Below are 72,089 nucleotides of genomic sequence, written 5' to 3' on the forward strand. Positions count from 1 at the left end.
TTGAAATCAGTTCGGTTTCAGCAAACACAACATGAATTGATTCTTCAATTGTAAAGGTATGTTTGTTGAATACCCTATAAGCTTTACTACGATTAGAGTAACTAAGAAATAAACTTTCATCAGCTTTAGGATCGAATTTACCCAGATTCTCTTTGTTGTTGTTGTGAATGTAGCATTTACTCCTGAAGATCCTTAAATGAGCTAGGTTAGGCTTTCTTCCTTTGTATAGCTCATACGGTGTTTTCCCGAGTAGCGTTCTGATGTAGGCTCTATTGGAAATGTAACAAGCCGTGCTTATTGCTTCTGCCCAGAATACTTGTGAAATTCCTTTCTCATTCAGCATTGCCCTTGCCATTTCTGTGAGCACTCTATTTTTCCGTTCGACGACACTGTTTTGTTGAAGAGTTCTTAGTGCTGAAAAATTGTGCTCAATTCTATGCTCGTCACAGTAGTTTGGGAATTCGTTGTTTTCAAATTCTTCTCTATGATCAGATTTGATTGACACAATGGAAATACCTTTCTTATTTTGGACCTTTTTGGCAAAAACAATAAATGCATTAAACGTTTCATATTTAGAGGAAAGAAACAAAGTCCAAGTGAATCTTGAATAGTCATCAACTATCACAAGAGTGTACAAGTTTCCATCGAAACTTTTCACTCTCAACGAACCAACCAAATCCATATGAAGCATTTGGAGTGGCCTTTCGGTTGAGACTGTCTTCTTTGATTTAAACAACGACTTTGTTTGTTTACCTTTCTGAGAGGCGTCACAAATAATATCATGTTCATACTGAAGTTTTGGTAAACCAACAACCAAATCCCTTTTAGTTAATTTTGAAAGTTGATTCATGTTAACATGTGCAAGACATTTATGCCAAATCCAATGAAAGAGAGCCTTAATTGTCGTTCGCCTTGGGGTTCTCAATCAAAAATAAATCCAAGCTATGCAGTATAGTGCAAACTCAGGTCGTTTCACTTTTGGGAGCCTTTATTAATTACCTAAGCTAGACTAAATGCCATGCAATGCAATGAAATGGGGTTTTGGGTTTTTAAGACTTAAATGAATGGTGCCTAAACTAAATGCAATGAAAACAAACCTAAGATACTATATTTTTGGTGTTTTAAGATAATAATGATGGAATGGAAATGAATGGTAGGAAACCCTTGAAAATGGTTTTGATGGCAATCATAGTTCACTTAAAATATTGGGAGTTTCACAAATCCATTAGGTTTTCTTAACGAGAACCTCATTAACTCAATGAGTCCAAAGCTTACATTAATGAGCTCATTAATGAAACCTTTGTTTAGCTCCCCTAATGTGTAATTTTGGAATGATCATGCAATTGGCTCAATGAAACACACAATCAACTCAATACCCAAACACAACTATGCAAGATAAGAGAGAATCATGAGAGTTACAATAAGCATATATGCAACTACATATATTTAAGCACAAAGGTCAACATCAATTAATCCAAATTACAAATGTAATCATTAACCAATAATTACAGTATCAGTCCCAAGTTCCTAACTAAGAAATTACAACTCCTAGACCTAGAAAGCCATAAATCATAGCTAAAAATTGCAAACCGAAACTAAACTCCCCTTTGAAGCTTAGGAACTCAAGCCACACCACCATTCTTCAAGAGTTGATAAACCCTAGCTCTCCATAGCTTCAAGAAAAGCTCCAACTGAAGTGAATCCGTCGGCCATGGTAGCTGGGAGTGGAAGGAATTGAGATGAAGTGAATGAAAGATGAAGGAAATGGATGGGGAAGAAGATGGAGGTGGAGAGGCAAGAGGATGGGAGAATAGAGGTGTTGTAGGAGATGGAATGGAGTGTATGGTCGAAAATAGGGTTTCTAAGGGTTTTAGGGGTCCATCTGGGTCGGATCATATGATTAGAAGCTCCATTTTCGCGTTCTGATCCGGATCTGGCATTGCTGATACGAAGAGTTCGCCGTGGCGAAGGAAATCCTTCGCCGCGGCGAAGCATGCCCGAGAGGAGCTCCGCCTAATCTTGTGATTTCGCCGCGGAGAAGCTGTAAGTTGGTCGCGGCGAACTCTGCCCGAGAGATTACTGGTGAGATTTCAATTTGGCGCCGCGGCGAAGAGAATCTTCACCGCGGCGAACTCTATTAGTGCTGATACTCTGATCTTGTGTTGTGTCATCCTTTGGTCTTTGATCTTGGCTCCAATTCTCAATTGTCCTACAATAAAAAGCAACAATTTGAAGTATCAATTGTCCTAGAAATCAATTGAATACAATTAATAACCAATTATGACAATCTTAACCTCAAAAGACACTAACTCAAAGCAAGGACTCTTAATCTAAATTAAGCACAATTATCATCAAAAGGAGCCAAAATCTATGATAAATACCCTTAAAATGATATGAAATAACATAGAATAATTGGGCTAAATCATCCAACTTTCCTCCTTGTTACTAATAAAACAGTTTTCAGAAGATTTAGAGTCAATTTAAAGTGTATAACAGTTACTGTCCCTTGGAGCTCTCAGCTTTATATTCAAATCTTCTTTCTTCAATGGCAAATCGTCTTTACTTATTACTAAGCATTCTTCGAAATCAAATATCACCTAATTGTTTTTGTCGGTACTCTGACTGACGCTGAGTAGATTGTGGCACAGACCTTCCACGTAATATACATCTTCAACTTTCATTCCTAGTTTCTTCCTATTTCTTTGATTCCAGCAACTCTTCCGGATTGGTTGCCACCGAAACTTACTTTGCCTCCGTCTTTTGGTTTGAGTGATGTGAACTTCTCAGTATCACCCGTCATGTGTCTAGAGCATCCACTGTCAATGTACTATTTGTTCATTCTGGATGCTTTGAGGCATACCTGCACACACAAAAAAAATTATGTTTTAGGTACCCATACTTTCTTGGCTCCTTTTTGGTTAGTATGAGTTGTCCTAGGCACATAAGTACCTTTGGACACCCATTTTAATGTCCCGTAAGTTCCTTTCTTCTTGTGATAACAAGAAGAGGTTGTATGACCTTTACGGTTACAATAAGAGCAAAGTGCAAATGGATTAGAGGAATGAATGGTGTTTCTAAAGAATGCAAGATACGATCGACCACTACTCTTTTTCTTTCCTTTCGACTTATCCTGAACAGGATCATATCCTATTCCGGTTTTATCCATCGAGCATCGTTGAGCTCCCAAAATCACTTTGAGCATCTCACTACCCCTAGTGAATTTTTCTAAGGTTTTTGTGAGATCCTCGGCTTTCTCTCTGTTCTTCTCACATTCCATGCATCCTGGAGGCGGGACTACGTTGTCTTCAGGCTTCGTTTGCTATTCTTCCAGAAACTTTATTCTTTTCTTGGAGCTTACCAACTCCTTTGCAATTCTTACTAATTCCAAATGTAATGCATTGTATTCAGACTGTGATTCATCATAAGAGGGTTCAGAAGTAATTACCTCATCTGTCTCTGAGTCTTCGTCTTCCTGAGCCACAAGACAGATGTTGGCGGTTTCTTCATCATCACTTTCTTCTTCTTCTTCCGAAGAGCTATCACCCCAGATTGATGTGACAAAGGCTTTCTTCTTTCTAAATCTTTCTTTCTTCTTTTCTTTGTCCTTTATCTTGGAAATTGGGGACACTCTGCTTTGATGTGTCCTAGTTTCTTGCATTTGAAGCAAATGATCAGTTCTTTTGACTCATTCTGAGATATTGAAATTCTGGGTTTTGACTAGAACTTCCTTCCAGCCCTGCTCTTGTAGAATTTCTTGAATCTTCTGACGATAAGACCCATTTCATCATCGTCCAGGTCTTCTTCGTTGTCATCTTCGCTCTCTTGAGTTTTAAGAGCGATACTTTTGCGGTTCTTCTCGTTCATCTCCTTTTTGTATCTTTGCTTGCTCTCATATTCTGCAAGGCTTCCGAATAACGTTGCAACAGAGCCAATTGATTCCCCTTTTGTCTCTTCAATTGCTGTTACCTTCGGCTCCCATTCTTTTGGGAGACCACTTAAGATTTTTCTTACTTGGTCCTCCTGACTATACTTCTTTCCGAGTGCCATGAGATGATTTATGAGATGTGAGAATCTGACTTCCATATCTCGGACAATCTCTCCATCCTTCATTCTAAATAGCTCGAACTCTGTGGTGAGAGTGTTGATTCTACTCTGTTTTACACTGGTGGTCCCTTCGTGGCTATCTCTACTGCTTCCCACATTTCCTTCACGGTTTCTAGACTAGAAACTCAGAAGTATTCTCGTTGGCTCAGTGCACAAGTAAGAATATTGATGGCTTTGTCGTTTAGGGTCACCAATTTTCTGTCTTCTTCATCGAACTCGCTCGGACTCTTGCGTACTTGTTGTCCGTCTACGGTCTTCATAGGGACATAATTACCATACTCTATCACGTCCCATAATCCATACTCGGTTGCCTTGATAAAGATTTTCATCCTCATCTTCCAGAAGGTATAATTTTCACCATTGAAGCCTAGCAGTTTGGACGTTGAACACCCTTCAAGCAGCACGCTGTCTCCAAATCCTGCCATGGGATCTCTCTTCGGACTGTTAAGTCTTTACTGAAGAGACCTGCTCTGATACCAAATGTTAGTGGCAGTCTCACCCAAGAGGGGGGTGAATTGGGTAAGTTATAAAAATTTATGAAATTAAAACAAAGAACTATCGAAAACAGAGAGTGTGAGTTTAGAATGATTTCACCGTAGAGAGGACACAAGATTTATACTGGTTCGGTCTCAACCACTTGACCTACATCCAGTCCTCAGAACACCTATAAGTATTTCACTATGTTCCGAGATTGATCGGGCTTTTGGCGCCTTAGTACAGTAATTGAAGCTCTCAATCACTCCCCTTTACTTCCCGTAAGGTTACAGCCCCACTCAAGAGTCTACACCCTTGAGTATCACACAAACGTGATTAATGAGTAGTAAATAAACTCTCTTATAGAGTGAATAAATGATAATCACTAACGCTCGGAGTTATGAAAGAACAGAGTATTGAATGCAACAGTAAAAATCAACAGAGGGTAGCTCACGTATTCAATCTGTTCATTTAATGCTTCTTCACACCTTTTATAGTTGAGGTTGTTTAGTAACTGTTAGACAAAAGAGCTTCTAGCCGTTGTAAGTCCGGTTGCGTGTTTTTCCAGTTGCAACGGTTTCCGCCATTAATGCTTCTGACAAGGTAGGTTACAGACTACTTGGATAACCGTTGGAGTGCCGTTGGGATTTTCTTCATCATCTATAAAAATACATTAATTCAATAAGTTTATTCTTCGTAGAATAAGATCAAGAGTAGATCCGAACAACTAATAATCAAATATTCATAGCTTATGGTTAGAATCAATCAGTTGTCAGATACACTGGGTAGTAACTAAACGTGCTTGATCAAAGTGATGTTCGATTATTACTTGATCGATCAGGTTATCGATTATTCTGAATGAAGACTTTTGAACCAGAGAACTAAGATTATTTATCAAGTTATGGATTAACAGTTTATCGATCAGGTGATCGATAAAGGGAAATAGTGATATCATACTATGATACATAGACAATGAAGATCAAAGTCGCTTTTGATTTTGACACTCTTTAAATAGTGAAACAAGACATTTATGAAGGCTGAGAAAAGCTCGAATGAAATATATGATAAATTTTGAGAAACATCGAGACTTTAGGTTTAAACTGAAATCACCTCATGATCGAACAAGTGATCCAACACTTGTTGATCGATCAGGTTATCGATAAATAGAGTATTAAAGAAATGACTTTTGAAACACTAATTATCGAACACTTTATCAATAAACAGATGATGGATAACCTTATCGATAAACAGTAGGCAAAAGTGTATTTTGTGAAAGCACAGACTATGTAAGTTGATCGAATAGATGATCGATAAAGGGTTGATCGATAATGTTATCGATAAAGAGGTCTTTTCTTGTAAAACAAAAGAGCTGATTTATCAATCAAGTTATGTGAAAACAACGTAAACATGAAGGGTGGTTATCGATAAGATTATCGATAATTTGATTATCGATCCGGTGATCGAAGAGCCATGATGTGACAAAGATATGTTGATTATCGATCATGTGATCGATAATATTCTTATCGATCAGGTGATCAATAAGCCACTGACATAAATTCCTACACGAAAAGTTATGAGGCAATGTTCGATCATATTATCGATAAATGGTTGATCGATAATATGATCAATAAATGGCGATAAAAGCAAAACATAGAATGAGTAAGTACATTACCATTTATCTATCTTCTCATCGATAATCGGTTTATTGATCATGTGATCGATAAACACCTATTAAATTTGTATTCCAATTATCGATGAAGTGATCGATAATTTTCATATGCAACTAAGAATGATTGATCAAATGATCGATCAACACATTATCTAACACGTTATCGATCAAAGTTTCTACTGAGTTTACTTAATTAAACAGAGTTATTATCTATCAGCTTATCGATAAAACCTTGATCGATTAGATGATCGATCAACATGCTGAATCACAATTTACTCACTTTGTTATCATCAAAACCTTAATCCTAGCAAGGGTATGTTTAGAAGCATGGGATAGAATAGAACGGAATGAATATTTAAAAAATTCTCTCTCATTCCTAATATAAGAGTTCGATAACTAATTTATGGACATTAAAAAATTACTTAAGTTAGTTATTTGTGACAAATATATATTGATTTTTCTAGAATATTGTTCTAATCATATGTATTGCGATTACTCATTAATAAAAACTCGTTTACTATATGCAATCAATAGGGTACTTTGAAAAAAAATTATAAATTTTGGAAAAAAAAAATCGTCATTCTGATGACAATGATGACACACACTACACACACACAATGTTTTTGACACACACTACACACGCACAATAACTATACATTGGAGAGAATGGGAGGAGATGGACACAATGGAGGGGCAAGGAGAGGATTTCCACACAAAAAATAGAAATTTGGCAATATACTGCCAATCTATATGTGTGTGGTAATTGTAATTTGTTTATAATAGTTAGGGTAATCTTGTAATTATGATATTTTAGTTTGGGCTAAATGGCATGTCCGCCCTAGAAGTTTTTTATTTGGTATAATGTTTCTCTAAAAGATTTGTATACACCACTTTAACTCAACTAGGGCTGCACATGGTCAGGGTTAGGCTAGGCAAAGTAGAATCCCTACCCAATGCTCAACCCAAAGAATGAACGGGCTAGAAAATATAACCCGTTGCTTGACCCTGTCCATGAAAACCCTAGTAAATTTGGGTTGGGCATATAGGGTTAGGCAGGACGAGTTTCTATACCCAATACATCAATATACTATATTAATTAACTAATTATGTATATCTCTCTAAATAATCTAATATAACTTTATATTAAAATGACAACTTAGCCTTAATTTAGTTATTACTAATTAATATACTATGAAACTACATTTTATAATAGCTAAGAGAAGGGGACTATGACAAAAAAAGTTGGTATTATATTTTATTAAACTTAATTGCTTTTCTAGTTTCTAAAATTACTTAACCAAATATGAATATCTTTTTTTTCCCCATAACTCCCAAATACTTATAAGGGGATGGAATCAGTTTTTAATAAATTTTTAAAGTATCTTAATCAGGTTTTAATTTTAACTAAACAAAGAGATAGCAGTTTTAAAAAAACAAGAAGCAAAACAAATTTCAAAATAACTTGATTATCCTTTCAAAGGCTATCGAAGTCACGCTCAAAATAAATGATATATAATTACTTATCTACCACTATACAAATTGCCAATGGTCATAATGTTTGCATTAAAAAAAGAATAGTCATATAGATCACAGTAAATGATAAGACTTCTAAGTCTCAAAACCATTTAAAAATAAATAAGTATAATGAACACTGAATATTGATACAATAGTGGGTTTGATTCAAGAAATAAATATAAGACGAATAAAATTATGGCCCAATGTGTAGGGTAGCATACCGTGCCCAATGCCCTGCCCAACCCTGCCTGACAATTTGGCCGGCCCAAACATGCCCAATATTTCTTTTGGGCTATTTTTTTAAGAGTGGGCTCTTTTTTTTTTTGTAGGTTTGGGCAAGCATAGCAAACAACCAGGCTCTATGAACACTCCTAAACTTAACCATAATGGAAAAAGAGATAAACTCGTTTGTCATTATACAGTGATAGAAAAAAGTAGTAAACTCAATAATCAAAAGACAATTTCGTAGAAAAGAAACAAACTAAACAACTGAAGGTACATTATGGCCGGAAAAATTGAAACATAGTAATTAAGACGTACTACTGGTCTGCGTTCCAGTGGCCAGATGGTTAGAAAGTGGGTAGTAAGGCACTCCCACGCCTCCAGGTCCTAGGTTCAAAACGCGACACGCCTATTCGAGACAAATTCCAGATTAGTCAGTTACCCAAATAGTGCTAGATACTGGGGGCTTTAAGCAAAAAAAAAAAAGATTTACTACTATTTTGGAAAGAGGCAACCTAATGCCTATTGGGAAAAAGATCTTTGACCCGTTAAATTAATACAGAATTATATTGATTACACAACACATGGACTAAGACACATTTAAGGCCCAAATACTTAGTCAACCGTAAAGCCCACAAACAAGAATTATTAAATACATCCCCTCCCTTTCAATTCAAAGGAAAAAAATTATTAAAAAAAATCATGTTGAATTTTAAAAAGATAAATAAGTCATGCTAACTATTCTTGTAATAGTTTTAACATTTCAAAATTACCTGTTTATTATTTTAAAATTCAACATGATATTTTTATATCATTTTTTCTAATCTAAATAAATATTCATTAAAACACTCCCTATTCCTTTTCCTCTAGTCTTCTTCTTTTTTCTTTGTTTTTTTGTTTTGCCGACCTCTCCTCTCCTTTGTTAGTATCCCCTTCTTGTTGAACTAAACACCATGTTATGAGGAAAAAAAACAAAGTGCAAACCCAAAGCCCCATCAATTGCCCCTGCCCTTGTTTCCAAACTACAGCCTTCCAAAATATCTACCAATCATTATTGGTCCTAGTACTTCTCTAATCTTATTCAAAAATCACTTTTGGCACGTATTATCAAAATAAAAAAGTTAAATTTTATCAATATTGTCTTAAAATTATTTTTTTCAACTTATTACAGAATTTAATTATTTAAATAAAGTTAATTTAAATTTACAATAAAATAACAAAATTTCACTTATTATAATATCTCATCAAAACTCATTACGGCACAATATTACATCATGATCGTATCAATAATCTTGGAATTCAATATAATTTCTTCTTCATTAGATGACTCCTACAAAATGAATCAAGTAATTAATGTTAACAAGCATATTCACAACAAGTAATGTGTAAAACTATATTTTATCTCTTTTATTGTTCTGATAGAAATTGAAACGACAAACTATTCATAATAAGATCATAATAATTCATTTGGACGTCACTAAAATAAACTTATAACAACTATTATGCTTTAAGCAAAAGATGCAAGTTACGGAAGAAAAAAATATCAAAGAGAACAAAAAGAGAGAGGTGAATGGTTGGTGAATGAAAGAGTTTGTGCGTATGACAAGATGTGAAATTTAGGGTTAAGGCTAAATTAGTAATTTTATAAATAATTTATATTATATGTAATAATATAAATTTTTTTAAAAAAAAAAAACTAAGTAGGCCAAGTCTGTATGTTTAAGTTTGAGCTTGACCTATTTACTAAATAGGCTCAGTTAGGCTTAAAACTAGATTATAAGCTCTTGATAGAGGTCTAGCCTACTTTCTTTTTCTTTTCTTTCTTTTTTTTGTTAAGCACAAATATCTTCTTAATACAGATAATTTTATTCAAGGCACTATGAGACACTAAATGTAAACACTTCTGCCAACTAAAATTTGAATTTTAATTCATTGTTGTGAAAAATTAACATCTTTTACTGGATTCTAATCCTATTGATAGCCTACTTTCACTGCTACCTAAGATTGCAGATGAGCCATTCAGGCTTTCGTCGATGCACCTAAAAGAGAAAATTGCCCATAAGTCACATTATAAAAAATTTACATATAAATATACCTTTTTTAAATTTCATTTAACATTAATAGGTCAAGCTGAGTTTCATTCATCATTTACAACTTACGAGTCAAATTTACAAACTAATGTTTAGAAGTCAAACTTGTATACTTGTCATTTATAATTTAAACTAATAAATATTCAGTATTTTATTACCTATTAATATTCAACGTAATTCAAGGAACCTATTTATATTTATTTTTTAGTTGGAACTTATGAGTAATAATTCCTAATTAAAATTGAATAGGATCCGGTCAACTCGATTTTAAATATAAAAAAGTTTAAGCGAGTTAGTTCCCAGAACTCACCAGGGATAAGGTATACTTTCAGGCAGAAAGCACTTACAGAAATACTTACAGATTACCCATTAATAAGATCCTCACATCGATAATAAGATTTGAAGTCACGACCTCATGGTTATGAACAGACTCCTTAACAGCTGGACTAATTTTTGTTAGCCTAATTGTATAGTTTGATTCATTCACAATTCGGCCGAAATTAACCTTTAAAAAATGGCCATCCAAAACCGACGACACCGGCTGAAATTGATTAACCCGAAAGACTGGGAACAGATCATAGGAGAAGGGCCCGCAAATTTTTTTAGTACTTAAATCTAAAATGTTGCGCTTTTTTGAACAAATCCACGCCACTTCTCTTGTAAATCACTCCATGTGTCACATGACTTGAGAAAATGTGCACTGCGCTATATTATTAATTTGTTCCCACCTATGAAATGTTCAATTCTTTTTCATTCCAACTTGTTTAGGTGCGTTTCATGGAGTCCGAACAATGAGATTAATTATTCTATTAAAAAAATACTCACTCTCCAATTTGAAATGTTTAATAAATTAGATATATAATTTATTGATGTTAATAAAGTTTATGATTAAGGTGTAAATTTAATCTGAAAATTTTATGTTGCCCCAAAAGTTTTTTTAGCTTACTATTACCTTAGAAATTTAAAAACATAATAATGCTGCCCCACTTCATTAAAATATTAATGTTGACGGTTCAAAAAATTGACATTAAGCTTCAATATTTTTAACGGGATGATATTGTTTCATATTAACACCTCTAGGGTGATCTTAAACCGAAAAAAACTTCTAAAGTAACATTACTGGATAAATTTGTAACTTAACCCTAAAATTTATCAAGTTAATTGTTCATAATAAAAGTGTGCTGGTTTTCTTAGATAACTTTTTAATCATTACATGCATTGATAAAAGTCCTCTTTAATATATTATTAACATATTATATATGCAATTAATAAGAATAATTTAAAACAAATTATAAATTTAAAAGATAAAGTTGATCTTACATTTAAAATTAAAATAAATTCTTCCACTGACCTTTAAAGAGCAAGAGTGTACAATTTGTTAAAAAAATTAGGATAAATTTCTAAAATAAAATACATGCCGAATATATGAAATTTCCTTTTAGATAGCTAACATTTGAAAATGACAGGGAAGAAAGTGAAGTTTGAACTGATATTTTGAAAACATTGTGAAATTACCTGTATTACATTTTGTGACATAACTGACATTAATAAAACTAGAAATGACAAGTATTGAACTAGTAATGACAAATATTGAGTTGGAAATAATAAGTTTCATAACTTTTTTTTTTAGAGAATGACAAATAATGATTTTGAAAATTATTAAATCTCAAATCACAATTTGTTATAATACTTTAATAGGTTTTGATAACACTTGACTTTCAAATAACAACAAATTTTTGGAAGAATACCGATTTGAGACTTTGTAATTTTTACAATTTTTTGTCATTTTCCTCTTTTTCTCCATTATTTTAATTAGTAAATTAAGAAGTTGTAAACTGAAAAATAAAAATAATAAGTATTGAATTGAAAATGACAAATTTCATAACATTTATCACAAAATAGTATATGGATAATTTCACAACATTTTTAAAATTTTAAATTAGGTCTCAATTTCTTTCCTGTCATTTTTAAGTACTAGCCAACTGAGACTTTGTTTTGGGAAAAATTTTATATCATATGTGGAGTTTTTCTCAACCACTCCAACACCCCCCGGCATCTGGCGTTCGCAGATCTCCCCTCCACCGGTGTCCTCATGTTCATCCACCAACTCTTCTTGTTTCTTTATTATTATTTTTTTACTATTTATTCATTCTCTTTTTAAAAAGATATTACTTTAATTTAATATATTCAAATTTAAATTTGTTGCATGACGTGCAAGAAATAAAAAAAAAATCTTTACAAGTCATTGTACAAATCATAAAATATATATATTTCTGTATCGTTCCAGTTTATAAAAGTAAAAATATACTAATATTCTTTCATTTTGCAGACTTTCTTTTTATTTTTAAAATCCATATAAACCGTCCATCTAATTGTCAATTCACTATTAAATCACATACATTTATTTAATTTTTTTTAGGCATAGGTTCCTCTTATTAGAATCAATCCTATTCGAGGAACTACTATCGAATATTAAATGTGAGTATTAATTTTTATTTGATTTTGTTTATTCTTCTTATTGGATATACTAATTTTAATTGGCTTTTATTAACTTCTAAATTGGTGTGTCCACTTTGTAAATTTTTAATATTCTTAATTTAAAAACTCTTCCATTATCGAATATATTTTCTGTCTTAATATTATATTTTACAGATTTTCCTTAATTTTGTTGGATTCCATCTCAATATTATTGTTTTCTTTTTTTTTGTAATATTTTAATATATAAAAATTAAAAACATATTAATTTAATTTTGATTAGGTTTTTATCAAAAAAATTGTGATTAGTTGAGTTTAATAATAGATTGACCTGGGTGAATTTTGAACCAATATCTTGAATAGTTCAATAACCAATATAATTATTAGAGGAAATTTATGTGTAAGTCTTTCTAATTTCATTTTTTCAATTAAGTTCTTATAATTTTTTATTGGGTCCTTATAATTTCCACAACTATAGATACTAATTAGTTCTTATATTTATAATTTTTTAATTTCTAAAGAAAACAACATTGATAATCGTGCTGGAAAAACAGTATTAATAATTATTGATGTAACTCTCACTCAAGGAGCACTTAGATTAATTTTGCCCAATCATCTAAATAAAATCAAAATCTCACTCGAAAAAATAAAATAAAAATCTCAATCTTAAAAAAATAAAATCAAAATCAACCAGATTAAAAATTATATATAGATATAAGAAGACAGTCAAGACATAATTTTTTTATTTTTTATGTTGATAATAAATAAATTTATTTCATCATTCTATTTTTTTAAGAAAACATCATTTTACTTTCTTTTTTTTACTTTTTACTTCGTATGTTGTGGCAACTTACGAGTATAGTCAGTGATGCTTATAATTGAGAAAACTATAAATATGTAATGAAAGACTGTTTTTTGGCCAAAAAGAAAAATTAATTAAGAATTTAGTGAAATTATGATTGATGAATTAATTTTTCAGAAATTACAATTATGTCCCAGAGAAGGAACATAATTACTAAGAAATCCTAATAATAAATTAGAAGTTGTTATTTTTAACTCTGAAACTTGTGATTACAGGATACTCAATTGTTATTAGGACTTTTTAATAATTATATATATATTGGATTTTGCTGCACTTCTCCCATTAATTTTTTTAATTATTAAAGACATTACTATTCAACGTCACAAAAGCCTTAACTAACCTGATTTACGTAGTCTTATTTTTTATAATATGTGTTACGCCATCCTAATGCATATTTTATGTATGTGCCATGCAATGTGTTAACATTGAAAGAAACCCATGACTTTAAAAAGTCATAGCACCTCTATGAACTTGACATGCACATTACATACGTGGCCTATATATTAATTTCTCTTCAAATCACCAAAATTCAACTTTGGTTTATTAATTTAGTCAACACAATTTTTAATAACTAATAAATAAATGGGAAAAATAAACTCAAAATTGACCTACTCCACAACAATGTATATAATCGTTTATTCCATCAACGCAATAATAATATATCTTAATATACACCAAACCAAGAAAAACAAACTAGTTCAGCAATAAACCCAATACATCTGAACCATAACTAATCAAAATAACACATAAACTAAATTCCACCAATGCAAAATGAACCCCCAACAGTATGAATAATACACAGAAAATTAACCAAAATCTCCCTGTAATAATCACTATATCTATATATATGTATCTAGAAATGAAGGAACAAGTTCAGACAACTAGTAGCGAGAAGAAGAGAGAAAGTAATAGCCAGAGAGGTGGCTGAGGATTCTGGAGGAGTTTCGCCGGGTGGTGAAGATCCCGGAGCTCCGGGCACAGACGGCGGTGAAGTAGGAGAGGAAGAGCCGGAGACATTAATGCTTAGCTTTTGACCACTGTTACAGTGACCTGGGAAACCACAAGCAAAGTGGAAATCTCCGGTTCGGTTCAGAGTCACTCTAGCCGGTCCGTTGTTAATCAATTGAATCGGGTTATTCACGTTGCAATTGTCAAAGTTGTCTTTAGTCAATATGGCTACATCGTGCCTCCCCGTGGCAAAGTTAAACACTGCCCAAAAAGAGAAAAGCAAAAGAGAGTATAAGAAAGAAGGAATTATCCACACTTGTGTATTTACGCTCGTGACGAGTTTAACACCACATCTTAACTCAAAGGAATAAAGTTACATGTTTTCCGGCCAAGCTCTAAACATGAAATATTTTTACTTTTTTTTTTTAATATCGAATCAAATCCACTGACACTTGACATCCTAACATATATGTGAAGGGAGGAATTTCTTTACCAAGAACATCGTTTACGTTGAATGTCAAATCTGAAGCCCAATTGGAATAGAAAGAAGCGCCGCCAGAAGGATTATTGGTCCACCCGGTGGAGCCGCCCACCGTGAAATCTTCAGCCTCCGTGCCGGGGAGGAAAATCGCGGCGAAAGCAGCCACAAAAAGAATCGCCATGTTCGCCAACTTAGCCATCTCTAACGAACGTGATATGTGATCTCAGGTCGTCCTGCCGCTGGCTCTATTGGTTTCTGATGTTTTAGGTTGGAAGGGCTTTGTCTTGTGCTATGTGTGTATATATAAGCACACACCCTTAAATTACAATGAAGTTGTAGGTAAGTCCATAGATTGAACGAGTCCTAAAATGCATGTATTATTATTATTATTATTATTATTATTATTATTATTATTATTATTATTATACTACCAAGCTAATACCATACAAAACATAAATAGATTAGTACAATATTGATGATTTCATCAAGCATGACTATAATATAAAGCAACCAATCAAATTAGTTTACGTGAAACATCTGTACATTGACTATGTGCTATTCAGGTTCTACTTCTAGAACTTTTCAACCTATATATATAGAGAGAGACACACACACACAAACACAGAAAAATTCATTGGCTAATAATGGTATAAAAAGGGAAATAAAATTCTAATAATGCAACGCTGTGAAAATTATTTACCAACGTATACTACACACACACACAGAGACAGAAGTCACTTCGATAAAGACCGTTTTTTTGTCAATTTATTTCTACATATGACGTTAGCCTGGCTTCACATTTCCAATTGAGACGTTGCATTGCATGTAATACCACAAAACACTAGATTAGTGACAATATTTTTTACATACATATGTATATTTGAAATATTATCTTAATCGAATTGTATATTTAAATTTTTAAAAAATTACTAAATAAGTAAGTTCACATAATTAAAGAATTTAAGATATGATAAAAAAAGTTTTAAAATATATATATGCATCAAAATTATTACCAATGATTTTCAAACAATAACATAGTTTTTAAAGATGGGTATTTTAGCCTAAAATATGTTATGTAATAATTGATTAATGATTGAGTTGATGAGAGTTAAAATCTCAAGAATAGCAGGCAGTTTATGTTTCGTAAATCTTTGTTTCAGGAGAGATTTATATGTGTTTTAAAAATGCCAGGGATATTTACGTAATTGAAGTAAACTAAGGGGAATGCCGGTGTATTTTAGTTGCCAAAAACAATTAATATATATGCATTATAAAAGTATTACATTTGACACTTAAAAAAATAATTATATACATGATGTTTTTTCCCCCCTATGCATAGATATATTCTCATTAGAAGCAATTCTATTTGAAACATTATCGGACACTGAATACAGGCATCTCTTTCAGCAGGCATGTGAATCTTAATTTATCATATTGTAAGAAACTAACTCTTTCTACTAGATTTTACTAGAGTCCAGATCCAACCTCCGTAGTATATACATATACTTTTGTAAAGTGCTCATTCTCCCATGCTGGGCCAGTGGCTTTTTTAATCCCCCAAAAAAAGTTTAAGAGAAAGCCCAAAACTGACAGAACAGTATATAGGTGGGCCCCACTCCCCCAATTCCAGTTTTTAACTAGGCCTTGTATGATTTCATAGGGTTTAGGCCCCATCAGTGTATTGTGACCCGGGCTTCGGCCCTTCTCATTTCTTACCCAAAATAAAACAACGTACTACCACCCTCCCTCCGTAATTAATCCACATGAAACCAAAGGAAAAAAAAACATGACTATGCTTGATTTAAAAATTTGTTATAATAAATATAAGTAACTTGAATTTGGTTTTTTTTTCCCTAGAGTTATTTATAAATTTTCTATCATTATTATGCATAATTCAACATTCATATTATAATCATTATTTTGAAATATGACTAATTATTTTGAAACAACACTGCTACTAAACACTAATTTAATGCCCTCAAGAGGGATACATATATAATTCAAAATGTCTGTGCTTGTCAAAAATTAAAGTATCCGTGCTCATCAAAAATTTAAAAAAAAAAATGCAGAGAGAGACGTTCTTAAAACCTTGGCCATGGCTGCAACGGGCGCAATTTTTGTAACAAATAACAGTCAATACAAAAACTATATAAATAATATAAATGGATCCAATCCACCAATTGTGTGCGTACGTAATCGTTAATTTATTCTTTCAACGCAATGTTATTATTATCACTCCACAACACAGAAAACTCATATCATTAATTTAGAGAAACAATGGTTATTGGCAGGGCGGTGAGGCGGTAGGGGATGGCGCAGGCGAAGGAGAAGTAGAAGTGGAGGCTGAGACGACATTAACGCTAAGCTTTTGGCCGCTGTTACAGTGACCGGTGAAAGCACAGGCAAAGTAGAATTCACCACTTCGGTTCAGAGCCACTCTCGCCGGTCCTGTGCTCAGCACTTGAATCGGCTTCGTGAAGTTGCATTTCTCAAAGTTTGCCTGACTCAATATGGCCACCACATGTCTTCCTGTTGGGAAGTTGAACACTGCCCCAACAAAATAGCAGATAAGAAAAGATATATATATATATATATATATATATGACTAATTAGAGAATGAATTAAAGGCGCACACACACTTGATGCAAGTCTTATCAAATTAGTTCAAGTTTTTTTTTTTTTTTTGCCTGATAGTTCAAGTTATTTTGATAGAAAGACAAACTGTTAAAGTATACGCTTGGTCCCTGCCTTAATTTTACATCAAGCTTTCCTTGAAGATTATACATATGGAATATTTTTAGTCCTTTAATTTTAATCTTGTCACTTTCATTTGATGGAACATGCCGAGTCAACGAGTTTAAATGATAATTCCAAAACTATAACTGCTCACAAACCATGCTTAGATTTTAATCTTCCAATATAATAATTTTTGTATTTTAAGATTAAGGTAAACCTGCTGAAAAACTTAATCGATAGAAAATTTATATAATCCCTTAATATAATAATTTTTATATTTTAATACAATCCATAAGCATTGAAATTATGCTTTGCAACAGCATTTTTTTCATTTGATTATATTAAAGGACTAGACTAAAAATTTGTTTAAAATTAGATGATCAAATATATTACATACTCTTTAAAATCTAAAACTCTATCAGGACATCAAGATATATATATATATATATTCATCCATAATATTTATCTTTTTCAGTTCAACATGGTCAACTGCAAATAGAGGCATTAGAGAGGTATTAGACCCAGAACAAGATTGATGACAAACCTACCAAGGGTGTCGTTGACTTTGAAAGTGAAATTCTTTGCCCAGTTGGAATAGAAAGAAGCGCCGCCAGGAGGATTATTGATCCATCCTGTGGAGTCACCCACTGTGAAATCTTCAGCTTCTGTCATTTGTAGCATTATTGCTCCTAAAGCAGCCACCACTAGAATTGCCACCTTCTCTATCTTAGCCATCATCTCTATTTGATATATATGTGATCTCAGGTCCTCCTTTGTGAATCGCTCTTCATCTGGGAAATATATATACACACGTATATAAACAGTACTACAGCTTTTAAAAGGGTATTTTAATTTAATTTCTATATCCAGAAGCGGTGAGAGAACTGAGAAGAATCAAAATATTGATATGGTCTAAAAATGGGTGATATTACATACAGCCATAATAGTCCTTTTGGCCATAAATGAGGGGGGGAAATCAAGCCAAATCTTCTAATCATCGTCAAATAAAGCCATAAAATGAATAGGTTAGGAAAACATCGATTTGGTGCATGTACTATTGATTGAATTATTATCGGCATTGAATGCTGAAGGATTTTGAGTAGGAGAAAAAAAGTGTACCAACACTACCAAAAAAAAATTTAGGCAATTACAAAAAAAGTTGCTGCTGAATATAAGACCTGGGTTCATTTTCAGCGGCGACTTTCTAATATTACTGCTGAAATTATAATATAATAATATATATTTTATTTTATAATAGTAATAAACAAATTCAATCCAACTTAATGACAAGAAAATTGGATACGAAAGGAGGTGGTCATGAGTTCGAACCTTGAAGAAGACACATTTAAGGTGAAAATATTTGGGCGGTGACGTGAAGACGGGGAGGAGTGATGTGGCAACGACATGGAGGTGGCTAATGATGACGTGGCACCCCGGTAGTGATGAGGTGGAGGTGGCCAGTGATGATGTGGCATCAGTAAAGCCAATTTTTCCTGGGTATCACTCTCAACAGCGACAACAAAGTCACTGCTGAAAGTCACTTTTGACAACGATAGATTGTCACCACTGAAAGTTCTTTTAGTGGCAACAAGAAGGTCACTGCCAAAAGAATCTTTCAGTGGCAATAAATGTCGCGACTTAAACTTCTAAAAGTGATCACCGCTAAAAGTGTGTTTCAGCAGTGACCTTTTTGTCACTGCTAAAAATTTTCAGCCACAGTTGCTACAGCAATGACTTTTCAACAGTGACTTTTTGTCGCCACTGAAAGTCAATTTTTTTTTTTTGCAGTGATTACGCATATGTATCCTTCTATTAAAGATAATCATATTCGAAGTACTATAGAATACTAAATGTGAGTATTTCTCTCAATAATGATTCAAACATTAGTTCGCCACGTTATAAAGACCTGAACCCTTCCATTAGATGCAACCATATTAGTAAACATAATTAATTAATTGAATTTAATTGAACCATATGCGTCTAAAACCTTTCCTTCAAACAATTCCGTTGTCATATAATCTACAGATACGAATGTGAAGCGTTGCGTTGGTTTATCCAATAAAGTTCATGAACATATTTGATGAATATAAAATGTTATGCAAATTTATTTTCTTCATTCAATGAATAGTTTTGAAAATGATTCATGGATGCGTGCCGATATAAAACACCTTAGTACCTAACTCTATTAATTAAGATTCTATTGGACAATTATCACGTTGTTGCAATCATTTAAGTTAATCAATTAATTAAATGAAATCCTGATAAAAAAATTAATTAAATGAAATCACTATAAGGAATTCAAAGATTTATTCTCAGTTCTCACAGTCAAAAAAAATATGATAGTGAAATACACATGTCCCACTTGCTCCTATCAGCAAAAGAAAAAAAGAAAGGAAACTTTGAAAAAGGTGAAAACCGGAGGTGGATTTACTTATATAGGGGTGTTTGGATTAGCTTTTTAGAAATAATTTTTACCGAATTTAGAGTAAATATATGAGAAAAGATGAAGAGTTTTGTTTCAATTTATGTAAAAATATTTTTTTTAAAGTGCTTTTGAGGGATCCTGACACTCCCTACATAGAGAGCTTCAGTTGTGGTTAATTAAATAACCGTGGGTCTTGGATTGCCGCTATTCTAAAGATATAGCAGAAGTGATTTTTAAAGACAGTCAGCACATTTTAAGGGCTACTTGTTATTATGGTTTTGAGGGTTTTTAATGGCTAATTCATTGCTAATTTATCCGGTCAGTAATTCCATCGCTCAATGAAAATTTTATCGCTAAATTCTATCAGTAATCGCAAGTCTTTTCTTTATATATTTTTTGTAGTGATCGGATTATCCACAATCGTTGCCACAGTCAGATCACTGGTGTTTTCAATTCCTCTTAATGGCTCTTTTCAAATAAGTTTACTTAGGGGATGTTTCTAATGGCTATTTTGGTGGAAGCCCATACATACAAACCTCCTATCAATTAATTAATCTAGAGGCTTTTCTTTTTATTTGTGGGTGTTTTTTTGGGGGGGGGGGAGAAAGGAAAGAAAGAAAAAGAAAAGGAAAACAGTCATTCTAAATGGTTCAGTCTTGCTCATCCAGTTGCCCTGCAAATGTGAATCTGTACTCTTTTATGAGATCTATTTTATATTTTTATTCTTACTGCACTTTGTGAGACAATATTCTCAAGGATAAGAAACTCCTTTTATAAGAAGAGTGAACCGTTTAAGCTATGACTCTTGAAGAATCTATATGGTTGTAAGCGGCTTTAGAAAAAGTCCATATATTGAAATATTCTTATTTATAATGAAAAATCTCTAAGATAACTCCAGTGACTTGAATTTATATATGCTTGACATATAAGCCAAACCAGTATAAATTCTCTTGTGCACCGTTTCCTCTTTATATTCCCTAGAGATTGCATAACCATTAGGCTTAGCTTATTGCAATTCGGTTGGTGTGATTCGGACGTTAAATTGGTTTTCTTCCCTTGGACAATAATGAAGGGTTAGGAGAAACTTTAACGTTGCAATTATAAGGCGAGGTTATAAAAACTAGGACCACACCTTATAGTTAATCTTGGTGGATTGAATATGCGGGCTTATAAAACATACCCAAGGCATTGAAAACCAGACTAATAATTAAACTGGTCGAGACAGTGGTTCAATGATGAATATGGTCTAATTGGAGTTAACTTAGCCGTGATTAAAATCACATAATTTAAGTAAAACATATAAAAAATTCTCTTTCACACACAACCCTAAAGAGTAATATTTACACAAAAAGACATTAATTTATAAGTCAATGGAACATTCATATGTAAACCATACATAATCTAATAAATTGTGTTACTAGTGTAAAAGTATGATAGTTTGCCATGTTATATTAACTTAAAATGATGTCATTTTAGGTTGACTAAAGAGAGAGAGATATAAAATCCAACCCGGCCGGTCTATTGTTCAAATCTCTTCACGGTTGGGCCGGCCAGGGAATTAGTTCATTAGTTTAATTAGCCAATCCAAGTTGGGTTTTACTATCATGATATGCCCACACATATGATCAGCCACAATTTGGGCTGCTTGGGTGTAGAACATGAGGATTGGAGGAGTGCACGTAAAGCTTTGTGAGTGATCAGATTGGAGGGACCAGGTTGAAGAATATGTGTGCCCTTTGTGATTGTTTCTCATTAATGTGTATGCTTGCACGTATGTGTAAGTCCCATATTTTTCTCTAAATAGTAATTCAAAGTTATAATAAAATTCATTTCTCGTATATTTCATTAATGTTGATTACATATACATATACATATACATATATCTATGTATTTCCCTTTCTGACGTGATATCTTAATTTGTTATCTATTTGGGGCCACGCAAATGTGGTTTCCAGGTGGCTACAGTCCAAATTGCATGAGACAAAATAATTCACAAGAACTTTTTGTATTACAGGTGACTCTACCCAATATCCTTCAATTCTATAAATCATAGATAAAAGTTTTAGTTAATTTGAAGAATGGTCGATCATTGATGTGTCCTTTCTCTTGATAACATCTTTCCGCATTTAAAGGATACATGTATGATAAGAAGATAATAAATTCAACTGTTGTTTCTCTAGCTAGTGTTCCATGAATTTATTGGTCAACATTCTGTGTATTTATCCCTTTTACATGTATCCAGTTAGCTAGGGTTGATCGACTGTTGTAATGTTGTGAGTCCCATACCAGGGAGTCTCATAGGTGAAATACGGTTTATGAGCTCAAAGGATTATTTTATTCAATATGTTAGTCTTTGGGGACAGGTTCTTTTTTTTTGAATTTATACTCGTAATATAAGTCTTTTATTAAGAGGCCGATATTCATGAAGAAGATTACCTACATAAGTAAAGTGTGATCTATAAGTTTAAGAGACTTTCTCACCCAACAAACTAATCAGTTGGCATAGTCTCTCCTTTTTAGGCGGTTTAAGGAATATATACATGTGCTAACCTTAATGAGTTTTTGGTTAATTTGAGAATATCAGTGTTATGATCAAATAATCTTGAGTTTATAGTTTTCTCAGAAGTTATATGTAAACAAGGATTCAGAAAATGCATTCGCGTCACATAATTACAAATAGACTGTATTAATGTAAGCCTTCGATACGTACATACATACATACATAAATTTTGCCGGAGTAAGGCATATATTTATTTGTCTAACATAATTGACAAAAAAGCTAAAAATAAACACAAATGTAAGGAATTAAAATACCGATTTTAGGTAGACAAGAGGAGCAAATATAAAAAAGAAATTATATATATAAAGAAGAAAAGCATCACCTACCAATAATACAGTGATTGGAAAGTAAGCTATGCAGAATTTATTACACCAGACATTGAAAGGGACTGAAGGTAAAAGGGCAATGGAGCAGTTCATTATTAAAATGGCTAATAAATCCACAAAGAAGAGATCCTAATAATGTTGTGACAAGCAAAAAGAAAAGGAAAAATTCTTGAGCATCATTATATGCTTTTCTGATCTTCAAAAAGCTTTTTATTCAAACGTAACTTGTTTGTCTTCTTCCATGATTTTTAATGGCTGCAAATGAAATCATTTTGCCGATATTTTCTTTGCGAGATGGCAAACAAGCTACTCCTCCGGTCTTTATTATAAGACCCCATTTGACTTTTTATTTGGTCCTAATTATAAGACCCCAATCCATTTTGTCTCTTATATTTATGCATTTTTTCCAAGATAATCCTTCTAATAATGATAGTTTTAACCAATATACTTAATTAGCAAGGATATTTTAGGAATGACAACACTTATTTATTATAAATAACCAACTTAACTTACTTCCTTAATCTCCTCAAATAAGTCAATTGGGTCTTATAATTAGGACCGGAGGAGTAATTAATTAAGAAATATTCTGTTCCTATAAAGCTATTCTTTTTTCCCCTCAATTGTGTTATTATGACATTGGCCTAAAATTGTGCTATTAGGACAGTAATTTATGATTATGCTTCTTCTATTTCTATTTAACAATTAAAATTTTGATGCCAACATCTTTAATTTGTTAACAGCACTATAGAATCAGAGAACTAAAAAAACAATTTATAAAATTAAGAGAACACAATGATACATTATATATGTGAAGTTAAAGGACTAAAGACTGCGCTTTGGCCAAATTTTTTTGTTTTGCCAAAAGAGTTAACTTTTTTTCATAAATTTCATTTTCCTACGCATTCCCCAATTAACTAAACAACTTTCCAACTAACCAAATAACCTTGATAATGAACTTAATAATAGAGAGTAATTTTGAAATTTTGAATATATATAAAAATTCAAATTCAAGTCTCACACTCAACCTCACAAGTAGAAGTAACTTTCTCAAAAATAACTTTTTTTATTTATTTATGAGACTAGCTCAAATCTTAAAGATTACTTTAAAGATCAAATTCTCATTCTTTTTTATAAGTTCTCATGGTCTTTAAATCCCACACTTAATAACAATAAACATGCGTCTGAAGACACAGGTCTGAATCACACTGTTTTGCAAAAGGAAGTAATAAAAGGATAAAGCAAAAAAGCACAACGCACGATGGATATGTATGAAGCATTTTTAGTGGTTCTCAATATGGCTTCCACTGTTCATGACACTTGATGTAACTGTTTGGAGGTTTTCCTGACTGATTGTTTAGCCTTTGGAACAAAAGGTCCTGCGAAGGCCGTCTTAATGAAAGACATTTCCTTAACTTATTATTACCACCTAAGAACAGGCAAAAGTAATATTTATTATAAGTTAATCAATGTGACATGATTATATTTATAGATAGATTTTTATTAAACAGAAAAAGTCATTTTGCCATAAATTTATTTAGATAATATACTGACGAATTAGTTTCAAAAATGTTTAAATACTACATCCAGTCCTTAACATAAGACCCTGTTTGACTTTTATTTTGGTCCTAAATATAAGACCTCAATTCACTTTGTCTCTCATATTTACTCATTTTTTTCTAAGATAATCTTTCTAATAATTATAGTTCTAGTCAATACGTTTGATTAACAAGGATATTTTAGGAAAGACAACACTTATTTTGGGACCAATAACTAATTCAACTTACTTCTTAATCTCCTCAAATTAGTCAACTGATTCTTATAATTAGGACCGGAGGTAGTATAAAGAAAAATCAAAAGCCAGAAGTAAAAAAAGTTTCTTCAACCTTAAAACAACTTTTTTGGCCAAGAAAAAAACTTTAAAACAACTTTGGGGGAGCAAAAACTCATTTGCCTCCAAAATGATGCCAAATATTTTTTTTTTCATTCTAGTAGTTTTTTGTTTGGGTCTCAACTGACTTTTAAGAATTCTTAAGGTTGTCCCAAACATGCACTCATTAACACGGAAAGCTTAATAACAAACTTCAATATTCTATTCAGAATAGAGAAAGTTAACGTTAACTTTTACCACTAGGTACAAAAGTTTCAAATATAACTAATCGTGGTTTATAGCTTGTGTAATAGTTAGTATGACGAGGTGTTCTACGTTGTACACTCTTTCTTATTTTAAATATATAGGAATTAGTTAAAGAAAAAATTGGTTAAAAATCCTGATTTGACAAATTAATTGGAGAATAGGACCTACAATAAATGTAAAGATGTGGGCACCTCAAGTATTAATAAATATGATAATAAAAAGGCTATTGACATGACAGATGTTAATTGCATATAACAAATTCTCACTTGCATACTATGGATCCTCATTTTCATATGACGGATTCTCACTTGTATATGACTAATTGTATATTACAGATGTTCATTTTCATACAACAAATGTTTACTTACATATGATGAATGCCTTCTTGCATATAGATTTATTGTGTAATACAAATGCTAATTACATATAACGGATGTTTATTTGCTAATAGTTGATAATTACTTGCATATGTATCCTTATTGAATGTTATTACTTAATATAGATGCTAATTGCATATGACGGATCTTAACTTGCATGTGATGGATACTCACTTAATATGTAATTAGCATCATAGTATGCAATAGCCTAAGAATCTATAAGCAAGTAAGCTATGCAATAACCTAAGAATCTATATGCAGGTAAGTATATGTTATATGCAAAGTGAGGATCCATTATATGTAATTAGCATTTGTATTAAGCATTAACGTGCAATAAGAACCCATGTGCAAGTAGGGATCCGCAACATGCAAATGAGTATCAGTTATATGCAAATGAGCATTCGTTAAATGCAAATGAACATCTGTTATATGCAAATGATTATTCGTATTTTGTAAAAACCCATACGCAGTTAGAAATCTATCACATGCAAGTAAGCATCCATCATATGCAAGTAAACATCTATCATATATAAATAAGCATCTATATTACACAATAAACCCGTATGTAAGTAAGGATCCATCATATGCAAGTAAGTATTTGTCATGTGCAAGTGAGCATATGTTATATGAAATTAGCATCCATATTACATAATGAACAAATATACAAGTAGGGATCCCTCATGCAAATAAGTATTCGTTAGATGAAATTAGCATCTGTATTACACAATAAACAAGTATGCAAGTAGGCATCCTTTATATATAAGTGATTATCCTTCATATGCAATGAATTATGCACAAATAAGCATATGTTGTATCAATTGAGGATCCATGATATGTAGATAAAGATCTGTCATATGCAATTAGCATTCATAAAGGCAATATAGTTTTTTTCTTATTACACTTACTTACACTTACGGGTTCACATCTTGACATTTATTGCAAGTTCCACTCCCCATTGAATTTGTCAAATGGGGATTTTTAACAAATTTTTTCTTACTTAAAAAGTTTATTTTAGTCTTAAATATAAGATTTCTATCTCTCTTATCTCGTAATTTTATAATTCCTTTTCTAAACAATCCTATTGATTGTGTATATTAAAAGAAGTTTTAGCAATAAAAATAATTTTTAATACAAATGATTAAAAGAGAGTGTTTTAGAAAAATGAATACATATTAACTAACTTAGCTAATTTTTAATATATGTAAACTATATAACTCCTACTCTTAGGACCGAAAGGAGTAGTTAGTTTACGTTGCTACTTAGAAATTAGTGGTAAGTATACTTTCAGTTTGAGTAATTAAATAATGATAAAATTATATATCTATTTTGAAATTTAAATTTTGTGCTAATACGTATATGACATTTAAAAGTTGAAATATATTTTTCGTCCAAAATTTCGAAGTTATGCAAATAACTTTTATGTCGTTATTAACTGGCACGTTATTTAACTAAGAATACAACGGCAAGATGTAACTATGCATCGATCCTAAAATTTAGTGATAATCTATCTACTTGTAGGTCAAAATTTAAAAAAGCCATATGCTAGTGTGAAAAAAGTGAAAAAAAAATATCAATGATTTACTACAAAATACACAATACACATTGTAATAAAAGGAAAGTTTTAAAAGCGAAAAAATTTGTTTAATCAAAGTTTTTAAGAGAAGTTTATTTAACTTCGTTTAAGCTGCCCAAATTTAATTAAATTATAAACACTATAATCTCTGGTGGTGCTATTTATGAAAGACACAAAATTTCGCCCCACTAGTCCGCTGCTGAAGTTGCAGGTCACTGAGGATTGTGTGGTCACTCTCACGTTTCAATTTAAAATAAATGTTACTGTATCATCAATCTGTACATATTTGGTAACTCAAACAAAACACTTTCTTCCTCGAAACCCTAACTATTCTTCCCATGAGACCTCACTGAACCTCCATCTTCACGTCTTATTATCTCTTCATATAGAAAAGCTCAGCTAGGCACATATCGATCTGTACCCCACGCATAATGTACAGTGATTAATACACCTAACTAGATGAATTAGGATTAAATCATTGTATATTTACGTGCTATACATGTAATTTATAAGTAATAAGTAATTTTTAGTGCAGTACGCTACATTTTTCCAATACCAGATCAAAACGGCTTTTTTCTGTCTGAAGCTACTTTTTCTTCCCATTCTCTTTCTCTCTCTCTCTCTCTCGCCTTCCCTCTTTACCCCGTTGGGTCCCAAAAGAATACCCTGTTACTAAGCTTTCGTCTACTGCTATGAGTTTCTCTCTATATATACAAGACGATCGAGCAAGTTTAACTGTACATATATAGCCCGGTATCTGAGGGGTCCTGAAAGAGAATAAACCGGGTTAAGCTTTTGCTTTCGGCAAATTGTTGAGAGCTACATCTATTAGCTTTCTTCTTCTTCTTCTTTCCTTGGTTTGATCTCAATCAATTTTCGTCTTTCCTTCTTCTCTGAGTCAATTAACAAGGTTTAGCAGAGACATGTCGAGCAGCAACGTGGACGTTGGTTCTGAGCAACTATGCTATATCCCCTGCAAATTTTGCAACATTGTTCTTGCGGTATATATATAACTATATATATATATATATATATATATTTCCCTGATTTCTATATATGCAGTTTCAGATCTGTTTTCCTTTCAGTTGCTGATCCATCTGGTGACTGTCTTATTTTTCAATTCAGAGAAAATCCCTAATGATTAATATGTTTTACATATGCACACAGTGTGCTGCTTTCTTAGTTTTTCCTATTTGGGTTTTCTTTCTTTCTTTCGTCTTCTTTTCTCCTAGGAGATCCAGAAAAGTAACCTAGAATTAGCTCCATATGCGTGCTGTTTTTGTGAGTGAAATCTCCTAATGTTTCCAATTTCTCTCTTTTCTTGGGGGGGGGGGGGGGGGGCTTCTTCCTCGGTTTTCTTACAGTCCGGTCTCAATCCATAGCTGGTCTTTCCTTTTCTCTCTATTCACTTTTCTTTTGCGGTCAAAGAAAAGTCATAAACCCACCCGAAAGCCCTCAAGTGCTCAAACCTAAAGAGACATACTCACAAACTTTCTGTGTCTCAGCTAATTAATTGAATCCCATAAAAAATATCATCAAGAAGGAGCAGCTTAGCTTGTAGGGTTAATTATTGTTCTTGGGTAACATCACTTAGTGCTCACTTAAAAACACCAAAAACAAAGCATTACTAATGTTGATAGCTCATTTCTTCACTTCCTGATTCACCAGTTTACTTTGTGTTTTGCTTCATGTTAAGAGGATCCCAGCTAATCTCTTCTACTTGATGGATACTGCAACTTCCTATTTTAGGGTTTTCTTTCTTCTTCCCTAAATGTCTGAAGTAGACAAACCAAAGCAAACTGCATATATGATAACCTCTTCTCTTTTTGTCTATGATCATGATGAGATCTGGACTTTTTTTCTATCATTGTTCCTTCGTTTTAACTGCCTGAGCTTTTCTTCTGAGCAAAAAGAAGCCTCCATGGAATAATAATAATAATAATATGGTGTAATTTGTGCAGGTTAGTGTTCCGTGCAGCAATCTTTGTGACATCGTGACCGTCCGATGTGGTCACTGCTCCAATCTATGGTCCGTGAACATGGCAGCCGCATTTCAGTCACTGTCATGGCAAGAAGTTCAGGTAACTTGAGTTTTCTCAGCTTATTTTTTGGGCGGCCTGTTTCTGCTGCTAATTAATAAGTAATAATCACTCTAAATAATATATATAACTATAACAGAGTGAATATATACAAGTATATATATACACATACATGTCTAGGGATTATTTCTGAGTCCTATATCTACCCTTAGGTTCTTAGGGTTTCTGAGTGTTATTCTTTTGAGCAAATCGATGCTCTTTTAACACGCAGAGGCAGCTTCTGTTTGTTTGTTTCTGTAGGCTTTAATTAATTATTGAGAGACTCGAAGCATCTCTGAAAATTTTAAAACCATATATACTCCCTGCTGTTGTTTTATTCTACATGTAAAGAGTCATCTTTTATTAATTCATTAGAGTTAAGAAAAATGGTTAAATCACTAGTATTACTTAAAAATGAAATAATTTTTTTTTTCAGTTTCTCCTAATTAAATGTATTATCTCTAAAAAATTTAATTAATAACTTATTTTTTCATGTAAAATGACCTATAAAAATCTATTAATAATAAATGGAGTACTAAGTGGGGAACTTGGGGACCTGAAAAGTGAAAACCCTAGCTGTTAAATGTTGTAGCCATACCTGCAGCCGCCATAAGACACACCTATTTTTGCTTTTTGAAGTTTGCAGATTATAGTATAGAGGAGTCAGAACCTGTCCTAACTCTTCAAGGCAGGCAAAGTAAGGTTATTTTTAGTCTCCTTTGTTAAAACGTTAAAACTTGATTTGACTGCCCAACTTTGTTCTTCTTAGGTTTCAACGTCTTCATATCCCTCCATGTGTGTGTGTATAGATATCTATATATTTATTCTTTGGGTAAAACCTCATATTATAGTATTACCCAGATACTCCTAGTTTGCTTAAAACAAATAAAAAATGATTCCTTTTCTTCAAGATCCCCAGATCGTAGCCCTTTATTTGAACAACTGTCATCTGGGTTTTATGTGGCTCATCCATATCTGATACGTTGCATTCTAAGCTTCAATATTTCAGTTCTTTGAAGCTGCTGCTACTTCTTTCCCACTTCTTATAACAGCACATTAACTTTTCTTGGGGGGCAAAATGTCAATATATGATATATTAAGTACGGACCAAACTTAAAAAAAGTGAAATTATAGGTAGATTATTATAAATTTTGACACATTTTAAACCCTATATATGAAATACACACAAATTTAATTGTTATGAAATGCTTTGAGATCATTTTTTCTCTCTCTTCCTCCTGAGACCCATCCCTAAATCATCATCTGAGCAAAACCTTAAAACCTTGAAAAGCAGTGTAAACAAAAGGAAAAATAGATTGGAATGAGCCTTCAATTCCTAAGTACAAAAAACTAACTAAAGGTATTTTTTTTTGTTTATTTAATGACATTTTGATTTTCAGGCTTCTGGGTTATCCAATCCAGAGTATAGAATCGAGACTGGTTCGTCTTCCAGAAGCAACAATAGGGTTCCCATGCGAACCCCTACCACACGTATTGCAACTGAGGCTGTGACCCCTAGGCGTGAGTAATTTACAATAAATTACTTTCTGAATTAAGTATATAGTTCTTTGACCAAAAAAAAGAATTAAGTATATAGTTATATACTACATTTCTCTTAATTATCTTCTGATGAGCTGTTATTATCCTTTACAGCTCCCGAGAAGAGGCAGCGCGTACCTTCTGCGTACAATCAGTTCATAAAGTAATATGACTAGTTATTACAATCTAATTAATTATTTTATTTCAATAAGTATCAGATTATATTATAAATTATAAAATCATCAATTATACAATTGAACTGTCACTGTTTATGTATGCAGAGAAGAGATTCAGAGGATCAAAGTCAATAACCCAGATATCAGTCACAGGGAAGCATTCAGCACTGCTGCGAAGAATGTAATTAACAGATATTACTATTATATATATTGGTTTTTAATTTAATATCTTCCTTTTAATTTATGTATTTGCTTTGTGAGGTTGCTAATATCTGGAGATTATTTCACTTTTAATTATTAGTGGGCACATTTCCCTCACATTCATTTCGGGTTGATGCTGGAGGCCAATAATCAGGCTAGGATTGGGAATGTAAGTATATCCATGAATTTTCCCACAATTGTAAATTTATTTGTTTGAACAGTTTGCATGCCAAATTCCAACTATATAATTGTCATTTTTTATTTATTCATATGACTAAACTTATATGGTTTCTTACATTTCTGCCATTATATTATACATGTGTGTGTGTTATTTATTTAAAATATGACATGTAAAGAAAATCGTTTTGCGAAACTCAAGCGTGTGATGTGGAATTGCAAACGCATGAAAATTATCTTCATGGTTTTTCTTATTATTTATGGTTTGCGAATGTTATAATTTTTTATATATTTTTTTTTTTGGTTGATCATGTATATATAGATTCAATATTGATTTTATAGATACAAAATGCACAATTGATGTAATCTTTTTGCCTTTTTTTTTTTTTGGTTCTTCTTCTTCTGGAACCGAAGTGATGCGCTCAGGAAATGCGAGGAAGCATTTAACGTCAAGGGCTATGGATTACATATTTGAACAAAGAGTGGTTCTAATCTTCATCATTTGAGTCTGTCAAACAAACAATGTTCTAACTTTGGTTGTGTTTAAAAGGGCAGTTAGTTATTTTTCTTCGTCAATATACTTGTACTGTAATCCCTTAGTACTAGGTCGATCGGTTTAATGTCTTGGCATAAATTGAAGTAATTAATGATGCTGCTTTTTCATTTTCAATCTCGAGTTCATCTTCTTGCTAGATGAGATAGTGACTCACTTAAACCTCTCTCTCTCTCTCTCTCTCTCTCTCTCTCTCTCACACACACACACACACACACATAGTTCCACATTGGCTTAAGTTAATAAACTCTGTAATGAATACTCGCTATCAAATCATAAATATAAGAATTAATCAAGAGTTTGTTTTATTCATAAATATAAGATCTCAATCTTATTCTTATATGATGTAAAAGTTATATTAGTAACCTTCCAATGTAAATGATTACAAGGAGAGTTATTTTAGAAAACTTAACACACACTCTTTAAAAATAACAAATTTATCTGATTCTTTTATTATCCGTGAATTAGCTTTTAGAAAGTAATCCTCAAGTTTCATTAATGAAAATTTCGCCATTGACTCTATAAGCAGTTCTTTGGCCAAAAAAAAGAAAACCTATATATATATATATATATATATGTAAAAGGTTATTAACAGCTTCTACATTCATATAAAACCTCTATGATAGGTAAAACTGAAATATTGTACACTGCACATCATCTATAATTATTTATTCATCCTAAATTTTGGGGTCAAACTCCATGATGACCATGTTTATAAAATTAATATTCAACACGAAAAGGTAAAAGTGATTCATTAAATGAGGGGGGGGGGATTGGTCAATATTCCTTTTGATTGTTATTATAAGTTTCCAGATAATGAAGAATTAGCTTAAAATTATTTTTAAACAATAAATATCCAAGAAATATAATTTCTTTCTCTATTATTTATCCTCTCTCATCACATTTTCTTTCATTCCGTTTTATCATACACTAACCCAAATTGAAATTTATAAAAATAGATCATACCCTCTTCAAATTTAAAACTTATAAATAGGACCATACTGGACAGAAGTAATACCTATTGCGGCTCTTATTCTCCATGTTAAACATATATCAGGCAAAAACGTCCGCATACATTTAACTTCTTTCCCCTAGAATTGACAGAATTATATTCCTTGGCTGCATTAGTGAAAGAGAGTTCCATTTATTTGATGGAATTTTGATTCAAACATACCAAACGTGATCATATTAGGAATTCCTTTCTAGCATTTTCCATAGTCTAAATTATAGTCTGAATTGGCCGAGAAGAGTATATTGGTACGTAAAATCAACAGCAATATAAAAAAAACTTTTGCCAGTAACATGTAATATAAAATTTAATGAGAGTCGGTCATATTATACATCACAAGCAATCCCCCCCCCCAAAAAAAAAAGCCTTATAATTTAAAGTACAACCTTTAGTGAAAAGGAATTTCTGGACCACCATTGTGCCATAATGGCATACCCCATAAGTCTCACCATCCCATGGATCTCCATGAAAGGAATAAACATGGAGCAATAAATTTGCAAGTTGCTTTGTCACACTTTACACGTACTACTAATTTTTTATTTATAAGTCACTCTGAACATATTTTATTAAAATTAAAAATCTTAAATATTATTAATTATACTGTAAAATTTAATAAATTATTGACTTTATCCATGTATAATAAATATACTTTTCAAGAAAAATAACAATTTACATTATGATAAATAAAGAATAAAATTATATATTCATGTAAAAAACTTTAAGGGTAACGTAGCATTTACACCTTAATATTATTTTTCAGTTACATCCAATACCTTAATGTTATTTTTCTAGTGCTTTTAGTATCTTAATTTTATTTATAAGGCATCCCACACCTTGAAATATAAATAAAATTAGGGTACTGAATGTAATTGAAAAATAATATTAAGGAGTGTTGAGTGCACCATAAATAAGATTAGAGTACTAAATGCACATGAGAAATAACATCACGGTGCTTGATATTATTTTTTCCAAAATTTAGTGCAGGGCAAAAAAAACTTATTATTTTTTACCTATAAATAGAAGCTGAGAAATACTATTAACTTTAGGAAGAATCCACAAAAAGAAGCTTGAAATCACTATATTTCAAATTAGTTTTGATAACAACATTTTAATAGGTTTTGACAATATTAAATTTGTAAATAACAATACATTTTTTAAAAATTATTTATTTGGCATTTAGTAATTTGAAACTTCTTTTTATAAAATTCTCCCTTAATCTTATGTCCATTAACACTGCTACAAAAGTGAGATTTAGTAACGTAAATAAATGTAGTAGCATTTAAAAAAGCAGTAAACATATGTTTTTAATCCTTTAATTTCATATAGTTGGCCGAAAAATTCAACTTTATAAAAATTTCAGTTTTGTACTACAATTTTATATAGTACTTTTTCAGCCATGTAAACCTAATATTATTACTCTTAAATATATTTTTACAAAAATATTTTGTCATTCAGTATTATCAAAACCTATAAAAGTATTGTTACCAAAATTAATTTGAAATTTAATAATTTCAGGTTTTTTTTTTTGTGAAATTCTCCCTAATCTTTTCTCAGCCATTTAAACCTAATATTATTACTACTATTAAATATATATATATTTGCATCAACTATTGTTACTACTTTTCAAAATTAAATTTAATATATTACTTTAAGAGTTTTTATTAATATTTGAAATTTCAATACCAACATATTTTAAATCCAATATTCAAAGAGGATAAGAAAGAGCAATTTATATATATGCAACCTGGACACTTAACACTTAAAGTGATTGTTTGTGATTATCACTCTGTTTCTTATTATGGGTTACTTGTACTCTAAAAGTTTGTTTTAAAATGTAAGTCACTTGTAGTATAATTAATGATCTTTTTTCAATTTTATACCTATTAATTTAATAAAAAAATTAATTAATTTAAGTATGAAGTAATGGCTCCTCAAAACACATCCCTCTCTCTCCCTCTTCATATCGGGTAAATGAGAAAAAACTAGTTAATTTAATGTATTTGTCGGTTTGCAGGTTTGGGATATAAGTAATTTATAATAAAAAACAGAGTAGTATAATTGAAATTCCAAAATACTTATTCACATAATTCAAGATAAAAACTTCATATCTTATACTCCCTCCGTTCCTTATTATAAGAGACATTTGATGCTTATGGCATGTTCCGATATATAGAAGACACTTAAAAGTTGTCTCTATTTTTTGTATTGATTTCTTATTTTATCCATATTTATTGTCTCCAACTCACACACTCTCTCTCTCCCACTTCTCTTTTTTTCAATAATTTAATTGTTCTCTCATGCTCTCTCTTTATTAATGAGGGTATTTTTAGAAAAAAAATTATATTTTTTACACATTAATTATTCTTAACTAATTTTAACTACTTTTTTATAATCGTAATTAAGCTATTTGTCTCTTATAATAAAAAACGGAGGGAGTAAATTACTATTAAAAAAAAAATGATTTCCAAAGAAACGAAACGGGGTTTGGTTTCCAGGCCGTCAGGTTAGGCTTTTCGGAATCTGGTGGGAGTGAAAACAAGCAACATTGCAGCGGGAAGGCTGCATGCTGCTTCTGACTGAATGAATGGCTGGATCTGACAATGAGAATCTGAAACGTCAAAGTCATATCATTTAATTTCCTTTCAATGTCATTTCATCTTTGCATTGAAGTTAGTGAGGCCGGTGGACGCAACTCCCGCGAATTATTGTTTTTTTTTTATACAGAGGAATTATTGTTTTCTGCTTTCACCTTCACCCCCATCTATCGTCTCTTCTCTTCGTCTGTTTTCTTTCCTTTCCTTTCCTTTCAAGTGGGCCTCAGAAAAATAAAGTGGCATTGTTTGAAAACCTGACAATTACTCGATTGTCCAGTCATTCAAATTAGCATTTTTTTTTAATTACAAAACGAGGTGGGTTGGGTCTAGCAGCAAAAAAATGTTAGTTTCTTACAATATAGTATACTAAAATTTAAATTTTTGTTGGGAGATGTGTATATATTTAGTACTTAATAATACTTTAAATATTATTATCTCTAATAAGAAAATACTTGTATTTAGGAAAAAAAATTCTTTTTCTTTTGTTATACACAAGACTCAACAAGAGTTCAGGTTTATTTATTGCCTCCTGCTCCTATTATAAGTTACTTAGAATCACCTCACCATAATTTTCAAAAAATTAATTTATTTATTGTGTCTTAAAATTTGAACATGGCTTCGATTGATCTGGAGAAGATAAATAAAACGAGGAGCTTTCAAGAATGAACAAAAGTGATGTTGAGGAGCGTACTTAGCTGGCAAGAAGCAATCAACAACTGCAATGGATTCAAGAGAAAACGATGTTAAAGACAAACCTAACTTAGGGGCAGACGTATTCTAGTTTTAATATATTAATAATAAAATTGTACTACTAAATATTTTAGGATTCTGAATGTATCTCATAAAATCATTTAGGGTGTTTGGTATGCCTTAATCCTTTCACTACTAGAAAAGAGGTCTTTTACACCAGTTAGGATGTGTATTTGACATCAAAAAGACAGCCAATATAGCAATGGGTGGTGTTAAAAGTCTGCACCTTATACACTAATTATAAAAACGATGTAGAAAACTATAATTTTAATAGTGGTTATTGTACCAATCAATGTAACCTTTGAAAATTTAAATAAAAAATGGGTCCACTTCTTAGACCATGGCTTAAGAAGTTAACCTTTTTTTTTTTTAATTAACTTTCTAAGACTAGATAGTTCTTTTGATGACTGAATATTTCTTTTGCCCGGCAAGGAGGAGGCTTCTTCATTAGATGAGGAGGAGAAGGCAGCAAAGGGGTCATTGATGTTGTCATACTCAATGTGTTTGTCATTGAGTATTAGGTTGATCTTGTTATTGAGGGCGTAGACATTATATGGTGAAGGTCGTGATCAATCACCGCTATTCTTGTAAGTAGCTGGTTGAAAGGACATGAAGGTGGGGGAGGAGGGGCAGGGTGGTGGGGAGGGGGAGGAGGGAATGATATGGTGGGGGATGTGTGAAGATGATTTTCTACCGTTTTGCCATTATGGGGTTGCCAGTGATAGTAAACAAAGATGATGGAGAAGGAGAAGGACAATTGGCTTTTGACCTTAGATAGATGATGACAGAATATGATGACCGTTTGAGTTCATATTACTTTAGGAAAACAAAAAACCAAGAGATAGGCCGATATAAAGATTAGTAACACTGGTTGTTTACAATTACTGATGCCATTTAAGTATGTTTACACCAGTTGAGTTAACATTCAATGTAAAAAGTAATAATGACATTGAGCGTAATGAAAACCGATGTAACAATTGTATCGTTATTTACAAAAATGTCATCGCTTCATTTATTATATCTTTGGCACAATAATCAGGGCTGATTAAGCGGGATAAAAATGTATTTTTCTAGTAGTGTTTTTATTTTCATGTGTTTTTGTTTTATGTTGATAATTTGTGTTTGTTTATATTTAGAGACTGTTGGGGGGCCAAATTTTTATATATATAATGGAGCTAACTGGAATTGGGAAGGGGGCGGTTGGGGGCCGTTTTGTTTGTCCCTTTGTATATTTGATTAATTTTATTTAAGTTCATGATAAACTATAAATGTACCTTTATATATATATGGGACTAATTAAAATTAAACTAGATATAAAAAAATAGTCACATAATTTGTGGTTTATAATGCTATTTACTCTATTTTTTTTATTGATAAATTAGCAAATTAATGGCTTAAATTTTATGCATGTAATTGATTGTGACAATTTCAATATTATCAAATTTTAAAAAAAAGAAATTTATTTTAACCATGAGGCCTAATATGGTTGGCACTTAGCTACGTTCCTTAAGCATTTAGTCAGGGGTTTGATCTATGATGTGAGAGAATTAGTTACTACTACTAGCAGTTGATATCATGGGTTCGAAAAAAAATGAAATTTATTTTTTAGAAAAAGTTAAAATAAAAAAAGTCACATTTCAACCACTCAATTCAAATATAGAATTTTCAAACTTCGATGAATTAATATAAGATCTTTTCCTGTTATAATTTTCTTTCCTTTTTTTTTGGTTGAAAAAAGGAGGATGTGCTTGAATTTATGAAGAGAATTAATGCAGAATGATGCTATTATCCAAATGGTTTCTGAATGATGTGTGATGGCCATTCCACCACATGGCACTTCCATGATCTCAACCTAATAAGCTTTGCTTGTGACGTTAGGTCACTCGGCATTTTGGCATCAGCACAACTTGGAATATATTCACCATACGCCTAACTGATGAAGTGGTTTGGGTGTGGCCAATCACCCTTTGTGTGATGATGGCGCAGAATATCTACCTTCATGTACGTATATGTATGTGTATACTTCTTTCGATATCAATCAATTAATCAATCAACCAATCAATTATATTTTTAAAAACTTACAATATCCGATTCATTTAAAAATGAGTCAGGTATTATATTATTGGATTTGAATATATTCAATTAATGAGATTTAAATAACATATTGATTGAAATTTAAATATATTGAATTAAATAGTAAACATTATAAATAAATGAAATTTCAATTGGAGGCTCAAAATGAAGAAATTATTAATTAATTTTGAATTTGAATAATATCTTGATTGGGATTTAAATATATTGTATTAAATGTAGAGTATCATAATTAAATACTATGTGAATTGGAGGCTTAAATGAAGAAATAAATAAATAATTTAAATTTTTATCTATTCCTCCTGAATTCTGCATCTATAATTCAAGTTCTATTTGAATGAATAAAAAAATCATACTCCTATAAAAAGTAAATCTTGAACTACAGTATATAATGCAATTTATTAAAATTTTAAATCTAATCAAATGCTAATCCGTGCATCACACGGGGTAAAAATTTCTAGTTATAGAGTATAAGGCATTTCAAACGATCTCACCAAAGTCAAATAGAAGTAATTAAGTTATTACCTCCAATCATTAATATAAAAGTAGTTTAACATTTAATTTAGTCTTAAATATAAGAACTTAATCTATTTTATCTTTTATATTTTTTTATTTTTTTCTAAAATAATTCTTGCAGTATTTGTACATGTTAAATGTTTCATGGAATGGTAGTTTTAACTAATACATATAATTCATAAGAGTATTCTAGAGAAGATAATACCTATTTATCATTAATCTATTCAAATTAGCCAATTAACGCTCATATTAGGGACCAAAGGTAGTATTAAATTTGTTTGAAATTAATGAAGTTTATTTCCTTAAATTTACATATTTAAAACCATGAATTAGATCTTAAAAACTGAAAACGAAAAGTTGTCTCGAATTTTTAAATAGGGACAATTTTGGAAAAAAAATGAAATCAATAGTCCACTTGGTAACTTATAGTAAGAAGGGGGAATTTCATTTAAGTCGCACACGTGAGACTTAATTTTCAATAAGGCCTAAGAAACTCTGATGGAACCAATACAAATAAACGCTAATAAGTGTCATGGAATCAGAGGGTTGCAAATTAGTAGCGATTGAACTTATAATTGCTACTAATGTTCGAGTTTATAGCTTTTTTTTTATAAAAAAAAAAAAAACCGCCATAAAGGAACCGTTAGGAAACCATGTTTTTTTTAAATAGTGTTTTTGGTCTAAAATAAAATTAAGTTGGGGAAAAAAAAAGGTTGACAGGAATAACTCTACTATAATTTGCTTTGTAGTTTGGAGTTTTATCAATAATTTGCTTGTGCCGATAGAGATTCGGTATTTTCTAAATAGAACTCATTTAGTTTTTTGTTTTGAAAATAATTTTTTATTTTTAACAAATGAAAAAACAAAAACAAAACTTGTTTAATAATTTGTTTTTAGTTGCTTGTTTTAAAAAAACATTAATATTTTTTTAAAAACTAAAAAAATAAAAATAATTTTTAGATGTTTTCTTTTTTTTTTTGGTATTTTTTATTCTGAAAAATTGAAGAAATTTTTTTTAACTTGCCGATCGCTAGTCACGTGTCACTGCCACCATTTGACAAATGTGACTTTTTAAAATAATTATCCAAACATATGTTTTTGTTTTTTACCTTAAAACTTGATTTAAAAGACAATTTTATAAAGTTGTCTGGGAAACAAGAAAACAAAAAACACTAAAAGAGTGTTTGGATGAAACCAAACCATAGTTTGAAAAATAGTTTCTAGAGAACAGATTTTATGAAGAATATATTTTGTGAAAAAATAATTATGATAAAGTGAGAGTGCTTGGATAGTTGTTATTAGAAGCACTTTTTATATATGAAAATTAGTAAAAAGATATAAGTTAATATGATAATTACATGAAAGATAAATTTTATAATATATTTTAATTTGAAAAAATAAATTTGTTGATAATATATTTTTTACCAATATAATTAATAATATGTAAGAAAATGTAATTAATAAATAATTAATATGTGTATATATACTTATAAAATATAAAATTAAATATTTTTATAGAAAAATGATTATTTTTTCACTACCACAAAAATATTAATTTTCTTTAAAGATTTTAAATATAAAATCTCATAACATTTTTTCACAAATAAGCTATGAATACTAGGAGTGTTCAAGGTTGGACTGTCCCGGTCGGCCCGTTCCAGTCCCGGTCTTATTGGGACATGACGAACCCGTCCCAGTCTCATCCCGATTACTTTTTTTTTTAATTTTTTATCCTATTTATATAATATCATTTTTTTCATATTTTTTTAAGATTTGAGAATATTGTATGGAACTATAGATATATTTATTTAGAGTTTTTATATTTGTTAATAATTTGAGATTATTGATGGTTAGAGTTTTTAGCAAATTTTTATTGTGTTAAAAGCTTTTGTTTAGAGTTTTTAATGACTATTATATGTAATATTTTGGGCTTTTATTTAAGAGTGCCCAAACAAATAAAAAAGAAAATAAAAAGATGTTTAAAAATATAATTAAAAAAATAAGATTTATTAAAAAAATTTAAAAAAATTTAAAAAAATAATTAAAAAAAACTTCAGGACATCCCGAATCTGTCCCGTCCCGGATCCGTCCCGTCTCGATCAGGACCAAGACAACCCCGGGACACGGGACAGATTTTCTGTCCCGTTACTGTTTATCAGGACGAAGCCAGAACGGGCCTGTCCCGATTTCGATCTGTCCTGTGAACAGTCCTAATGAATACCATATTAACATTTTTTTCTCCTTCGTTATTATTTCAAAACAAACAAAAACTCTATCTTTTTATTTATAATATGTAATTAATTTTTTTAACCCAACATAAAATGAAAATATGTTCCTATTCCTTTCATGACCAAGGAAAAAAAATTAATTTGAATGACCAAAAAAAAATTCTCTTTCCAGTTATGATTTTTTTTGATTTAAGCGAATGGCAAATGGGGAGCGAAGGATCGAAGGCGGAAAGAAAATAAAAACAAGGAATGAATAATTGAGGAGTGTTAAAGTCAGGTACCATTAGAATAGACTCTGACAGGCACAATCATACTCTCTAATTTGAACAAGAAGCATAATGGATTTACTTTATTTGAAACTATAGTTTTGAGCCCAAAAACATAGTTTTGGCTCAAAACCATGGTTTGTTGATTTTTTCCTTTGTTTGGCAAATTTTTGACCCAAATCATGGTTTGGGTCCAAAAACCATGGTTTGTGCAATTTGCCAAACAGGCTCTTAGAAACAAACAAGCCCTTATGGCCTATCTCATTCCCCATAGCTTATAAAACATCCTCCTCACAATATTCTAATGGTAGATCCATGAAATGAACCCAAACCAAAACATCCTCACTTTAGGTCTTTAGGGACCAAATATTAAGTAACATGAAAAAACTGTTCACTATAACAAAATAGGGAACAACTTTTATCTGTTGAAACAAAAGTTTTAAATAAGTAACATATAAAGTACAACATTTGAAAACTCTTCCCTATGAATAGGGGAAAATGTTGCTTATTATTTTTCCTATACATAAGAAAACCATTCACTTTCATATTTATACCTTTTCAATATTTTTTAAATTGATGTCTTAATTGTCAAACTATTCATGAAATTATTAATTGGATAAATTCCAAAGTTACTTTGAAAATAATCTCTATATATTGTTATGAATATTATAACATGTGGATGTACATCTCCTCTTCTTCCTCTTCCTCTTCCTCTCAACTTCATCATCAACTCCCCACTACTTCCACTAGGCATTAATTTTCCACTGCTCCATTACCTTCCACTATGCTTTTAATCTTGTAACCCCCCCACTTATATTCATGTGGTTTGTTGTCCACTATCTATCATTTAAGTACCAATATAACTTATGTGTAAGACTATGCCTATAAATAAGGCATGCCATTGTATTGTGATGTAAGTAAAGCAAGTGAAGGAATACAATATCATTCTCTCATTTTCTTGTCTACTTCTCGTCTCCAATCTACTTTCATTGTTAGTTAATTTCATAACACGTTATCAGCATGAGATTCTACCATTAGAGTTCATGACTCCTAGTTGATACACGTTGAGGTTTTGTTCATTGAATGAAGATAGTTTGATCCGAACAGTTTGGTAAGATTTCTCTAATTTATTTAGAGGAAATAGTGGTTTGTATATTAATCTTATTGATTCATTAGTAGCCGAATATTTTATTTATTGTATTAAGATATGAAAATTTTTGTTTTTATTTCTTACTTTTCTTATATTTTCATGATTCTACTATCCTTATACTCATTGATTTACTATGAGGTTTATTTTCATCAATAGCATTACTATATATGATTATCATTTATGATATTAGTTAATTGTTGTCTTAGAAAGTAAAATGTTAAACTTATAAATAAATGGCTAATAGCCATTGTACTCTTGATTTTGTTATTAGATGGCCAGAAGCCACATCAAGTTTTGATGATTATTAGATAAAAGACTATCTTGTGGTAGTAATAGATGGTATAGCAAGATTGTCATAATTTGATAATCTATATCAAAGTCCTGAAAATTGATGGATTAAAAAGATTAAACAATACAAAAGAACTTTATAGTTTTGAAAATTTTGTTATGGTCCTGGAGACTAATATTTGAGAAAAATGATGGTATGCTATTGAAAGCAAAAAATATAGGGAAAATTTCACTGTAGGACCGCACAAGACAATTAATCTCAAAGAGCCTCCAAAACTTTCTGAAACCTCACTGCAGGACCAAGGGACCAATCTAATATTAATTCCACAAGCGAAATGACGCCACTACCCTTAGCATCAGGTGAACCAGTCCACATGTGAACGGACTGATTCCACGTGTGAATATATGTATTTTTTCTGCAAATTGGCTAGTTCCCCTTGCAAATGCGATCTCACGCACTTGTTCCCTCACGGACACATGATTCAGGTGAACCAGTCCACATGTGAACGGACTGATTCCACGTGTGAATATATGTATTTATTCTGTAAATTGGCTAGTTCCCCTTGCAAATGCGCTCTCCCGCACTTGTTCCCTCACGGATGCATGCATCAGCTGAACCAGTCCACATGTGAATGGATTGATTCCACGTGTGAATATATGTATTTCTTCTACAAATTGGCTAGTTCCCTTTGCAAATGCGCTCTCCCGCACTTGTTCCTTCACGGACGCATGCATCAGGTGAACCAGTCCACATGTGAACGGACTGATTCCATGTGTGAATATATGTATTTATTCTGCAAATTGGCTAGTTCCCCTTGCAAATGCGCTCTCCCGCACTTGTTTCACTGCAAGGTGAACCAGTCCACATGTGAACGGACTGATTCTAATATATGTATTTATTCTGCAAATTGGCTAGTTCCCCTTGCAAATGCGCTCTCCCGCACTTGTTTCCTCAAGGAAATAAGTTGGGGCAGTAGCGTCATTTCATTTGTGGAATTAATATCAGATTGGCCCCTTGGTCCTGCAGTGAGGTTTCAGAAAGTTTTGGGGGCTCTTTGAGATTAATTGTCTTCCGCGGTCCTATAGTGAAATTCTCCCAAGAATATATCTATAAGAGTGATAAAGAGTATGATCACATTGTATCAGTGGAACTGATAACTAAAAAGGCAATAATCTTTGGGCTTGACTATTGAATCATGACAGAAGAATTAGTAATAGCCCTATAATTAATATGATAAAATTATGAACAAATGTTATAATATGACCAGAAGTCATATATACAAATATGTATCAATTCATTGAAAAACAAATGTTAAAAAAATGGTTATGGAACCAAAAAGATCATGGGATATTATAAAAATATCGAAGGTAATTCTAATACCTGAAAGCAATAAGTTGTGAAGAAAGATAGATGCCCAAAGTATATATAAAAATAGAAAACATATAAGTATATGCCTAGAAGGCTATATGTATAATGTTTAATTTTTATCGGTTTTTAAATTTATTTTGATTTGTAATAAACAAATTCTTATAAGAATTTGATATTGTGATATTGATAAATGTGTGATATAAAACTAAATAGATCAAATAGACCCAAAAGTTACTAGTTATATTTTGTTTATTTATATCTTATTTATATGATCTGATTCAATATTAGTTTTGAATATTTTAAATGTCTATAGTACTTTGATTAATATTGAGGAGTTTTGAACATTAAGTCTTATTTGTACTTTACTTTTAAAAGTTCATTTTAAATGTCCTTCATCATTTTTGTGTGTTCTCTGTGTGTCTTGCAAGTTAAATCTGTGATACTCATAATTATTTGTTATTATGTTAATAATATATTGAAATAGAGTTGTCTTTCATATTCCTCTTAAATTATATAGTTCTTGAAGAACTAGATACAATAGTATTAATATAGTTCCAGAAGAACTAATGCTATTTTTTTATGAGTAGACAGAGTATATATGAATTATGAAGTACTTGGACTTTCAAGTAAAAGATAGATTATTGACCTTGACTCATTATATGCTCATAACTGTTTATGAAATATATAAATAAAAGAATCATGTTTGAATGACTCAATCTTAAGAGGAGATTGTTGGAATATAAGTATGAGTTGATATTGGATATATTTTTTATATCAATTTCATAAATAGATATCATCAATCACATATTATATTGAAAAGTTTATTATTGGTAACGAAACATGGCACAGTAAACTAGAAGTTTATTGATATAATTAGATTTATTGTTGGCATGACTTGTTTGATCATCTTAAACTATATAATTATTGAAGATTATGTATTGATATCCATTGAAGAACGAGAAGATTCTTCCGAATAGCCAATATTTTTAAGAATTCGTATGTGCTGCTTGTTCTCAAAGAAAATTGATTATAAAATATCACTAGTTATGTTTTGTTTTCGAATGGATCACTACATTTCTGGAAATATATATGGGCTTATTTAGAAGCACATAAGCCATACAAGTATTCAATATTTGATAGATGCATCTATATAAAATGGTAAGATGTGTGATTAACATTAATTTGCAACCTGAAGTTTGCAAGATTATTTAGATAAATATTTCCAGACTATGTGATTCCCAAAACTTGATTTTAAAGATGTTAGTAAATTTATATATCAGGCTTTTAATATTGAAAAGCCTGCATAACAAATTGATCAGGCAAAATCATTTCTTCTGTGAATAGCTTGATGAATATTTATGAGAACAAATTTTTTTCATTTTAGTGTTGGCATATTTGATTTAATATATTGCAGCACTTATAGACATCAAGGCAACAAAATTCTCTCAATAAAATTGGCTCTTGGTCAGGAGCCAGATATTTTTCATCTAAAAAAATTGAAATGTGCAATATTTATTTCTACCAATCTACTACAATGCACATAGATAGATATTAAAAGAAAGTTGGGACATATGTTAGATGAGAACCTCCTTCTTCTTGTTTGTCTCTAAATGGAATAAAACAATTTTCCTAAAAGAAGCAAATTGATTTAGGAGACTTATACTGCATAATTAGTTGACAATTATCTGAAAATTTTTTCCCAACATGAGGGGGAGAAATTGAGTAGCTGGAAAAGAGAATGCATAGAATGCATTATTACTATCAAATACACATCCTCATATATATATCAGTATGGACCAGAAGTTCATCAAAATTGCATTCATAAAATACTACAAAATATTTTACTGACTTGAATGAAAATTTTTAAATCTCTTATTCCAGTTGAAAATGCTCCAATTATTTTAAATATTAAGACATGCCAGAAGTATGAGAGGTTAATCGATTCCAATATAAATATCTTGAATAAAGAGGAGCATACAACTTAGAAGTTGTATTGAGGAGGCATATACTCTAGAAGAGTGTCAAGACATAACTAATTGAAAAACCCTAGAAGAGGTTTAGGTACCTGAAAAGGAAGAAAGAGATCTCAACAAGTTATGTCACAAAAAAAAAATGGAACCAAAAAGGTAAAGTTGTCGACAATGATTTTCATAAGAATATTACGTGATAAAAAGAGGATCTTACACATAGATCTATCATACAAAATAGATATAAATTTGGCCAAGAAAAAAAGTAAAAAGGAAAAGACGTGATGGAAATATTGTTTCGATATGTGAAAATAGGCCTACAGTCTGAACACATGAAATATAAAGTTTCTATAAAATATATAGATGTTTATGTGAAAATAAAGATGTTCATGAATGATTATGATGAAACATATTACTTTGTGGTGGATATAATTTGGCAGATCTGAATAGTTGGATATAATTTTGCATATATGAATAGTTTGGTAGTTATAAAATGCGTTTGTTAGATATTATTATGATCCATGCATGAGGATCATTAAATGGTGAAATTTATATGATAATCCTTGAAGGATCCAAAATATGCCAGGAGCATATATAAAAAAAAGGTTCCAATATATGAAATATTATGAAGATTAAAATAATTTCAGTACGTATCATCATTTTATAGTTTTGGATCAAAATATATGAAATTCTCTGAAGGATTTCACTTGCCACAAGCATATAATTCAATTTCTTGAGAATAATACTTAATTAAGCTAAATAAGTTCTATAAGAATTGAAGTGATCAGGGTGTATATGGTATAACCGATTAAGTAAATATCGGTTGAAGAAATGATATAAAAATGATCCAATTTGCCCATGTATTTTTGTGAAAAGATCTGAAAATGAGTTTTGCTATAATTATTTATGTTGATGATATAAATGTTATTGAAACTTCTAAAGAGCTTACAAAAGCTATGGATTGCTTAAAGAAAGAATTTGACACAAAGGACTTGGGAAGAACAAAGTTTTGCTTTGGATTGCAAATTGAATACTTGAGAAATGAAGATTTTTATATATCAAATAATTGATACAAGAAAGGCCTTAAAGTGTTTTTATATGGATAAATCACATCCATTATATACTTTGATGGTTGTGAGATTTGTGGAGGTGAATAAAGAACCTTATATATTTTGAGAAGGTGATGAAAAACTACTTGGTCCAGAATTACCAAATCATAGGTTCAGAAGTACCATATCATATCTCATCAGTCATGCATGACGTCACATATCATTTGCTGTTAACTTACTGGTAAGATATAGTTCTTCACCAAAAACATTGGAATAGAATTCTAGATTCTTTTTTGATCCACATGTTAGTAATTTCAGATGAAGTATTTCATGATATTCAAAAGATGGTGAAATATATATCTAACAAATCCGTTCCAATGAAAATCTGGCAGATTTGTTCACCAAGTCACTTCCTTGTATGATATTTGAAAAATTTATTCATGATATCAGATGTCACAGACTCAAGGATATCAATTGATGTTATCAAGAGGGGGAGTTAATACACGCTGTACTCTTTTTTCTTTGTCTATGGTTTTTCCCATTGGGTTTTGTTAGCAAGGTTTTTAATGAGACAGCACAAAATAGTATATCAATGAATGTGTACTCTTTTTTTTCTGCTAGGTTTTTGTCCCATAGGGTTTTTCCTAGTTGAAGTTTTTTAATGAGGCACATATCTTATATAATGGACATCCAAGGGGGAGTGTTATGAATATTATAACATGTGGATGTCCATCTTCTCTTCTTCCTCTTCCTCTTCCTCTTCCTCTTAACTTCATCATCAACTCCCACTACTTCCACTGGCCATTAATCTTTTACTACTTCATTACCTTTCTACTATGCTTTTAATCTTGTAACTCTCCCCGCTCATATTCATGTGGTTTATTATCTACTATCTATCATTAAAGTATCAATGTAACTTATGTGTAAGACTATGCCTATAAATAAGGCATGCCATTGTATTGTGATGTAAGTGAAGTAAGTGAAGGAATACAATATCATTCTCTCATTTTCTTGTCTACTTCTCTTCTCCAATCTACTTTCATTGTTGGTTAATTTCATAACATATATAATATTTTTCACTATATTATATGATAGTGGCGTTTCAAGAATTAGAGCCATCTCTTACATTCAAGAGGTGCACAAAATCCGAAATAATAAATTTTACACAACAATTCTTATATGTTGCCTATTCCTATAGAAAATCAAAGTCTGAAAATTGTTGCTATAGGTTGCTGTGAAAACTTTTGTCTATTCCCATGCAATAGGCACAATTTCTGCAAAATTTTGCCCCAAAGTTAGAAAAGCTTTTGCTTTAGACACAGAAAAAAAGTTGTATTAATAACTTAACTAACTGAAAATTAATAACATGTCAATATGTATCGACGCATTCCACATTTTTTTAGTCATTAAATATTTTCTCAAAACATAATTTCCTTTTGAAATTATCTTAATTTCCATTTTAAAAAAGGCAGCAATACAGTTAAAAATGGATTGAACCAAATATACAAGCTTTAATTATTTAACTTTGTTATTTTAATGTTTTATGGGCCAATAGAGTTGAAGCCGTCGGAACCCAGGAGCGACATTTGAGTTCAGTCTCGTTGGGGCAATGATCTACTAGTTCCAGTACTAAATATAAGTATTAGTTGACTAATTTGAGTAGATTAAGAAAATAAGTTAAGTTAGTTATTTGTAATAAATAGATGTTGTCTTTACTAAAATATCTTTACCAATTAAGTATATTGGCTAGAACTACTATTATTGAAAGAATTATCTTGAAAAGAAAATACATAAATATGAGACACAAAGTGGATTGAGGTTTTATATTTAAGACCAAAATAAAAATCAAATAAGCTCCTATATTAAGGAGCGGAGGTAATATTAAAAAGATTCAATTTGTAATAAGTGGATCAAAATCCCTTTAATTCAACCAACTAGAGTTGAATTTAGTGGGATGGGTTACTCCATACGATTTGGTTCGAATTTTTGTTAAGAAAAATATTCACATTTAGTGCCCGATATATTTGAATATGATTGCCATTGGTTGTTGTGAAAGTTTTTGTCTATTCCCATGCAATAGGCACAATTTCTGTAAAATTTTGCCCCAAAGTTAGAAAAGCTTTTTCTTTAGACAAAGGAAAAAAAGTTGTATTAATAACTTAACCAACTGAAAATTAATATGTTAATACGTATCAAAGCATTCCACATATTTTTTTTTAGTTATTAAATAGTTTCTTAAAATCTAATTTCATTTTAAAATTAGATTAATTTCACTTAAAAAATAAAAAAGCACAAATACATTTAAAATTTGATTAAACTAAATATGCAAGCTTAATTATTTAACTTTTTTATTTTAATATTTTATGGGCCAATATAGTTGACGCCATCGGACCCGAGGGGCGACATTCGGGTTCAGTCTCATTGGGGCAATTCGGCCCAAAACTTTGAAGGCTTCTATGACTTAGATTTTGAACGTCTTCCGTTTCTGCATGGGTAAGAGAGGGCTTTAATCTTAATATTCTTAATCCGACAAATATTAATTTTAAGTCTAAAATCATTGAGATACTCTAACTTATAAGAGAAAAAAAGAAAAGAAAAGAAAAGAAAAACTCAATTTCTACTAAAGTTTTCACACAACATTTTATATATGTTTGTGTTTAACTGTTTATAAGTTTATTTGGAAAAAAGATACTCCTCCGGTTTTTAATATAAGACCCATTTAACTAATTTGATCAGATTAAAAAATTTAAGTAAATTAGTTAATTACAAGAAAAGTAACACATTTTTCCTAAAACACCATAATCATCTTTCTTAAATCTATAGGGATAATTTAGAAAAAAATTGATAAATATGAAAAATAGGTCTTATATTTAAGACCAAAACTAACTCAAGAATTGAATCATATATTAAGGGCCGGAGGAATACTTCAACTGTTATGTGATAATGTTTGTAAGCTTTCTCCTTGTGACGGTTAATTTGATGGGCTGTTCGACTACTTATGCAAACTTCGCTAACAAATAAAAGTCAATAAAATGTATGCTATAATGGTTAAGAAACGACTTTAAGGGTGGAGACAAAAAAAACCTTTGAGAAAATTTCAAAATTTAAAAATTGCAAGATACCATAAATTAAAAATATTGTAAAAATCTAGGAAGACAGTTTTAAGGTGAGAATTTCTTCAATAATAAAGTATGCATTTTTTACTAGGCCTTTAAATTATGAATTTTTTTGTTAGGGATTCAAAATTTGACTTGCCATTGTACATCATTAACCCCATTAATTTCAAAAAAAATCTCTTAAAAAACACTTAAATAACCCAAATTTTAATCTAGATTATTAAATTTGTCAAACTCCTAATCAAGTTAGGTAACTCAAAGGGATTTTAAAATTTTATGAAATAACTCTAAGAGAAAATGACAAAAAAAGAAGCCTGAAATTGTAAAATCCCAATTTAAAAAGCTAAGGGTTGAAAATAACAAGGAGGGAAGTAAACCCAAACTGAAAATTTAAAATTCAAATCAAATGACAAAAATGTCCCTTTATTTTTTTTTTAATTTTAAAAACTTCAACCCCTTGCCAGAGGCCATCACTAGCCACTGGTGTAGTGGTTGCCGGTAGGGCTTTTTCTTTTTTCCCATGAAAAATTATTTGAGGAAAGTGATTGGGGGTGGATCAAATCCCACCACCCTATGGTCATTTGGGTTAATTAAAAAGATAGGTGACCATTAAGCCACCGATGATATCTTAACATTATAATGCGAAAAAAAAAATCTTTTACTTTGACTCCAACTCATGACAACAATTTATTTGAAAATAATAACTCTTAATTGAGAAATGACAAGTCTAAATTTGATATGAACAAAACATTTTTTCCTGATATATAACGTGAAATAATATGTGAATTAATTAAAAATGATAAAAATTTATCTAGGAATTACAAGTCTAGATTGAGAAATGACAAGTTTAAACTTGAGATTAAGGTAACGTTTTTTTTTTCCTGATATATAACGTGAAATAACATATGAATTAATTAAAAATGATAACAATTTATCTGGTAATGACAAGTCTTGATTAGAAAATAACAAGTTTGAACTTGATATTAACAAAGTATAACATATGAATTAATTAAACAAAGTATAACAGTAGTGCCCAAATTTTAACCCTAAGGTTGAGGCGATTGAGGAGGCTATTATTTGGGTTAGATTTCCTGATCTTCCACTTGAGTACTACGATGAAGGTATATTAGAGGCTATGGGTAATGAAATCGGGCAAACAATCAAAGTAGATATGTCAACTGCTTTGCAGGCAAGACGAGGTTATGCTAGAGTGGGAATCCAAGTGGATCTGAGGAAACCCCTAGTACCCTCCTACATTATTAATGGAAAGGAAAGGGTTATAATGTATAAGGGCTTACATCTGCTATGTTTTTGTTGTGGAATGTATGGTCATACAGAAAAGGAGTGTAAGAAGAAGGATGTGGTGGATTTAGAAGGGAATAAGGAGATGCGCAAAAATGAGGAAGGGAAGGAGTATGTTTTTGGGGAATGGTCTAAGGTGCAAAACAGAAGAGGAACTCGCCGTTCATATCAGGGGAAGGCTAAGTCTTCTGGGCTTCAAAAAGATGAAGGGAAAGGATCTCGGTTTGCTAACTTGATGATGGAAGAAGAGAATGGGCAAAAAGAGAATGTTAGGGTTGCTATGGTTGTATCTAAAGGTGATCTGAAGGAGAAAGTCTGGTACAAAAAAAGAATGCAAGGGACACAAGGGAGAGACTTACAGATTTCTTCTGCTATTGTTCCTGTTGAACAGATCCCTAGGGAACCTACAAGTAGCTTGAAGAAAGGCGCTGTATTATCTCAGGGGCATTCTAGTGCTATGAAGTGAAGTAATTTTGATGAATAGAGCAATTTTGACAATAGAGATGAGCTACTTGTTAACATAGACAGAGATTGCGTGCAGGAAATGGATGTGAATGTAGTTTATGAAACTCCTGAAATTGCAAAGGAATTGTTGCAAGTGAGAGCAAGGTCGGCAGGTAGACCTCATGATCTAGGGAAGTCTAGTAGTAATTGTATGGAAGATAACTATGGGTTAGTTGAGGTTGGTAAGGAAGGGCCTAATGGGTGTATGAGTATTGATTGATTTGAAACTTGTTTCTTTCTTGTTATATGATGATGATGAATATTAAAATCATGACCTGGAATTGTAGGGGAGTAGGAAGTAAGAAGTTTGAGAGAGGTCTTCGCTTCTTAATTCAAGAAAGAAATCCCGATGTCATTGGCCTTCCTGAAACAAGAGTAAACTTTGCTAGAGCTGGTGAAATCTTTCAGAAGCTTAGGTTCAAAACTTGGGTGCCAGTTCCAGGAATGGGTTTCTCTGGAGGTATTTGGGTGGCTTGAAGGGATGGAGTAGGGTGTTCTGTGGAGAAGGAGAATGCCCAGTATGTTCATTTAAGATTCAGTGGTCAAGGGCAGAAAGATTGGCTGGCTACCATTGCTTATGTTTGTCCTTGAGATAAAGAGAAACAACATTTCTGGGATGATATGGCACAGTTTGCACAAATTACTCAAGAACCATGGGTTCTTCTAGGGGATTTGAATGACATAATGGAGGAAAATGAGAAGAAGGGGGAAGCTCCTTGTAATTCCCGAAGGTGTGAATTATTTGCAGAAAGAGTTAGCAACTGTAACCTGTTGGATTTGGGCGCTTTGGGCAACAGATTTACTTGGAAAGGGCCTCTTATACCTGGTTATGAGAGGGTGTATGAGAGACTGGACAGGGGACTATGTAATACTAGTTGGAGATGTCTCCTTCAAAATGCTGTTGTGAAAAATCTTGCTAGATTAAGCTGCTTAGATCATAATCTGCTACTTCTTTGTTCTAATGATAGCGGGTATGGTTTTGGTCCGAGACCATTTAGATTCGAAGCAATGTGGTTGATGCATTTGGAGTTTGATGCCATGTTGAAAGGTTGCTGGAAAGGGGAAGGGGGTTTGAAGAATAGATTGATGAATCTTCAACCTAATTTGCTACAATGGAATAAGGAGGTGTTTCAACATATTCAGAATAGAAAGAGGAAGTTATTGGCGAGAATAGATGGGATTTAAAGGAAGATCAGTAACTTTAATAGACCAAGTTGGGCTCTTGTTAATCTTGAGGTTGACTTACAAAAAGAGCTCGAAGAGGTTCTTCATCAGGAAGAAGTCCTTTGGTACCAGAAATCTAAAGGGTAATGGGTGAATGATGGAGATAGGAATACAAAGTTTTATCATATTCGAACAGTGTCTAGGCGAAGGAGGAGCAAAATAGTGATGTTGCGTGATGCAAATGGAGACTGGGTGGAAGATCAAGTGGCCCTGAGACAAATGGCAAAAGATTTCTATGTTGATATTTACTCTGAGTTCCATGAAGAGATGGTGTAGGAGAAAAGTTTTTTTGACAATTGCACTGTTTCTTTTCCCTCCTTACAGACAGAAGAGTTGTGTAGTATGAACAGAGAAATTACTAAGGAGGAAATAAAGGATGCTATCTTTTCTATAGGAGCTTTTAAAGCACCTGGGGAAGATGGATTTCCGGCAGTCTTTTTTCAAAGAAAGTGGCACATGGTAGGAGAGGATGTGGTTAAATATGTCTTTCACCTGTGGCAGGACTTAGAAGAATTGAAAGAGATAAATAACACGTTATTAGTGTTAATCCCTAAAGTGGATAGACCTGATTCTTTGAAACAGATGAGACCGATTGGATTATGTAATGTGATTTATAAATGTGTGACTAAGATGATTGTGAATCGAATGAAGGGAGTGTTGAATAAGGTGGTTGCCCCTAACCAAGTTAGTTTTGTTCCTGGACGCCATATTCAAGATAATATGGTGATTGCTCAGGAAATTGTTCACTCTATGAAACAAATGAGAGGAAGAAAGGGCTATTTTGCTATGAAAATAGACTTAGAAAAAGCCTATGATAGGCTAAGATGGAGTTTTATTGATGAGATCTTGCAGGAATTATGTAGAGTTTCCAAAATCTAATCTTGAAATGCATTACAACCGTGTCTATGAAAGTGGTGTGGAATGGAGAAAAGACTGAGAGGTTTATGCCAACTAGAGGAATCAGGCAAGGAGACCCCCTATCCCCCTATATTTTCGTGTTAGCTATGGAGAAGTTGACCCATTTGATTCAATGGGCTACTAATGAGGGCCTGTGGAAAGCCTTTAAGGCAGGACGAAATGGGCCAGAAATCTCCCATCTAATGTTTGCAGATGATTTGATGTTATTTGGGGAAGCAACAGAAGAGCAGATTGGGGTTACGTTAAGTTGTTTGAAGAAATTTGGTGATTTGTCAGGTCAGAAAGTAAATTTTCAAAAATCCGCTATTTTCTTCTCCAAGAATGTTTCTACAGAAACTAGGAGAACTTTGGTCGGTTTATTTGGATTTAAAGAAATTGAAGATTTGGGATTATACCTTGGCATTCCTTTGGATTATTCTGGTGGTAGAGGGGGAAAATTTAGATATGTGGTGGAAAAGGTTAAAAAGAGACTATCAGGGTGGAAGGCGAACTGCCTAAGTTTTGCTGGACGAGTCACTCTAACTAAGTCTGCGTTGGGAGCTATACCGACGTACCCCATAATGATAAACCTTCTACCTAAAGGTATTACTGAAGAACTATAAAGATTACAGAGAGACTTTATCTGGGGGCATGGAGAAACTACTAGGAAGATTCATTTAGTGAGTTGGGAACATATTCAAAAACCAAAGCAATACGGAGGTTTGGGGGTCTTAAACCTGGAATCTTTCAACAAGGCTTGCTTTCTGAAATTAGCTTGGAAACTGAGAAATGGAAGGGGAGGTTTATGGGGAGAAGTGTTGTTGCATAAATATAATTCTGGAAAGGAGCTCTCTTCAATCCTCCAAATCCCAAAGAGTGCCTCTGCCTTTTAGCGAGATATAGATGCAGTTTGGTAGACCCTCAATGAGAATTCTTGGAAAGGGGTTGTAGATGGAAAAACCACTTCTTTTTGGCTCAAACCATGGATCAACGAAGATGTTCTTTTGATCAATCATTGCTCTCAAGAGATAGCTGAAGATTGTCTAGAATGGACGGTGGCAGATGTGGTAGACCGTAATGGTAATTGGAATTGGAAAAGAATCAGGGGCATTTTAAGCAGAGAAGCTTTAGAGAGAATTAGGGCAGTTCATCCTCCCCAAGGAAATAGCAAAGATCTACTGTTATGGAAAGGTAGGACTGGGGAATACTTAGTTAAGGAAGGCTATAGAAGAATAAGGGGAAACAAGCTTGGGGTAAAGGAGAGCTTTTGGAACCTAATTTGGAAATGGAGTGGACCAGAAAGAGTACGTTGTTTTCTCTGGCTCTTGCTCCTAGATAGATTACATACTAATGCACTTCGGTTAAGTAGATGGCGTGCTAAGGGCTCGTGTGAGAACTGTGGTAGATTGGAAACCTCCTTACATGCTATTAGGGATTGTCCATGGGCAAGGAAGGTGTGGTTAGAGATTCTTTGTAACAACAATTACCAAAAAGGATTCTTTTCAGCAACACAAACTGATTGGGTAGTAAATAATCTTAAAGTCAAGCAGAAGGTTCAGGGTATACCTTGGTGTGTGATCTTTGGAACCAACTGTTGGAGCCTTTGGAGGCAATGGAATGAAAAAATATTCAAAGCTTCGAACCCTTGTAGCTCTTCGTTGGTTTGAAAAGTCTGGTCTTTAGCATTTGAATTTGCTAACACGAAGGGAGTAATTGATAAATTGACAGAAGCTTCTTCTTGGAGCCCTGGGAGTTGGGTGCCACCGGAGCAAGGTTGGGTCAAGCTGAACTCAGATGGCTCATGCATGGGTGATCCTGGGCCAGCGAGTTGTGGGGGAGTGTTGAGAAATGCAAAAGGAGATTGGATCTGTGGTTTTGCTCAAAGTCTTGGAATTTGTAATGCCCTTGATGCGGAGAGTTAGGGTATCCTTAAAGGATTGGAGAATGCCTGGAATAAAAGTTTTAGGCAGATATGCATGGAGACAGATTCGGCCATTTTGGCGAGGAAACTGATAGGGAAGGAAGTGGGTTTGTCTACTGGGATACAAAGCAGAATTTTGAATATGTTAGACAGGAACTGGAAAATTCAGATCTACCATATTGATAGAGGTTTGAATGTTTGCGCTGATATATTGGCAAAAATGGGGAGAAACATGATTGGAGGTTGTCGAGTTTGGGATGATATCCCCCTTGAAGTGAAAAGTCAGGTTGAACAAGATAAGGTGTCAGGATATTGCAGAGAAGATATGAGTTCAGTGGTAGAGCGTGATGATATGAGGAATATGGACCCAGGTTGATTTTTATTATTTTGGTTTTCTGGGCCTGAGGCCTCTTTGTATTACCAAAAAAAAATGATAACAACTTATCTAGAATCGATAAATCTAAATTTAAGATTAACAAAGTATTTTTTCCTGATACATAACGTGCAATAACATGTGAATTAACTAAAAATGACAACAATTTATCTGAAAATAACAAGTCTTGATTGAAAAATAACAAGTCTAAATTTCATATTAATAGTTTGTTTTTTCTTAATACATAAGAAGAAATAACATGTGAATTAATTAAAAATAATATTGTTAATCCCAAGTTTAGACTTATCATTTTACAATTAAGACTAATCATCCCTAAATAAATTGGTATCATTTTTAACTAATTCACATGTTATTTCACATTATATATATATATATAACTTTATTAATCTCAAGTTTAAACTTGTTATTCTTAGATAAATTGTTGTTACGAACTGAAATCAGAATAAAAGAGTTAACTTATACACACGTGCACACTCACAAACACAAAAAAATAATGCTAAGAAATCATTAGCAACCTAATAGGCACAAATCTTTTTAGTTGGTTTAAATGACCATAGGGCGATAGGATTAAATCCTACCCCACTACTTTCCTAAGAGGGGACTTGTGTGGCGAAATCTGGTAAGGGGTTGAAGTTTTTAAAATAAAAAAAAAAAAAGAAATTTTTGTAATTTCATTTGAGTTTCAAAATTCTAATTTGAATTTACTTCCCTCTATCATTTTCAATCCTTAGCTTTCTGAATTAGGATTTCACAATTTCAAGTTTTTTTTGTTGCTGTCATTTTCCCTAACTCTATTGCCTATTTAATTAGAAATCAAAAGAAAATTCTAAATTAATATGGTCCATTTTGTAATTAATATATTTCAATTCTAAATTAATAATTTTATGCCTCCACAACATGTTTGCAATAAATTTTTAAATAAAACTTAATTACAATACAACCTTAAAAATTAATAAGTTCAATTATATAGGTAACTAGTTTTAATTCTAAATTAACAGTTTTATACCCCCATAATATTTGTAGTAAAACTTTAAATAAAATTTAATCATAATACAACATTAAAAAGTAATATATTACATTTCACAATTAATATGTTTCTATTATAAATTAATAATTTTTTTATTTTTAAAACAAATTTGTAATAAGCCTTTGAATAAAAAATAATAATAATTTTAAAAATTAACAAGTTTAATTACGCAACTAACACGTTTTAATTCTAAATTAACAATTTAAAAATGATAGGAAGTTCTCACTTTTCTGGGTTTGTAATGAAAAAGACATTAGTGTCATTCTATAAAATTTTAAAATTCCTTTTTGAGTCTTGTGACTTCATTAAGAATTTGATAATTGAATCACCCAAATAAAATTTTGGATTATTTGAGATTTTTTCCTAAATAACTCCGCCTATGTTGTATAGCCGGTCCCAAGCCCGGATAAAGGAGGAGGGTTGTGTTAGGCCCTCGACAGCCAACGTAAAAACCCGTCGAATCTCATGAACATGGATCAACGAAGTAATTATGCTAATGCTAGGTCGTTGCCCAGATGTGACGCGCTGTATGGCTCGAGTACAGTGAGAAATGAGCTAGAGCCGCTGCATCGTCGCCCGGATGTAGTGTTAAATGAGCAAGGGCTACCGCACTCTCTTGGACGGAGGCGGCTAAAGAAGTTAGTTCATGAGACTGAGATTAGATTTGGCACTTAGAATATTGGGACGTTAAATGAGAAATCTATGGAAGTAGCAGGAGTTATGAGGGACAGAAGGATTAATATCTTATGCCTCCAAGAAACCAAATGGACTGGAGAAGCTGCCAAGGAACTTGGAGAGTATAAACTTTGGTACATAGGAAAGATGAGCACAAGGAACGGGGTTGGTATCATCACTGATGGGACATGGAAAAAAAACGTGGTAGAGGTTAAAAGGTTTGAGGACAGAATAATATCGTTAAGAGTAATTGTTGGAAAGGATACTATCAATATCATTAGTGCCTATGCACCTCAGGTTGGAGCAGAGACACACCTTAAAGATAAGTTTTGGAAAGATATGGAAGGCTTGGTTCAAAGCATACCACTCGAAGAAAAAATTTTTATCGGTGGGGACCTTAATGGACATGTTGGTAAAGAAGCAGAACAATTCAGCGGGGCCCATGGTGGTTTTGGTTTTGGGGAGCTTAACAGTGGAGGACAATCTATTCTCGATTTTTCTCTTGCATACGATCTTAAGATTGTCAACACTTGTTTTAAGAAGCGAGAGGAGCATTTAATCACGTACAAAAGTGGTGTCTCAAAATCACAGATTGATTTCTTTTTGGTTAAGAATCCGGACAGAAGATTGTGTACTAATTGCAAAGTGATTCCAGGAGACGGGGTGAGTGCCCAACATAGAGTACGTATCCTTGATGTATGTTTTAAGAGTACCAGGCAAAAGTACCATCAAGTGGCAAAACCCAGGATTAAGTGGTGGCAGTTAAAAGGAGAGAAGCGAGAGTTATTCAAAAGGACTTTTTTGAAGGAAGGGAATTGGGAGTTGCAGGGAAATGCAAACATGATGTGGGAAGAGATAGCTACAAGGATTCGTTTGGTAGCTAAAGCAATTTTGGGAGAATCCAAAGGTCCTGGTCAAAGAGATAAGGAGACTTGGTGGTGGAATAAGAGTGTGCAAGAGAAAGTCAAACAGAAAAAAGATTGTTTTAAGGCCATACACTTGTGCAATAGTGTAGAGAACCAGGAAAAGTATCAGTTGGCTAAAAAAGAGACAAAGAGAGCAGTGAGCGAAGCACGTACTAAAGCTTATGAAGGGTTTTATCAGGAGTTAGGAACAAAGACGGGAGAAAGAAATATTTACAAGATCGCGAAGCAAAGGGAGAGGAAAAAGAGAGATCTGGATCAAGTTAAGTGTATAAAGGATGAAGATGGTAAAGTGTTAGTTACTGATGGTGATATTAAGGACAGATGGGAGGCTTACTTTTACAAGTTGTTTAATGAGGAAAGCAATTATGCGACTCAGGACTTGCAGGACTTGCTAATTAACGAAGATGATCGGAATTTGGCTTTCTACCGCAGGATACGTATCGGAGAGGTTAAGGCGGCTCTCAAGAAAATGGACAATGGAAAAGCCGTTGGGCCTGATGGTATCCCTATTGAAGTTTGGAAATGTTTGGGCGATGAGGGGGAGGTATGGCTAACCAAGCTTTTTAATGAAATTCTACGCTCTAAAAATATGCCGGATGAGTGGAGGAAAAGCATTTTAGTTCCTATTTACAAGAATAAAGGAGACATTTAAAACTGTGCAAGCTATAGGGAGATAAAAATTATGAGTCATACAATGAAGTTGTGGGAAAAAGTGATGGAATATAGATTGAGGTTGGAGACTTCTATTTCGGAAAACCAATTTGGATTTATGCCAGGGAGATCCACATCGGAAGCAATCTATTTACTAAGGGGGTTAATGGAGAGATATAGAAGTAAAAGAAGAGATTTACATATGGTTTTTATTGACCTGGAAAAGGCTTATGATCGTGTGCCAAGAGAAGTATTGTGGAAGGCTTTGGAAAAGAAAGGTGTACGGGTTGCGTATATCAAAGTCATACAAGATATGTATGAGGCGGTAACTACCAGTGTAAGGACGCCTGGGGGGGAGACAAAGGACTTTCCTATTAAGATTGGCCTACATCAGGGATCCTCTCTGAGTCCGTACTTGTTCAACATTGTTTTGGATGTTCTAACTAAACCTATTCAAGAAAGAATCCCTAAGTCCATGCTCTTCGCGGATGATATAGTTCTTATGCGGAATCAAAAGAAAGATTAACACTAGTTTGGAGTTATGGAGAAGGACTTTGGAGTCGAAAGGTTTCTGTTTGAGCAGGAACAAAACAGAATATATGCATTGTGATTTTGGAGGGAGACAAGGTAATAGGGATTTGGAGGTGAGGATGGGAGAGCAAATTATTCCTCAAGTATCAAAGTTTAAATACCTAGGATCCATTATACAGGAGTATGGGGAAATTGATGGAGACATTTCTCATAGAATACAAGCTGGCTGGTTAAAGTGGAAGAAAGCTACCGGAGTTATTTGCGATAAGAAGGTACCTGAGAAACTTAAAGGAAAATTTTATCGGACTGCTATAAGACCAGCTATGATAGATGGTAGTGAATGTTGGGCAATAAAGGGAAAACAAGAGCACAAAGTCGGAGTAGCAGAAATGAGGATGTTGAGATGGATGTGTGGTCATACAAGAAAAGATAGGATTCGAAATGAAAAGATCAGGACAGAATCGGTGTGGCACCTATCCAAGAAAAATGGTTGAAAATTGCTTAAGATGGTTTGGACATGTGCAGAGAAGGCCTTTGGAAGCCCCGGTGAGGAGGATGGATCAAACAAGATGGAGTCCCATAAAAAGAGGCAGGGGAAGACCGAGAAGAACGCTGAATGAGGTCATTGAACGAGACCTCCTAATCAACAACATATCTAAGGATTGGGTTGTTGACAGAGCACGATGGCGTCGTGTGATTCATGTAGCCGACCCCACCTAGTGGGATAAGGCTTGTTGTTTGTTTTTTGAGATTTTTTCCTAAATAGTCCCCATCCTTTGAATACATCAATAAACGTCAAATAATTTCAGAACATTAAATAAATATGATACCAAGATCAGTATCAATGTAAGAAGTAATATTCAGCAAAAGAAGATTGAATTTTGGGTAAAACTTCATTTGACATCTATATAACGCTCAAATCAGAGGATTAGTTATACAAGACTTCGAAACCGTATGGAACAAATTAACACTCGTATAATCAAAATATAGGGATCGAATTGCAAGTGACAAGTGGGTAAGAACCAAAAGTTTCATTTTCTTTTCTTTTACTTATCTACATAATTGGTCATATGATTGTGTTCCTCCCCACACGCATATACAGTGAATCAATGTTTAGTAAACCACGTGCAAATATCACTTAAACTAAATGTTATAAGCACATTTGCGGGGAAAAAAATTGTTTTTTCAATCAAAAGCCACAAATATTTCAATCACGAAGGAAAAGCAACGACCTTATATTCCTCTATACCTCTGTAAATAAGAAGGTTGGGTTCCATATATGTGCTGCGGCCAAAACGCAAGTTAGGAAGAATGAGTAAGCACGCATTAAATACTTCAAAAGACACTCTAGCAGCACTCACATTATAATTATCATATAACAATTGTTGATCAGCTAACTGGTTCCAAGAGAGAACCTCTACAATTACCAAGGCAAACAGAATCAGAAAAATATTATCAATCTATACCAAGTGAGTTGCAGATGTCATAAGAAAACTGACCTGAGCCTTCAGAAAATGAGCCGCAACATTTGACAGGTCAGCTTGGTATGATCTTCAACAGCTCAATATCAAACAAGAGAGTCTTATCTATCAGCCCTTGGTTCCTTAGCACAAAATCTAAGGCTCGCTGGCCCTGAAACAAGTTTTCATAGCAAATTCCTAAGTCCCCACTTGGATCAGGCGAAAACAAAAAAGTCAATCATTACCGAGAATGTCATTGGTCTTGGGCCTCTCTTATTGAAATCATTGTCAGGATATCCCAATTCTGGGGGCACAATTATCCTGCATCATTAAAATATGCAGTGTAAATTGCATCTCTCTCCCAAACTGTTTCTCTTGAAAGATGTGCCCACGATGCATCTCCAAGAGTAGTTAGAGTATTAAAAAAATTCAAACCCAACATTAGGAAACAATCAATTCACTTGTTCATCTTTTCACCCCAAATACGTTTTTAGAGTTTCCCAAATACAGAGCTTGAGTTTAGAACAATATGCAATTCTAACAAGTAAATCACTCAACATTCAGCTTCATAAATGGTCAAATGTTAACACAATATTTGTGGTGTCATGAACAGGACATTATATTCAAACGCCTGTTATCTGCAGAGTTCACGAACTCCCAGCTGTTATGTTAGCAGGAAATAAATTTGCACAAAACAACTCAGGAATACCACGCACATTAAATTTCTAAGAAATAGAAAAAGGATGAAGAACCTTCTAATTCCCCCAAGAGCCATGCCTGAAACAGCCTCTTCAAAAGCTGAGATTACCTGAACGTTCAAGGAACATAAGCAACCATTTTTCAAAACCCCCTGTTTGTGTAGGGAGTCATCTAAAACGCAAGTGATATAGCTCCCAAAAATAGAGCATATGTATTCTAGCATCCAATAATAATATTGACTTGTGCTTCTATTTTGAAATTTTAGCTAAAGGTGTAAAACAGAACTACTGGTTCCATCTTGATTTATTTTTTCAACTCATCGTTCCATGTTATTTTAAACTATTCTAATCTCGTTCTAGTTTGATCCAATTGCAACCACTCACCGAACCAAACTGCAATAGCGTCATTTACTTTTTCTCTAAACAGAAATTAGCCAAAAATAAACAAAATAACAGCACCGTTGTTTTACTTAGCTTGTCAGTTCAATAGCCTTAATTTTAGTTCCTTCAACACCCCTAGTTATAGTTTGACAACTATCAGTATAATATAGGGCATGATGGAGGACATAACTACATAATTCAAGAGAACCATGATCATAAAGTTGGAGTTCCATTCGTTCAAATTGAAAAAAGTACATAAAACTCTACATCCAAAGTGTAGTATTAATTATCATGTTTAAGCTTCTGCGGTAGCAGAATGAAACTCGTATGAGTTCCTTTCCTACTTGTTTAGTGTCTTAAGGTCATGATAAATTCTTCTCCTCTCTACAATCTTGTTCTCCCAGAACAAATTTTCTTGTCATTTCTTTCATTGCCACCTCAGGAAATCCTGTTCTAGTTATGGTAACAATTATGTGAAAGGAAAGCATAATAAATATTTTCAGAGAAGCCAGTGAACCTTCATTACTTCAAGTTGCCATTCCTATGAATAGACTCAATTCAAACTTCTATTTGCCCTGACTTCGCTTTTTTCTTTTATTATTTTTCTTTTTCTTCCTCCCCCCTTTAGCAAGCTCTTTTCTTGATGGTTGTGATGAACTATATCAAACTTATAAGAGGCATCGAAGCATAATAAAGGGTATCAAATGTTACCCAGCATTTCAACTAGTTTCTCTTTTCCACATACTACCGGGATCTTCTAAACTTTCTCTTATTGAATTCCCTACATCTAAATATCATGACATAGAAAGCTCTAAATATGATGTTTGTTGTCTGGCATAACAAAAAACAACATAAACATTGCTCATGAAATAATGTCATAACCTAAACAAAAATGTACCTCAAATTTTAAGGAACTAGGATGTCATTAAACGAAGACTCACCTCTTGAGATCCTATTTTGAATTTGAAAAAGTCCTTGTTATCACCCTACAAGTGAAAAGGAGTGTAACAATCAACCATTTGTACAATGTCCAGCTACAAGATGAAAAGGATTTCATACCTCAAAAGAACCACCCTTAGTTTTATTCCGGGCTTCAAATATGCGACCATAATAACCTATGGTGTAACCATCCCAATCCACCTGAATGGAATCTAAAGTCCATAAGTTGCTTCAATTATCTAATTCGAAGAGGCAAGGATATTGTCCTGAAAGTGTCTGCCTAGGCAGATGAAAGCTACTATCATTTTCTAGCTCAAGCTGCTGAACTAATTAAACTGAGCAAACTAATGTATTCATTTTGAATGAGTATTCTGTTCATTGAAAGATAACTGGCTAAGTTAGATCCAAAATCACAATGAAAAACTATAAATGTAATGTCTTACCACCACTGTGTCTCCCGCTTTTGGATTAGGGCCATCTCCTACTCGTAAGTCCTGCATTATTTATCAATATGAATTTAATGCAAAATATACTTATGCTGAAGTAGTTACATACTATCAACCAATTACTGACCTTATACTGGAGTCCTGATTCAGTTTCTGTATAGTCTGGGTATCGCATTTTTGTCTTGCCATAATTTTTGCCCCTAAGTGCTGGCACTGTGTACAAACAAATTGCTGAAAGTCAATACAGCTGTGAAATTTCTCATGCTGTCATGAATCCCATGTAACTCAACGGTACATGCATAGACATAGAAGCTACCTAAATTATACCATAAATAGCTAAGAAGTTGCATCATCTACAGTAAGAAAACTAAGGTTTCCCCTAATTGAGGAAAAATTCAGCTACAGAATTCATGAAAAAGTAAAAATCCTTTCTCTAAAGCATTCAAAGTCTTACATAGCAATACCTTAACAGCTTAGTGACAGTCATGATTGCCAGTAATACTTGGACGTGATGCAATAGTGAAATAATGTGAAATCTTTGATAGCAGCAGTTGGCAGGAATAAATATCAAGCAATATAGAAAGGCTGCTAGACAGCAACAAAATTTTAAAAATGAAGTTTGCACGTTACCATCGCAACTCTGTGTGTGTGTGTGTGTGTGTGTGTTTTCTGCTGATCGCTAACCCCGTAACTTAAAGAAGGGCCAAATTTAATATCGTTCCTAAGCTTGCTGAATATCTCATAGTCAACCTACAAATAGTATCATTGTAATATCTAGACAAGGGGAACAAAGGAAATTACTGTCAGCAAATTCAGTCGCCACGCTACTTCCGTCCTTTGCATTATTCAACAACGTCCAGGAAAGTATCCCGACGGAAGAGAGAACCACTTTTCTTCGCTCCAAAAAGCGCAAATAGCCAGACTCCTTATTTTTACCTATTAACATGGAAAATAACAATGCGTTCTGAAAGGTCATCTCAATGAATAGGATAATTCATTCTGGAAGGCAAAAAAAAAAGGAAGCTAATCACGAACCACGGAGAGAAGAATCTGAAAATTTGTCGGACTCCTGATAATTGAAAAGGAAGAGAACATCAATTGCTACATATATTAGATTAATCCAGCAGATTAATTCGTTACGCAAATGTAAGCAGCTTACCATGCATTTAGGTAGGGAGGCAACAGATAAAGCCAACATTGACGCCATTACCATAACAAAAGACGGACAGGAAGAGATGAGAGGGAGGGGAGGGACGCACCGAATGCCAAGCAAACGGCGGCACACCACAAGCAAAAACTGTAACACGCCAACGAAGGAGAAATCGGCAGTTGCCACGAGCAATCGGCAAGACCCACAAGCCAACGGTGGCGTAGGAGAGGATGAAAACACAGGTCACCGGCGATGGGAACGGAGGAGGAAAGCGTTTGGGTGAAGCGGGGTCGAAAAAGGACGAGCTTGGGTTGGGTTCTGTGGAGTACGAAAGAGGATGAAGCTTCACTATTTTAGGAACCTTGGCAGTGAGAGCAAGGTCAGCCGCACGCTCTAGAGGGCTGTGGACGTGTGGTCTCAAAAGTTAAAAAAAAAAAAAGGTGAATTTCACGGATTTTGAATATTAAAAATTATTACAAACATAGTTAAAATCATTATATTTTTTTAAAATTCAATAAATATCTTTTATCATTTTTTTATTTTTTAAGAAAAAATAATCGCTTAATTCACCAACTTTTAATTTGTCTATAGCTCAATTTCTTAACTTGTGATCATGAGTCAGTTGAAGGACTAAAAAATAAATTAACAAACTCGCAATCACATTCATAAATGCCGATATTATAAAGGGGAAATCACAAATAAAGACCCTCGAATTAGTAAAATCACTCTATGGTCACCTGAATATGCTAAATTACTATGAGGGACCCGGTCTCAAATTGTAATTATGAAATCATGGCTAAATTACCAAAATACCCCTATTTAATTTTTTTTTTTTAAAAAGAAAGCCACTGCCTCACCGGAATCCGGCCACCGGCGCCGGAGCTCCGGCGGCCGCTTCCGGCCACTGTCGGCGGCCGGACGCCGGGGTCCGGCTGCTGGAGCTCCGGCGCGGCGGCCGCTTCCGGCGGTCTTCCTTTGTTTTTTTTTTTTGAAACTATTTTTTTTTTAAATTGGGGGGAAATGAGGTTGGGGGGATTTGATCCCCAACCTAATGCTTCCCAAAATAAGAAATGACCATTGAGCCAACAAATTTTTGTTAACATTATGATGCAAAAAAAAAATATAAGTTAACTCATTTACTCTTGTTCCAGGTGATAACAACAATACATTTGGAAATAACAAGTTCTGATTGTAAAATAACACGTCTAGAATAAAAATTTAACAATATGTTTTTTTTATAACAATAAATTTTATTGCAGGTAATAACAACAATACATTTAAAAATAACAAGTTCTGATTATAAAATAACAAGTTTGGGATTAAAATTTAATAACACGTTTTTTTTTATAACAATACACTTTGTTTCAAGTGATAACAACAATACATTTAAAAATAACAAGTTCTGATTATAAGATAATAAGTCTAGGATTAAAATTTAACAACACGTTTTTTTATAACAATTAATTATTTTATACTTTTAAAAAATAAATTATTTATAACTTATAAAAAATATTTTTAATATATTTATTTCTCTAAAAAAATACTTTTTAATCTGTATATCTATACAACTCATTATAAATCAAACTACTTCTTATAAATTATAAAGTATTTATAATAAGGCATTTTTGATTTATTAATCATAGTATAAATTTTATATTATTTCATTCTTTAAATATTAAAAATAGTTTTTATATTTAAAGAATAAAATAGTATTTTTAATTATAAATTAGAGATAAATTTCATTTATAAATTTCAGCAGTCAAAAAGTATTTTTAATCCACAATAAATTGTACTATTTATAATTTATAAGAAGTAGTTTGATTTATAATAAGTTGTATAGATATATAGATTAAAAATTTAAAAAAAAAATTAAAAAAGTGTGTTGCCATTTTCTCTAAATTTTATTTATAAATTTGAACAATAAAAAAGTATTTTTAATCTATAAAAAATTATACTTCAAGTTCTGATTATAAATTGGAGATAAAAATTATTTTTTAGCAAATTAAATAGATTACAAGTACTTTTTATAAGTTATAAATAATTTATTTTCCAAAAGTATAAAATAATTAATTGTTATAAAAAAAAAGGTGCTGTTGAATTTTAATTCCAAACTTATTATTTTATAATCAGAACTTGTTATTTCCAAATGTATTGTTGTTATCACTTAAAACAAAGTGTGTTGTTATAAAAAAACATGTTGTTAAATTTTAATCCCAGACTTATTATCTTATAATCAGAACTTGTTATTTTTAAATGTATTGTTGTTATCACTTGAAATAAAGTGTGTTGTTATAAAAAAAAACGTATTGTTAAATTTTAATCTCAAACTTGTTATTTTATAATCAGAACTTGTTATTTTTAAATGTATTGTTGTTATTGCCTGCAACAAAATTTATTGTTATAAAAAAAACATATTGTTAAATTTTTATTCCAGACGTGTTATTTTACAATCAGAACTTGTTATTTCCAAATGTATTGTTGTTATCACCTGGAACAAGAGTAAATGAGTTAACTTATGTTTTTTTTTGCATCATAATGTTAACAAAAATTTGTTGGCTCAATGGTCATTCCTTATTTTGGGAAGCATTAGGTTGGGGGATCAAATCCCCCCAACCTCACTTCCCCCCAATTTAAAAAAAAAAACAGTTTCAAAAAAAAAAACAAAGGAAGACCGCCGGAAGCGGCCGCCGGCGCCGGAGCTCCGGCGGCCGAACTTCGGCGTCCTGCCGCCGACAGTGGCCGGAAGCGGCCGCCGAAGCTCCGGCGCCGGTGGCCGGATTCCGGTGAGGTAGTGACTTTCTTTTAAAAAAAAAAAATTAAAGAGGGGTATTTTGGTAATTTGGCCATGATTTCATAATTACAATTTGAGACCGGGTCCCTCAGTAATTTAGCATATTCAGGTGTGACCATAGAGTGATTTTGCTAATTCGAGGGTCTTTATTTGTGATTTCCCCTATTATAAATATTATTATCTTTTAATTTAATGCTCATCTTTACACGTGTCCTCTTTTAATTTCTTTTCTAGAAAGAATAATCCAATGAACTTATACATTGATATGAGAAATATCAGGTAAAAAAAAAAAATCTCTCTCTCTCTCTCTCTCTCTGATTCATGCTTTCCCAACTCCCATGCATGAGGGAAGTTTCTCTTCTTCCAGTAACCGAAGGAAGAGCTGCTTTGATACTGGAAAAGGGGATCAAAAGTTGAAAATGTCCAACGGTCCTCTCACTTCTCACCCTCCTCTTTCTCGTCCGTTCTAGATTTAGTTTCAGTCTTTGGTCTCTCACTTTCCCGGTCAATTTTGATGATTCTGTCGTAACATCAGCATAATCAAGTCAACTAATATTCTAGAAAAGTTTGTTGATCTAGGTTGCCATTGTTATGTGCTTCTAGAGCGGCATTATACTCAAAATTCTTTTACAAAGACATTTTTAACCAAAAAATTAATTATTAGTTCATGTAATTTAAATTTTATTACAACTTAGTTTCTATAATTCTTAGGATCAATAAATTGAACGATTGAAGCTGGAAGGATTAAATTGAATGAGTTAAACGCTAGAGATTGAATCCTAACGTAGCCTTATGACTACATGATTAATTCTCTCAAGTTTTTTCACATAGATGAGGCTTAAATGCAAGGAACAATAAAAAACAATAAAAGAAATAAAGAGCTACTACCAATGAGGGTTGAGTCTAGCAAAAGAAGTTAGTCTCTCACAATATAACAAACCAAGATTCAAATCTTCACTAGGAGAAATACTCAAATTTAACACCCAATAATGTCTCAAATAAGATTGCCTTTAATAAGAAAAAATTTGTGTGTTAGAAAAAAAAACAGAAGACATGAAGAGTTTTTTTTTTTTTTATACGCAGGAGGGCCAACGCCCCAAATAGGAAATAATAAAATAAGGGGGCTTCAATCCCAAACTCTCTTTTTGCACAAATGCTTGTAAATATGATGGGCAAGAACTAGGCACAATAGATCTAGCCAAACCTTCCTTAGTTAAGGCATCCGCAGCCTGGTTTTGTTCTTTGTTTATGTACGTGAGCTGTAGATCCCATGAAAAAGACACCAATCCTCTGATTCTTTGAAAACATCAGACTACCGACATTTGTGCGCTCTCCTCTATTTGGCAAAGTAACTAAATTTTTTGCATCAAATTTCAGCACCACTTTCCTAAACCCCATATCCTAACCAAGCTATAGTCCCTTATAAATAGCACATTCTTTTGCATCAAACGCACTACATATTTCAATATGATAAGAAGATCCAGCCACCTAATGCCCCTCATGATCTTTGATTGCTCCTCTACAGCTTGCTTTCTTCCCATTAGATGTCATAGCACCATCCACTTTAATCTTGACCCAACCTAAAGAAGGAGGAGCCCATTTGATATTACAAAGATTATCAGAGATTTGAATAGGAGTATTGTCCTGGACTAGCGCATAATTCCTCCATATCTGCTGTATCACTGTTGCCAGATGCAATGGTTTATCAAAGTTAGGATCAAAAATTGAATTGTTTTGATACAGTCACAATTTCCATATTTCTACACCCCATATGAGGCTCCAATTCCTATCCCTATTTATTTCCCACTCCCTCTTCAAATCAAGAGCAAACCAATCACGAAGAGAGGCAGAAAAGGAGTTAAAAAACTGAGATTTACTAATTGCATCCAGAGGTGTTTCGCATAATGGTAGTCTTAAATGATATGGAAAACATCTTTTGCATCAACATTACAATCAGAACGGATAGAAAAGCAAGAAGACCACTTGCTTCTCCAAAAATTAGTGGATAGCAAATTATTATAGGCTATCTGTAAGAAAACCCTATTCTGTTCTATACCTGTCTATTTCCATAGTGCTTTATAAACAAAATCATTAGAATCAACAATGTTTTTTTTAATTAAGAAATAAGTACTATTCACAAAATAGCTACAATCAATAGTAGCATTCCAAGACAAAAAATCATTCCCAGCAGCATTTATAGGAGGAAGCATAGAAATTCATATATGCAATATATTGCTAGGAACTACATATTAGCCAGTCATTGAAAATCCCAAGCTCTATAACTTACCCAATCTGCTACCTTACTTTCATCTTCATCATAGGTTACAGGTCTAATAGAATAGCCTTTAATTGGCTTATTAGGAAAAAACCACTGATCATTAAAGAAATTTATGGAACACCATTTCTGAGATTCCATTTTGTTCCCATGTGAATTATTTCTTTTTGCTAGACAATAAATTTCTAGACGCCATTTTTTGCATCAAGTAAGTCCTCTTCACTTCTCAGCATATATTTATTAAATACCACATCTACCCACAACACTTTATAACCAGAAATAAGTTTCCAAGTTAGTTTAGCACCACAAGCACTACTAAGAGAGGACAACCTCTTAGATCCTAATCTGCCTTGATGCTTAGGCAACATGATTTGTTCCCACCTAATAGGGTGAAAACCCATGAGTTTTTTGACCAATACCCAAAATGAAATTCAGTTGTAATCTCTCCATTTCATTACAATAGCTTAGGGAATTTTGGGAACTTGCATAGGATACAAAAGGATAGCACTCAACACTAATTTAGCAAGAGTAATTCTTCCAACAATAGAAATGCAATTTTCATTTCATGTACTCAATTTTGATCTGACCCTGTCAATAATATGGTGAAAAGTATCAATTGGACTCCTCCCTCTAGTGATAGAAAATACAAGATAACTTCCAATTTTAGTGGAACTAATCATTCTAGAAATATCCCTGACTTTATTTTTCCATATTCCAGAAACTATGGGAGAAAAGAACATAGAAGACTTGCCTTTATTAATCCTCTCACCAGAGGCCGAGCAAAAATTATCAAGACACTCCATCATGCAATTTGCTTGATTCTCATTAGTCTCTCCAGAGAGAAGAAAGTCGTTTGCAAACATAAGATAAGAAATAGCAGGACCACTTTACTTACCCATAATAGGTTTCCACTTTTCCTCCTTAATAACTTCACATATAACATGCGATAGACAATCCATACATAAAACAAAAAAGCAGAGGGGATATTGGATCCCCTTGTCAAAGTCCTCTTTTAGGCAAGAAAAAAAATAGTTTGATTTTCATTTCATAACATATTATAAGAGATTGTGGTAACACAATCCGTAATAAGATTAATAAATTCCTACTCTATCCCAATTGCCACAAGAATTTGCTTTAGAAAATCCCATCTAATCCAATCATAGGCTTTTTCTGAATCAATTTTTCAAGCCAATAAGCCTCTCCCTCTTGCTTTCTTTATTAAATGCATTATTGCTTGTCCAATAATGATATTGTCTTGTATGTGCCTCCCTCTTAGAGCCGGAAAAACAGGCTGAGCCTGTCAGGCCTGCTATTTAACCCTGTTTAGAACTAGGACTAAACTTGTAATTTGAGTCCTCTAAAGGTAAGTTGGATTTAAAAGGACCAATCTTGTAAGGCTGACATTTGAATGGGTTGACCTTGCAGGGCTGCAGGCTAGCTGTTTAAGCCCGCTTTTTTTTTTTTTTGCTTTTAAAATTTTGAACTAATATGGTAATATGAATATTATAATTATGTTTATTTCTCTTTTTAACCTAAAAAAAAAAGCTATAGGATAGAAATAGAAAAAACAAAACACTCACTCATAACAATCACTCAATGTATTTTAAGAAAATGGATAAAGTTACAATGTTTAACTTCTCTTATTATGAGGATTGCATAATTATGTAAGTCACTTTTTATTTAAAAAAATTATACATGCAAAATTAATGTAAATGTAAAATAACCAATATAATCTACTAGTCTCATTTTAAAAGTTGACATTCTCAATAAAAATGAATATTACCTTAGTAAACATGGTTTACACGTTTT

The 72,089-nt window shown here is 32.5% G+C and overlaps 4 protein-coding genes across 7 annotated transcripts; 1 reads left to right on the forward strand and 3 right to left on the reverse strand.

Annotated features, from left to right (window-relative positions):
• Positions 1-14,017: 14,017 nt before the first annotated feature.
• Positions 14,018-15,111, reverse strand: LOC114756476 (umecyanin-like). The gene is made up of 2 exons (XM_028945429.1): positions 14,853-15,111; positions 14,018-14,620 (listed from the first exon to the last, which is right to left on the reverse strand). The coding sequence occupies exons 1-2, from the start codon at positions 15,037-15,039 to the stop codon at positions 14,265-14,267; spliced, it is 543 nt and encodes a 180-aa protein (XP_028801262.1). The 5' UTR covers positions 15,040-15,111; the 3' UTR covers positions 14,018-14,264.
• Positions 15,112-17,037: 1,926 nt separating this feature from the next.
• On the reverse strand, positions 17,038-31,916 carry LOC114756474 (blue copper protein-like). 2 transcript variants are annotated; one of them, XM_028945425.1, is made up of 3 exons: positions 31,912-31,916; positions 18,125-18,336; positions 17,038-17,387 (listed from the first exon to the last, which is right to left on the reverse strand). In XM_028945425.1, the coding sequence occupies exons 2-3, from the start codon at positions 18,312-18,314 to the stop codon at positions 17,122-17,124; spliced, it is 456 nt and encodes a 151-aa protein (XP_028801258.1). In that variant the 5' UTR covers positions 18,315-18,336; positions 31,912-31,916; the 3' UTR covers positions 17,038-17,121. The 2 variants fall into 2 exon arrangements, with proteins under 2 accessions (XP_028801258.1, XP_028801259.1); XM_028945426.1 differs by lacking the exon at positions 31,912-31,916 and having other exon boundaries at positions 18,125-18,371.
• On the forward strand, positions 27,707-31,812 carry LOC114756473 (axial regulator YABBY 5). Its single transcript, XM_028945424.1, has 7 exons — positions 27,707-27,972; positions 28,933-29,052; positions 30,450-30,570; positions 30,703-30,751; positions 30,870-30,945; positions 31,066-31,134; positions 31,557-31,812. The coding sequence occupies exons 1-7, from the start codon at positions 27,895-27,897 to the stop codon at positions 31,557-31,559; spliced, it is 516 nt and encodes a 171-aa protein (XP_028801257.1). The 5' UTR covers positions 27,707-27,894; the 3' UTR covers positions 31,560-31,812.
• A 29,133-nt stretch (positions 31,917-61,049) lies between the features above and the next one.
• LOC114756449 (peptidyl-prolyl cis-trans isomerase FKBP19, chloroplastic) lies at positions 61,050-65,580 on the reverse strand. 3 transcript variants are annotated; one of them, XR_003741458.1, is made up of 12 exons: positions 65,224-65,580; positions 65,100-65,133; positions 64,866-65,000; positions 64,192-64,277; positions 64,062-64,112; positions 63,739-63,819; positions 63,621-63,665; positions 62,353-62,408; positions 61,846-61,921; positions 61,640-61,772; positions 61,502-61,557; positions 61,050-61,424 (listed from the first exon to the last, which is right to left on the reverse strand). XR_003741458.1 is itself a non-coding variant. In XM_028945396.1 (11 exons), exons 1-10 carry the CDS (start codon positions 65,275-65,277, stop codon positions 61,677-61,679), a joined length of 714 nt encoding a protein of 237 aa, XP_028801229.1. In that variant the 5' UTR covers positions 65,278-65,580; the 3' UTR covers positions 61,050-61,557; positions 61,640-61,676. The 3 variants fall into 3 exon arrangements, 2 of the variants coding, with proteins under 2 accessions (XP_028801229.1, XP_028801228.1); XM_028945396.1 differs by having other exon boundaries at positions 61,050-61,557; XM_028945395.1 differs by lacking the exon at positions 61,502-61,557 and having other exon boundaries at positions 65,224-65,579.
• Positions 65,581-72,089: the final 6,509 nt, after the last annotated feature.

The sequence above is a fragment of the Neltuma alba genome, unplaced genomic scaffold (genome assembly GCF_004799145.2).
Source record: "Neltuma alba isolate B1F8T4 unplaced genomic scaffold, ASM479914v2 tig00010413_pilon, whole genome shotgun sequence".
NCBI classification, from domain to species: Eukaryota; Viridiplantae; Streptophyta; class Magnoliopsida; order Fabales; family Fabaceae; genus Neltuma; species Neltuma alba.

What these genes read in the sequence shown, in the direction of transcription:
- LOC114756476 (XM_028945429.1), bottom strand. Translation starts at nt 15,039, where the DNA reads ATGGCTAAGTTGGCGAACATGGCGATTCTTTTTGTGGCTGCTTTCGCC. An exon ending in CAACGTAAACGATGTTCTTG is followed by an intron (nt 14,621 to 14,852) that starts GTAAAGAAATTC and finishes CTTTTTGGGCAG; the next exon opens with TGTTTAACTTTGCCACGGGG.
- LOC114756474 (XM_028945425.1), bottom strand. Translation starts at nt 18,314, where the DNA reads ATGATGGCTAAGATAGAGAAGGTGGCAATTCTAGTGGTGGCTGCTTTA. An exon ending in CAAAGTCAACGACACCCTTG is followed by an intron (nt 17,388 to 18,124) that starts GTAGGTTTGTCA and finishes TTGTTGGGGCAG; the next exon opens with TGTTCAACTTCCCAACAGGA.
- LOC114756473 (XM_028945424.1), top strand. Translation starts at nt 27,895, where the DNA reads ATGTCGAGCAGCAACGTGGACGTTGGTTCTGAGCAACTATGCTATATC. An exon ending in TTTGCAACATTGTTCTTGCG is followed by an intron (nt 27,973 to 28,932) that starts GTATATATATAA and finishes TAATTTGTGCAG; the next exon opens with GTTAGTGTTCCGTGCAGCAA. An exon ending in TGTCATGGCAAGAAGTTCAG is followed by an intron (nt 29,053 to 30,449) that starts GTAACTTGAGTT and finishes TTTGATTTTCAG; the next exon opens with GCTTCTGGGTTATCCAATCC.
- LOC114756449 (XM_028945396.1), bottom strand. Translation starts at nt 65,277, where the DNA reads ATGGTAATGGCGTCAATGTTGGCTTTATCTGTTGCCTCCCTACCTAAA. An exon ending in CTAAGGGTGGTTCTTTTGAG is followed by an intron (nt 63,666 to 63,738) that starts GTATGAAATCCT and finishes TTTCACTTGTAG; the next exon opens with GGTGATAACAAGGACTTTTT. An exon ending in CAAGACCAATGACATTCTCG is followed by an intron (nt 61,773 to 61,845) that starts GTAATGATTGAC and finishes AACTTGTTTCAG; the next exon opens with GGCCAGCGAGCCTTAGATTT.